Raw genomic sequence first — 61,477 nt, 5'->3', positions numbered from 1 at the left:
TCAGGGGAAAAAAAATATCCAGACATCTTGAAATTACTCAGCACCCCACTATGAAAGGAAAATGCTGGTTAAGGAAGGGATTTTTTTTTTTTTTGCTTTTGAGCAATAAATGAACATTTTGCTCACTCGGAGGTTGCTGTCCAGGATTATATGATTTGTGTAGCTTAATATAACACCACACCCTCGTCCTGAGCTCTGTGCAAGTAGTTTGGCTTTAGTTTTCAAATTGTTTCTAGCCCTTGAGCATTTGAAGAAAGTCTTTAAAATATTAACCAATACAACTGTCATCTTCCTGTGTTTCCAGACATTTTACAATAGGAAACAAAGAACAAAACCCTGCAACAATAGCTCAGAGGTATGAATTGCCTCATTCATCTCACTGGAATGTTCAAAAACATTAACTATTTTTTGACTGATTCAGCAGAAAATGTGCTGGCAGATAATAAGCTTATGCCTGATCCAGGGGAGATTCAGACACTGAGAAAGGTTTTATTTTTCAGCACAGCAAAGTAGCACCTTTCCTGAAAGGAAGCAAATATCCCTGTTGATGGAAGAGGCTGCGTGAGAGGAGAAATTCTGACACGGTTTAAAGGGAGCTGCTGCTTTCCTCTCTCTACTGGCTTCAAAATGCCACATGGCTTATCTCAGCCCAATTCTCTAATAAATTAATTAGCAGTTAGTGCCCACTYAAACATACCATGAACCAACCCTGTYGTCCTTTGGATTTGACTGAGAAAGGACCAGGATTTTGGTGGAGGGTGTTTTAATCTCTAATTTACCACTTGGAACAGGAAAGGCAAGGTCAGCACCACAGGATTACTGCTGTTGAGACAATGCCATCACTAAAACAAAGTTTGTTCCAATGCTGATGCACTAAGGCCAGTGAGAAAACACATGCCTTGACCACYAGGAATGGTGGGAAGGGGAATGAATCACCACTTCCAGCCAAATTCTTCACCTTGTGCAATATTATCATCACAAGGTAATGGAAATGAGTTGTTTCACTGACAACTGTAGTGCTTGATGGCAGCATATTTATGTGTTTATTCAGAACAGAATAAATCTATTATTTTTGCCTGCCCCACTACCCAGTATCAGATTCTTGAAGAGTTCACCCAGTATCAGATTCTTGAAGTTTCCCTTTCAGTGAACTTCATTAACAATTCTAACAATGACTGGGAAGCCACATGTGTCTTAAATAAAGGCAGCATCAGACAACTGAAGATTAATTTTTTTTTTAATGGAACCTTTGACCTTTATAAGCAGTATGCAATTTTAAATAAATAGAAAACATTGAGAGGGAAAAAAAAGAATCACAAAAGTTTTAAAAGTGCCACAACTTTCCCCCATTTCCTTCAAAGATTTCATGATACAGAGAGATACATGTGCCATGTTGGCTGAATTCAAAATAATTTTATGCAAAATAAAGCCAAAGTTATACTTCCCTTCTCCCACAGACACAACCCCCACACAGCAAWTCAACCATTTCAGCAAATTTCTAGAAATAAGTGCTTTAGCTCTGTTACCCCTGCTCTGCCACACACAGCATCTGTGACTCACAGTTGGCACAAACATATAAAAGTCTTGTGTTTTTAAAAAGTCAACAGAAGGGCACTTAAGAAATTACACTGTTAAAATTATATTAAGAGTACATCTTGGGCTCAGGTTGATTCACCTTCAATATGCTTTAAAATCACACCTAACTGTAAACAAAAGTGCACACATGTCAATGCTGATCAGCACTGCTCAGCCAGGCACTTTGAGGTGGCTGTCCCTGAGCTGGGCTGAGAACTCAGTTCTGCAAGTTGTGCATTGCTACAACAGAGTGACCTCTTCAAAGACAGCTCAATCCGTGGTTTCCTGAAGTCTTTCACAAAGAGGTCCCTCTGATTTGAAGCAGTGGTTGCAGCCATCTCAGGGGATGTTCAGAACAGCTTTGGTAATTGYCTGAGTTGTTTCACATCAAGAATGGTGCCAACAGAATTTATGCTGTTTGAGTGGTTTAATGTTTCAAGAGCTGGAGTTTGTACATTTCCACAGAAGGCCTGAGTWTCTCCTTCATCCTTCCTGCCAGGTTGTTCAGTGAATTCAACCCTCCCAGGTAACARTCTGGCTTTTGATTTTAAATCCTTTAGGAAYTGAAGTGAGTTTTCATCTGCTTGATCTGTTTTGGGAGGAAAAATATCATTTGCAATATTTCKTAACACTGGGCTGTTTGATTCTGGTGGAGAAGCATGAGTGACCAACTCTCTTCTGTGACCTTTTAGGTGAATGGGAAGCCTTCCATCCATTCTTTTGGATAATTCAGTCCRGTGGCTGAAGCTGTCCAACACAGGGGTACAGTTTTTATCTGGTATCCTTTCACTTTTGACAGTRCCAAAATTGCTCTCTTGAGCCTGCAGCTCCTCCTCATCYTCACTGCTGTCAYTGCCTTGTATCAGCCCGTATCTCTTCATGTACTTCTTGGTTGCAAAGGACATATTGTTGGGTGAAATTAAACTCAGACCCACCATGCTCTTGTCCGTGTTTGTTGGCAAGATGTCTTGGAAGGAGAAATCTGCAGAAGGATTTTGGCCTGAGCGACTGAGAGACAGCCGAGATAACTGATTTTCACTGAGATATTTGAGTGCTATGGCATTTGCTTCCATGCTCAGATCAACAACGTTGGGACACATGCTGACATTGGCAAGTGACACAKAATTTAATCCAGGCACCACTGCTTCAGGACTTATGCACGCCAAGATGCTGAAATAAAGCATCAAAAGTTAGCTTAGAACTACAGGAAAAGTATGGATTTCACCATTTTGCTCACTGTACTGATTTTTCCTTTCTTCTGAACACCACAGCCCCATCAGGACTGAGATCATATTATCTGCACAYAGTGAAAAACAGCTACTCAACCCCACAGTATCCAGAGGCTGCCAGAGGATGGATGATATTTTCTTCAATACACAATTCCCTTGTATGAAGAGCCCATCTCTAGCAGGTTACAGGGCTGGTTTTGGTTTTAAAGCAGGTCTGAGCTCTTGGTTTTTCTCACCAATGAATGTGACATAATGTGCGTCTGATCCTACAACTGTAAATTCTACCATCCAACCCAAATTAATAGCTAGAAATACAAGCCCAATGACTGACACCAAGAACATCTTTCCCAATGCATAGAATTTTCAKGGTTTTTTTTACAGAAACTCTGACATTTTATGTGTTTCTGGAAGCCTGCAAGGTTCTAGTTTTTGAAGTATCTTCAAATGGGAAAAATTCATTTGTTCTGTTGCCTGGTACAGCAATTTCTTGCACATATATCAAGCACTTAAAGACTGAAAGAACAAGCTCTGGCACACCAATAGTGGTTGTAARCCACTGCATTTAGTTCATACATCATATACTAGTTCACAAACATAAGCTCCTCATATTAAAAATTAAGAGGCTTCCTATTTCACCAAGCACAAATTCTGAAGTTTGCTCAGGGAGAATAAACTGGCTCAGAACAACAACAACCACTTATTATGCTATGGAGCTGCACTGTCGTTTCCTTCTCTACTGAGCTGTAGACCTTTTCTCAGAATTGTTTATCAGTCTTGAAAGTGGCAGAAGGAAGAACTCCACCCGACTCCCCAAGTTTGAAGGAAAAAACCCCAAAAGCTCCAGTTTTGCKTTATCGGTTCATGTATTAGCACCTTACTGACATTAAAAGAACACCAACAGACTCTTTGGCCAGAAACGTAGCCCAGAAATTCCAAAAACTCAGTAAAATACAAGTCACAAGGAGAGAAAAGGGTTAGAAACTGTATGACTRGAAACAGCTTTTGACACATGGCTGAAGCGAAGATTAATTAGGAGGTGGTTGTATTTTTTGTTTACGAAACAGTTACAAACTAGGATCAAGAAGACAATAAGGATGAAAGTGAAGCAGTACCAGGCAGTCAGCCTATGCCTAAGCTGCTACACAAGTTAATTCCTGTGCCTAAAAGCCCTCCTTCAGAAGTTGCTTCTGTTCCTTCCTCTGTTTTAAGAAGGCTGTTTCCCTCCCCAGCACTTTCTCTGTTCAAGGTACAGCACCCACAGCAACAAACAATTAGGACAGAATCAGTTTTGATTAGATGATAACCATGATAACAATTTTATAAATACTAGTAAAGAGCAAGACAAAGGTTAAGGAGCAATGAAAAAAATACACAGCTGCTTAATGTTCAGACTCCCAAGTTCAGAGTTTCTCTGGAATACTTTGGCCAAAGGATTTCCTAAAGCTTCCTTGCCATTCTAGGGAATTGCATGCTATTGCATGCACAATAARTGAAGAATCACCAGATGCTCTAACAGCTAGAGCTACCTGTGTTATATTTAAATAATMTGAGTTTTCCTAGCAGAGGTCTTAAACCCATCTGAAATGCCTACAGCATGAGCCAGTGTTTCAATTTTGCAGGAAATGTAGAYCAAGTTGCACCAAATTCCCATTGGTAGTGAACACGGTCACTTCCCTTGACTCATTAAGCCCAATCTTCATTTTCAGTTGGATCTACACATTACAACTCAAAACCACCAATATTTTACCTGGCATTCTCCACTTTGTGTGTATTTTTCTTCATATTGCCAGGTGAGTCCATTGTCACTCCAAGACTCTTCAGCTGTCTGAGTGTGGCACTAATGACACTCTCYTTGTCCACSACTCCCRTGTCAGTCTCTGAAGCCACTTCTRCTGCATCATCRATCTCCTGATACTTAGGGCCATCATCATTAACAAATCCTGATTTTAAAGGCAGGTGATCTTGCTCTTCTGAGGACTTTAAGAGGTGGTTTACTTGGCCCTACAGAGAAAGGGACCACATGGCAAAATCATCATGACAATGCARAAGCTGTCAAATATCAAAATGCTGATTTAYTCTTACATAACTTCAAATACAGCTTGATGGATTAAYAGTTCATTCTGACAAAGAATGCAAACTCAGACTCAGTTCAGATGCAATCACTTAAACCCACAGCAGTGTAGTCAAACACTGGAACATCTTACACTTCAAGCTTTATCTAAGAGTCTGTTCTGAATTTAAACATCACATACTCCTGTTCTTCAGGATTAAAGTATCCGCCCTTTATGGGATTTGAAGGTAAAATGTCATGTTATTTTAAAGGCCACTAATTTGGGAAGTTATCAACTGATGTCTTTGAATTAAAGAATTATTATTTATTAGATAATAGACAGTACTCCAAGCATCAAAGAGAAGTACAAAATAACCATTTAAACATTAAAAAAAACCTGAAGAACCACAATCTCAGAGCCTTCTGTAGAGAACAACCTGAATTTGAAAACCMCACATAGTTTTCATTCATACCAATACCACATTATAACTTCAGTAGGGTGCTGCTCTGACCATTGCTTTCAATGCAGAATATCAAAYGTGCATGAATTACCAGTAAGTCCTGGTACAACTTCTGCTCCTCTGAGGGTGGCCGAGGCAGCAGCGAAGCGGGCGGCTCCGAGCTCTGCTCACTTGTTGCCACCACCTGGCTCCTGGCTCCCTCCGATGGCTCTTTCTGTAAAGACACACTGACACTTTCTTCCAAGGATGAACCCCGAACAAGYGCTTGGGAAACGTTTCCAGCTCTGAAAGAGAACAAGATATCTAGATACTTCCTTGAAAAAGAGAAAGTATAATTATCACTACATGTACTTTATTTTTCCATGAACATGAGAGGAGGAAAACAATCAAATACTGGAAACAGATCCTAATGATTTTTAGTTTGCCTGCTGCTTGAGGCTTTGCTCCTTTCTGCAGTCATTTTCCTTCAAAAGTCATTTGAGGACTGAGAAAATACACCCYTTCCAGTGTGCAACTACAACAGCCTGACTAGTTTTTCAAAAGATGATTTGAAAGTGGCAATGTTTTCTCAGGACTAGTCAAAACTCAGTGACACTCTATGACTTAACCTTAAACCAGAAGAAAGGAACATTATAAGCCTCTAGGAACAAATATCTTCCATATACTTTGACACATGACTTATTCAAAAAAGCTGCTTTTACCAAGGTTGATAAGTTACCGTGGGATTCCTGTSGCAGTTTGAAAACTTTTCAAAGACAGTTAAAAGTACACACATGCACACTGAGYATCATGAACTGAGAACAAACACCTAGTTGAAATATTTTTCAATAACTGTTGTGAAAGAGGAGCCCTAGAGAATAAAAACTCGGAATGAGTTATAACACAATGCTCTGCACCCCCCTCAGCTGGTGTGTGCATTGCATAAGCCTTTGGACACCAGACATATCAATACTACTATCATCCTAAGAACATCCTTAAGCGACCCTCCTCCCCCTTCCTGTTCCTCCTGAGGAGACAAGTGGAAGATAAGGGAATTTCAGAACTCAACTGATCAATTGCCTGTGTTGAAAGCGATAAGATTTAAAGCACGTGACATACCAGATAGTCAATGTAGGTTATCAGCTACTGTTACACTAGCAATTATTCATCATTCCCAAAAATGGTCCCCTCCTCCTCAAAGACATCTGGGTGATGCTCTACATTCTTACTATAAGACACTTTACTGCTATTTTACAGGTTCATAAATCCAAATCAAAGAGACACTTAAGATGGCATMATCCTAAAATACAATGTTTGTAAGACTGATTTGAGTTCGTAACATTTGTGGCAGCAGTATACATTTGCAGATAGCACTTTAATCAAGGACTATGAATAGTTAAGTTATAGCTTAATTACCATCATCTTTCCAATATGATTATTACAGAAATTTAATTTAACTGGAAGGGTATTCCCCCTCCATTGGCTTTTTGTACTTAGACAATATTAGAATACTAAACTGTTAAATTGTTGAGCTATTCCTATGTAGAAAKAGCAWCCATATAGATAATTTAAAATCACTTCYCAAATTAGTCTGAGATTAGTCACTGCACAATAAAGAATCTGAGCTTCATTAAATTAACAGCAGTGCAGTCAATACCTGCATGCACCACACACAAAGCAATTAGGTATAAAATAAAGAGAAATTCAGGGAACAGCCACATAATCATAAACTCCTCATCCCAAGCCCTCAGAACTGGAAGGGTTCTGAATGCTGACAAGGAAATGCCACTGTAGAAAAACAACTGACTACAGCAGCATCCCCCTTTCCAGTCAGGATTTAAGGTAAGAAAAGAAATGCTGCCAGCACAGTACATGCTTTTTCAAGTTAAAGGCTTTTGCCATCAGCTGCTGCTGATCGGTAGGTGAGCTAAACCTGCATGACTGATAAATGCAGACTCTAAAGGCAACTGTGTTTTGGTGAGCTGTACAATTCAAAGCACAATTAAAAAATAAAAAAAGGGAGAGAACACAACAACTCAAGTCAGACTATTTATAACTCCTGAAGAAAAAAAATATTACAAAAGTAATAACTTATGTAAGTCAGTTGAGCCCATTGTGTGAGCACAGGGTATTTCTGATTACTTACTGGGGAGAGTTCTGATTAGTTCCTTCTTCCACAAGGTGAATACTCTCTACAAAGCTGGGCATGTCAACCACCCTTAAGGAAGAAGCAATACTTGTGTTACTTGCATCTTGTTCAGCATTCATTGAAATGTTTATGTCCTCCTTAGAGATCTCTCCATCTTCTTTTTTCCCTCGTGGTATGGAGTTGCCTTGTTTTTCTGAGGCTGTATTCCAAAATAAACTAGCACCTAGGAGAAAATTGAAGATTAACTATTTAGGAAAAGTCATTACTTCCTCCTGAGACTCTTTGGCTTTGTAAAGCTAGAGGAATAATTTTCTCCCGGTCATGTATTTATCACCATTTTAAAAGGKATTTACAGTTTAAATGAGCTAAAAGTTGGTAAAACATGATTCAATTCTAGTTTTTTCCAAAGCATATTTGATGAAAAAAGATGGTTGTATTAAATCATTTTAAGGCATTGATCTTGAGCCTGTTTCAAAGTTTCCTCCAAACTAACCATAACATTTCCACGGATTTAACAGGAAGCAACATTAATATGCAGCTGTACAGATGCAGCTGCACAGATGCAGCTGCATAATTTGCCTAAATTAAAGCAAATACAATCTCCTCTTCATAGAGARGACATCATAATATATTTATTAGAACACTATATGGTATGGAAGAAGCTATTACTTTTCAAAAGTGTGTATTAATTCAAAAAACATGCAGAGTTTTGTTCCAGTAAGACATGATTTTAAACAGAACAGCTTTTGAAAGCTATTGGAAAAATTATTCTTACAGTGATGGCAATCAAAACCAAAAGTAAATCCAATCTAAATTTGTAGATAACACCTAGACAACTTAGGTGTGTTTTGGATCGAGGTGAATGTTTGCACARCTTCAGCATTTCTGCAAAACATTTCCTCCATGCCCAAACAAACCACAGAAACATCCAGAAAGAGTGGTGCCAGTCTATTTCAAAAGAATGAAGCGTTACCTGTGCTCACGGCAACGCTSACACTTTTCCTCTTGTGGGAAGGCGGTGAGGTCTGTGTTTCCATGGAAACGAGGTCCCCTGGCTTGTCGGGCTGCACAGCCTGGCTGGATGCTGCCGGCTCCGAGGAACCTGCCTGGCGAGCCTGTGCTTCCAGCAAGCGTTGGATCTGTAACAGTCAGCACAAAGTTATCATCTGGACAATAAAACAGTAGCTACAACAGGCAGAAGTGAATTACTAAATTGGATTCTGCTAAGGTCTGGATTCAAATCCAGGCTGCACTGCCACAGCAGTCTGATCACCTTCCAGTTCTYAGCAGTGCACACAGCATAAATCAAAACACCAATTTTGATGCTGGCAGAGCTAGCAAAGAAGATCTTTAARCACATTGGCAGAGGCAGCACCAAGACAACTTGGGTAAAGCCTATTTGCAGCTTGCTGGAAATATTTCCTTCCCTTTCATTCACACGCAAAGCTTATTAACCGACTTACCAGCCAAGCATTTACATGCCAACTGTCCCTACACCAAGTTTGTATTAATTACAAAGCAAGGCAATTAAATGATAAAATTAAGGTTGCCAGGTAAACTTCACTCTAGGATTTTCACCCACCCTGTTCACTGATTAGTTTGCAACTYCAGGGAGAAATATAGTAACAATTTAGGGTGCAGTAAGGAGATGTTTCCCTCATGCCACAACCCACATTTTGGGAGCTTGACTTTAYATACAGGAACTACACCAAATATGTATTGCAGCTGTCATTTTCTAATTTAAGTACTGTGACCTTTCCTATTTGTGCTGTTCATCACTAGCAGCAAAAGGTAAACTCTGTCTCTTCAGCCCCAAATAATACCCTGCAAAATAGAGGGCCAGCAGGTTAATCAAGGGGCTGGTATTTTGAAGAAATTTAACCTGGTGAGGTAACAGAACTCCGCAAGACCCCCAAAGCCTAATTTTCTAGCACAGCAACGGAGATCTGATGAATCAGGAATTGATGCAGACAACTGAAGTTTTCAAAGCAATAGCTCAGGGAGCTGCGGGCTTGAAGGTGGAAAAGGTACCTATGGAACATTCTGTTTCATCTGCGTATTTACAATAATTCCAAAGCCTACAGTTTATGCAGTTATTTTTTTTTCACACAGAAAAGCATATCTGTAGTAAAGCATTTATAGCTAAAGTCTATCAGTTTGCATTACAGTCTACTAAAAAGAAACTTTCTTGTTATGGAAATATAATAAAAATAAATGCAAAATTTATATTAGATGTGAGTCAAATAATTCTTATTTAAGGGACACCAACTAGTAGATCTAATTGAGTTCCCTCTCTATGTCCAGACTGCAGCTGGTGTGACAGGCTCCCTTGTTCCAAYAGGGATAGACAACAGTTAATTTAATTCCTTTGGTGGGGGAACTATCAAAGCATAATCACTAAGAGGGCAGAGGAAAAAGCTGACATTTCCACAAACCTGAGCTTGAAGTAATTTGAGTTGTCTGTCTTGTTCTGTAAGAAGCCGGTATGCATCTGGAGATAATCCCATCATTCCATTATCTGATGCTGCTGCAGGAGCAGGCAAGTGCAGGCAYGGGGAGTGGGCTGCACAGCACTGGGGGCTCGAGGGGCTGGCACTTGATGGCATCCTCATTCCAGGTGATAAGCCACTGTCAAGAGAACAGCTCCCTGCCTTCCCAGGATACATCACGTTCATAGGGCTGCTTGTGGCATATCCTGGGTTGCAGCAAACATTTGGGCAAATGATATTTTGATGGAAAACTGCACAAGGATTTTGCTGAGCCATCTCTGATTGGATTTCCACTCCGTGTTTGGGGCTCATTTTACCAATTCCTTGCCATGAGTTTATGGGACTATAYTGGAGAGAAGCAGGACACTGACAGCTGCATGCTGGACAGCAAGGTGGCACTTGAAGTGGCACATGCAGGTCTGGTGGCTGTCTGCAGCTCTGTGGTGACAAAGAGTTGTGAAGGACTGGCTGTGTAAGTGCAGGAAGCTGCTTGGAACTGGATACTGATGTTCTCCTTACTGGAGGCTCCCCCTGTGGTGTGACATTTTCAGGATTTAATACAAATTTTTCCAGTGGCTTCCTGGGGTGGTGCGCAGATGTATCTGGGGACGGCCCACTACAAGGAGTTGAAGGAGAAGATGATCCTGAACTTTTTCTTGATTGAGGGCAAGGCTTCTTACACTGCACYTGCTGCTGTAGTAGAGCTTGATTTCCTCTACAAGGCATTGACACTGGAATTCTCTGGTTTATAGGATTTGGTGATTGCCTCAAAGAGGGATCTCCCATATTAGCAGCAAAGTTCTGCCTGTCTTCATGCTGGCTGGGGTGATACGTAGATCTCATGCAACACTGCTTTTTAATAGGCTGATTTGGTACTGAGGGTASACTTTTAGCATTTGAAGTCCCCACAGGCTTAGACAATTGTCCCGATTCTATGAAGCTCCCATCCAAAATCAGTGACAGCTCAGGCACCGAAGGAAAAATCCTGGTAACCTGAAGGGACAATTACACACATGTATGATAATTTAAAAACATTATCTGCTCTTTGTATGCAGCATTTCCTCAAGGAAAATGTTTTAATTTAAAATCAATAGATGATGATTATCAGCTCCAAACCAACCACATGTTAAACACATTCCTAAAGGAGTGGAGAACCCAGATACAGAAAAAGCACCAAAATCTGTAGGACCATTCTTAAAGGAAAATTGTTTTCATACAGCATAACAGCCATGCCTGCCAAACAAATCATCCATGTCATTCAGGAATACATTTCAGAATATGGATATTCTCCCTCTAGAAGTGGACGGTATGTTCCCTCCTACTATTGTTAGGCCCAGAAGATATGTTCTGTTGCATCTAATTTATATACAACAGTCACACATCCTTCTAGACCTATGCTGTATGAGGGCTGGCATTTCTTGTATTTGTATACAATTCAGGAAAATAAGGACAGAACAGCAGAATTTTTTGGCAAATGAAATAAAAAACCTGTCTCTGTCTCAGACACTACAGCTCTTCCATTCAACAGCCAGATCCATAAAGTACAAACTACTTTCTCTGTTCCCAAATCATAGCATATACAGGAATTAAAGTGTCTAGAATCCTGGGAAATGGCAGGTTAATTAGAGCAGGAGTTAGGACTCTTGGTTCATTTCTTCACTGCTTTCCCCTGCTAGCATTTTGAGACAGAAGCTTTCTACTCCTCTACTCCTTTATAATGAGTTTTGCTGTTTGAAATGTCACATATCAGATACCCAGAACAACTATTTCTTTAGTTACCTGTTGACTCACTGGGTGAGGACTYGGAATTGGTCTGGGGGATAAATCCTCATCTTCCACGCCAGAGTCGTGATCACTTGCTGACAACTTGTTGGGTGAAGAGCCTTGGGGAGGACTAAAACCAAAATAGATCAAAGTAAAAATGTTTGCTTGTCAGATCCGGCAGCAGTAACACAAAACTTCACCTTTTTCAATGTGCCATCTACAGTGCAACGTATTTCCAAGATGCAGTTGCTATCCACCTTCTCCCTAAATAGCTGGGGAGTTTACTCAAACTGTTCTAAGATCAAACAATGAAAATACAAATGCTGCTTTGGGCAAGGAGATACAAACTCTCCCTCCCCACAGCCTCACACACACACACACACACACACCTTGTAAGTGACATTCTAACAGCAAAGCACTGATTTATGTTAGAAAGATAAAAGTGCTACAGTAAAGATTGTAACACTGTTTGAAGGAAAATAAAGGCTATCTTATAGTCATAGATGATAAAAATATGATGGAAAAAGCAGGTTCTTAAAAATCACTATGGTTCAACCTATCCAGATCTTGGAGCTCTGAAAAATGTGAAAGAAAAAAGCATTTTTACCAACATAAATAGATTTCAATTRGAGATTTACTTTAAAGGACACATCTCACTTAAAGCTTAATCCAGTGAACTGAACTTAATCAGTGAGGAAGCCTTTTTAGAAACATCCACTATATAAATTACAAACACCAATGCCAAGTAGTTTTTCTTGGAATACAGTCTGCTTTACCATCTTACTTGAAAAATATTACTCTAGGAATAAACAAAAGCACATACACAGATTCCAATGCAAGAATATGTATGCACAATTTAACTAACACATAGCAAAAAACAGATCAAAAACCTCATCCATTAATATTTCATTTTTGTGGATAAATGGCATCTGAATGATTTACCTTTTGATTGGAATTTTCTTGCAAATTCTGCTGAAGAACTCCGTTTCTGCATTTTGGTTTTCTGAACTCAACTCAAACTGGATAGGGCTCTTGTCTGATGGTTCAACGTTCTGGAATGAAGTGTTCCATATTCATGAAGCACGAAACCTTCAAATTTTCAATCACTGAGGTACTACTCCAAAGAAACAGCTTTAAGGACATTTATATGATTATTTGCTGCTTGCCCTCTACTTGCARATTTTTCACCACTGCAAGGAAGCAGGCAACTTCCCTTCCTGTTTAATACTGTTCCCCTGCTACACTGTGAAGTAGTTGGGCTAATTATAGCCATGAGCAGATGCTTCCTTACTGTAACTGCTCAGATACTGCTCCAGAGGCTTTCACCACTACAGGAAACAGCAAATGYTCCTGTGCTATTTCACACACCACAGCTGGGCAACTCCTGGAAACAACAGAAGTGAGCTTCTGCTGAGAGATCTGTCATCTTCAGAAAGCTAAGCTGTTCCTAGGCTGAAGGGGAAGGCAACCCTGAACAAGGAAATTCAATTGGGAAGAGAACTGAGTACACAGCATAGCACACACATYACACTCACTGCTTCTCTGACAGAGCATAGCAGCATTTACTGAGCAAATTAACAGTTCAGGTGCTGTACAAGCATAGAAGAAACACAGGCGGAACTAAAATTCTTAGAATTTCCGCAAACCTTACAAGCCATTTCTGAGACACTGCATCATCAAATTCTTTCAAAGAGTTACTTTGCACAAAGGTGAAATTTGCAATTGATAAAACTGTGATAAAATTAGTAATCACTGAATTCCTTTTAGTATTCAAGGTCAATCAAAGCACAAACACTCAGTTTTGCTCTCCAGCAAGCATTACCCACAGCAGCTGTTAGATGTGGTCAGAGGGCACAGAGAACACCAGAGTAACAAATGCCATAGGAAGTCTGAATCTCTCCTCATAAAGCAAGAAGGTCACTAGTAGGAAGGAACACTAAACCAGTTCAACACAGCACAGCATACTTAAAAGACAGATGCTTAATGCTATTWGAAAAGTGAGCAGTGCTAACATCCACTGTTGGAAGTCATTTCTCAATTTGAGGGACAAACTAAATTAACACTAATCACTGGGAAAAAGCAGCTTTATAGAGCTACATCACTTTCAAACACTGCAGATCCATTTGGGTCACATCATGACTCCTTCGAGGCAAATTTTGAAGCACCACAATGCAGAAGGAAAGCAAGACACTTACTTTGAAGAGGTGAACTGTTTCCTGGCAAGTAAGGATCTGAAACCCCAGCTCAGTCTGTCCACTGCAWGGAACACACTCATAAAACTCTGGTTCCTTGTGCGTCAATGAATAAAGCACAATAAGAAAACTTCCAGATTCTGAAAAAACCCTAAAACAGAAGAAAATCATACCTTTTAATAACTTAAACAGGAGGAGGGCCCTTAGATTTTTAATATAGTGAGCAAATTAAACTGGATAGCAGCATTTTGAGTGGTGCTGAGCTACAGGTAGTGCAGATGGATTTATGACTGAAGCCATATGCAAGAATCGAAAAAAAGTAGAGAAAAGGGAAAACCTTCATGATCACTTAGTAAATGAGTTCCTGGAAGACTTCAAGCATACAGAAGAAAACATCTGTAAGAATGGTATTGTGGTTTATTTTCTTTTTAGCTTTCAGCATACAGAATATTTGAAAGTCTCTTTTACCTGAGGTGCAGTTTTAACCTATAAACACCTGAATTCTTCCCCAGCTTTCATAGAAATAGAACTTGGCCATATTACAGTGAAAAGGTGTAGACAATGAGGAATGATTATTCACTAAAATCACAATGAAAAAATACCCCAGAATTCAAARATGATTAAAAAACCCGAATATTTAACAGGACAGGCTGCAAATCAATATGCTTCAATATGTTGGTCAGGCACAAGCAGGAAGAATTCTTAGGGGTATTTTCGTTGAGGAAAGTTAAGTTCAAAATCAAAATCCCACCACCATTTAAACTACTATTTCCTGCTTGTGGCTTCTTATTTAAACTAAAATGTAGTGACCTTAATGATATTAATATTTACCCTCTTCTGACTCTGAGCTTTCCAACACTTTGGTCACAGAAAATTTTTGTGCAGAAGCCAAAACCAAGAGGAACATTTAAACCAGACAGCATTACCTCTATATAACATATACATCACAGAATTTCCTCAAATATCTTTGAACAGAGCCCATGCTGAATACATTTTTAGGCAGCCAACAGCTTCTGTGTTTTACCTATAAAAGTGACTTGCCTTTCTTGAATTGAAGAACTGAATAAATACCGCAAGCAACAGGCCCAGACTTGAGGACTACAGATATGAGTAACTCCACTCAGCCAACTAGAAGTAAGAAAAAGAAATCTGATTAGAGATAGTTCTGTTATCAAGTTTCCCCTATGTGATCCCTCAGATACATYTCCAATCAGTGTGCATTAACCTGGACAAACACTTACACTCCAACTAATGGCAGAGAATAAGCCTTGGGATCAGACTCCAGCAGCAAAAGCAATTTCCGTGTCTGGTCCATAGTAAGGTAGCTGAAAGAAAGCAAAAGTTGGATTTTTTTGTTATTTTGGAAGACAGTTTTTCAGAAAAGAAATCCTGAAGAGACAAACACAAGTTTGGAAGATACTGCAGGAAAATTARTTTTGGAGAAAAAAGAAAAATCAAAATACCCTTACTCTATACAGTTACAGYAACTCCTCAGCTTTTCATCAATTCCCTGTGTATCAAACAATTATCAAGAACAAAATTTACTTAGTACTAATTCTAGTATTTTAGTGAATTCTAGTRTTCAGTATCTAGTATTTAGTATTAGTATTCATAACAAATCCAGAAGTGCAAGTCATGTYAAATTTGAAGAATAACTTTCAGAGAGGCATTCATAAAGTCTCCCTGCAAATAAAATGACTCCCACATTCTCCAATTATTTCCCTAATCTATCCTTAGTTCATCTTATTAAATTAATTACYAGTCAGAATGATGACTCCCCAATACCATCTCAGAAGCACGATTTACAAAAAAAAACAAAAAACAAAAAGCTTTAGTTTGCATTAATTTGATTTTTATTGTAGGGCAAGCACTGATGTTGTTTAAAAAGCTGGAAGCTATTTATATTTATTATGTTAACTGGAGGTGTGTTTCCTTGCCCCASTAGRAAGATCCTTTAACTGATGCCAAAAGCAAAATGACTCCTACTGAACCAGTTAATGTTTTTGCTCCACCCCATTTCCTGTTTACTGTTCACAACTTTTTATATTTTTCCAAGACCAGAAGTTTTGTTATTTTTATACCAGTTATTTTGCTAAAAAGGACGGTTGAGATCTCTCCTACCTACCTCCTTTTAGCAAAGGAACAAACTGCCAAGCAAMTGTGACACCACTCTTTACTTACCCACATTTGTAAGTTCCTTGAACTTGAGCAATATTCATAGGACTGCTCAAATTTCTTGCTAGGGCTGTTGGAATAATTGGGACAGACTTCACAGGGGTGTATTCCAAAATATTTGCCACAGTAAGAGAAGCCCAGCGAAAACTAAAGTGTAGATTATCCAGGTTTTCTGTGAAAAAAAYGTGAGCTCTAACAGTGAGCAGTTTAGAAAGATCCAGTGCTTCTTTACTGCACAGACTCTGATGCAGACCCTAGAAGAAAGAAAAAAAATGTTAAATATACTAACTTCTTTTCATATGATTACCATGATTCAAGATGTATTACACTAGGAACTCAATCATTCAACTGCTACAGCTACTATTGCAATAGGCACTTTACAAAAAGCCATTAACCCAGGTCTTCAAAGCTCACTGCACTACTGAATATAATGAATTATGTAGAATACACTTGAAAATTAGCTCCATGCACCTCAGTATTGTTTTATGATGTATAAGAAAACCCAAGGTTACTTCAATTATGTAAAAATTATTATATTAATAGACAACTAAAAGGCTCAGGCTCATCTTTCAAAGTTTTCWTACTTGCAGCCAAGAAATTTGTAATTTAACACCTGGATGTATGTAATGAGAAAGATCAGATGAGAAGCAAGCTTAATTTGCATTACAAAATACACTCAACAACAACTACAGGGAAAGGCCTACAGGAATGGAAAGTGTATTTAGGAGATTAAATGTTTACAGCAAAGCACAGAGGCAACAGGCACACATTTCAGCCATGGCTACTGACCTACACAGGCTTTGCACATTTTGGGCGGGTCACCTGCCTAGCAACTCTTCAGCAACAACTACCCAAATACTGCAACCCTCATTAATGACAGTTTTGAGGGAAAAAAAAAGGAAAAAAAACCTGTTTTCTCTTCTTTAAGTCTACTGCGATCACTTTTGTTTTGCTGGTTTWGGTGATTAGACCAGCTGAAAAACTTTGGTCAGATAGAAAGATTTCAGTCCAAGATTAAAGACTGCGTGAGCRTTAAACACCTGCAGAGTAACCAATTTTAACMGTTTCCAAAACACTTTTCAATGACACTCAAGCAGCTCATTTCACACAATTAGCTACACATAGTCTTGCTTCAGCCATAACSTTGCTGTGTTGGAAATCAAGCCCTAGGCATAGTCCAGTCTCTTGCCTAGCAGACAATTTATTAACAGACCCAAAAGTTGCTAAGAGCTGCCTACCTTGAAAGCCAAGCTGATATCTTCAGCACTGTGCACTAGAATATTATCTGAACAAGGTCCCCAGGCATTAACTGTACATGGAATCAAAAAGTCTCCAGGAAGGGATGCAGTTGGAATTTTGCCCAATCCACCAGCAACATCTCGACCAGGATCAAAGCGGTCTATTGTTAGCGTTATGCCTTCCCCATCTTCAAAATAAATAAACAAAGTTAGAGTCCAAGAGGAATAACTCAGGCTCCTTAAAGACAGTTTACTCAGCAAACCAATATCACCTGTCTACCTTATGTTTAGAATTACCTTCATTTACTGCCAGGGTCCCAAGTAAAAAACAGGAAAATGATTTCTTTTCATTCTGTTTAGCATGGCGATAYGCAAGCCGCAAGGTCTTCTCCACCAGAGATAACTTGGGGTTTCTAAGAGAAAGTTGAGAAAGTTCTAAGCAAGTTTATTAACAAATTCTTTTTAATGCTTGTTTTAAAAAAWTATTTTTTATATTGCAATGCATTTCATGGGGKTTTTTTTCCCCATCCTTAAAGAGAAAATATATAGAAAAAGCCAAAGCCGTAAACAAGATAAAGGTRAGAATTAACAAYRTATAAAATGTCAGTAGAATCCTGTGACCCCAAGCCACTGAACARTGTTACACTATGGAAAGGGAAACTCAAATCTTTCCAGTGAAAATCCCTAYATGYTTCCTTTTCCTTTGAGTCTTGTCAAACAACAGAATCAAAAGATAAAATGAGACTTTGCATCACACAATTCACAATTTATTTAAACCTTTAGCTTCCCCAAAAAGGTTGTTGATACCTGTAATAGGTAATGTGTGCACCAATGACATCTCCCATGGGGACTGGGTCCCAAAGTGCACACTTGGACAGCGGGAAACTGAAAGGGACCATCCTTCCAGGAACAAATCTGAGAAGAAGATCACAGAGATACAAAAAAAGGGATAAGGTACATCATTATATTAYAATGTTTAAAAGAAGGAATGAATGCATGACACCATAAGAAAAAAAAAAAAAAGAGGTTATATAAACATATTGTATTTACATACATATATTGTATGCAAACTTTTTTTTTTCCAAGTCCAGGTCAACAAAGCAGGAAGTTTGTCCTATTAAGTTGTCAGAGTTACAAAGTCAACACAAAACTTTTATTTTCTACCGGACAGTTTCTCTGTGGAACCTTGGAAGATATGTAGGCCAAAATACCAAGTTTGCAGATAAAACTCAAGGAAAAGCTGCTCTGGATATAGTTTAGAGTAGAAAACAGTTACCCGTAACAAGAAATTTCCATGTCTCACAAAAAATGATTTAGCAAATTTAACACTGGCTCAGCTTTCCAAACCCCTGTTTCAGTCTTTGTATTTCAAGTGAGCATTCAAATTTAAGCTTTAAAGAGTTCTGAAACATCTTGGTTTAACTCAAATAACATAGTGCAAAACTTGCAATCAGACCTCAAAGGGCCCTGAAGAAATTAGTATGCTATCACATCAACTTATTTACACCAGCARGATTAGATTTTTTTGAGGTGCCTAAACAWTGTAACATACAAAACAATCCACAGCCCATATAATTTGGCAAATACCTCAATACTTGTTAACGAATAAGCAAGAAGTTTCTTTGTCATTATCTCAAGCGTGAAGCTTTGCCAAGCAAAGGTGCTTCCTCTGCATTTGAAGCTGCCAGGAAAGAACTTTATTTTTAAGGCAGTCCTCTAAGGAACTCAGCCACCTCTCATGTTGCCAGCAGCAGTTAATTAACTCCCATTAAAAGCCAAATGCCCAAATAAGTCTCAAACATAAGTTTGTAAAAGAGGAATTTTTTAAAGCCCCACTGCTTCCACTTGACAAGCACGAAGCAGAAGCCCACCACTGCACCGCCCAAGGGTCTTTATACCCAGAGCCGCACTCGCAGAGGGGCACCGGGCGCCGTGTTCCCGGCGGGGCTGGGGGCGAGGCGGGCCCTCCCGGCGCCGAGCGGGTACCTCAGATCCAGGCCAGGCCGAACGGAGTCCGGGCAGAGCCGCAGCTCTGTCCCCTGTTCTTCTCCCTCTCCCCAGCGCGGGGCTCGGCCGGGCAGCGGCTCTGAGAGAGGAGCGGCAGCGGCCGTGAGGGAGGAGCGGCAGCGGCCGTGAGGGAGGAGCGGCAGCGTGAGCCCACACACCGACTCCAGCAGCGCCGCTCCCGCCGCGTCCCGCCCGCCCCGGCGCCTTCTGCCGCCCGGCCGGCCCCCGCTCCGCGCCGACCAATCAGAGCGCAGAGCCCGCCCCCTCCTCCCGCTTCGGTCCAATCAGCGCGCGGCGGGGTACGGCCGGCTCGACCAATCAGAGCGCTCCTCGGGGAAAACCAACCGCCAGCGCGCGCGCAGGGGGTTTAAAAATGCCAGCGGGCGGGGAGCGCGCATGCGCAGTGCGGCGATGCGGCGGCGTTGCCATAGCAGCRGGGGCGCCGCCACCGGGTCGGGCCGGGCCATATCGGGCCAGGCTGTGCCGGGAAGGGCTGTGCCGGGGCGAACAATGGACAGACACTCCCGGTCCCTCTGGAGCACCGTGCCGGCCTTGGCTTTCCCCGGCCGGGGTCTGGAGCAGTAAGCCCCGGCAGAACCGCCACCGCCAGCCCCGTTCCCACGTGCCCGCCCCGCCCCGCCCCCCGCCCCGCCCGGGACCCGGAAGCACTTTCCCTCCGCGGGGACAGCGCGGCGGCGGCGGTGCCACAGTCACAGCTCCGGTCACAGTCCCGGCCTCGGACCCCGCCGCTCCCTGCCTGCTCCTCGGCCGCCCCACGGCCGCCGCCCCGCCGCCGCTGTCCTGCTGCTGCAACGCCGCCGTCTCCTTCTCCTCATGAAGCCCGTCGTCGTCTTCGTCCTCGGCGGGCCCGGGGCGGGCAAGGGGACGCAGTGCGCTCGCATCGTGGAGGTGAGGTGSTGGGGGTGCAGGACTGCACGGCCTGGCGACCCACAGAGCCCCGGGAGTTGTAGGATCCCCCTGTGGGGTCCGTGAACCTCTTTGGGGTGGTCGCTTGGGCATCGTGTCCCGCTCCGCTCGGCGGCGGGACCCGTATCTACCTTTCGGTTTGGTCTCTTGTCGAGCCCCCATCCATTCCTCTCCCCTTCGAAGCGATAAATAAAAGTAACTGACCCACATCTCCCCMTTAGTGGGTGAACTGGTGGGGCAGCCCACACTCCAGCCTCGCCGATCCCCTTCCAGCCCCTGTCAGGCCGCCTCGCCTTTTCCCTTGTGCTGCCTTTTCCCTCAGCCCCGCGGGATCGCACCCCACTGCTGGTTCTGTCTGCGCTGACACCCACCCTGGGGACACCACTTTTCTCATCCACTTTAAGGACTTGGGGTCGGGAGGCTGTCCCAGTTTCGGCCGCTGTGCCTTGGCAGAGGGGCAGGACAGCGGCCCTGGAGAAGCTGCCGGCTGCCCGGGCGGTGCTGCCTTGTCAGGCCAGTCCTGCGGCCCGTCCCGGTGGGTGGCTCCGTACACGTCTGCATGGCCACGTAGGTGGCTGCGGGGCTGCCACCCGGATGCTCAGGCAGCCGGGGTTGTGGCCTGGGAGAGAGGAGGTGAGGTGTCTTACAGTGATTGGGAATACGTGGACTTCAAATGGATCAAGGTCCATGCCTTCTGAGACCAGTCCCATAAATGTTACAGCTGGTACAGCAGGCATTGCAGGGAGTTGGCTTTTTGACCCGGTGCCATCTCAGTAAGTTGTGGAAATAATATGTTAAAAATAGAACGATTTTTTTTTTGTGTGTGTGTGTGTGTGACAGAATATGATAGAGGTCAAAGGATATCCTGATCCCACAGATGGTTCACCTTGTTCTTTTTAAACAGCCTAAGACTGACAGGATAATTTGCCCAAACTTTCAGTTAATTATCAAATTTTCAGTTTTCCAAATRCATTTTCACTGCATTTGAGACAATAAATATCTAAGAAAGGACAGTGAATGATGCATGGTGTAGTACTATCCTTTTAAAAACCAAAAACCACAGGGGTAATTGCACTGTATCCAGGTGGATAATTACAGGAGTAGTTAAAGCTAATGCTTTCAAACGTGTGTATGTTGGATTTGAAACAGCTCTTTTATGTTTTATTTCCTTTTTTTTTTTTCCTGAGCAGTTGTATGTATTTTTCTTATTAAAAGTCATATAAGATCAAAGCTGAATACCCTCACTGRAAGAAATGGCTAAGAACTGTGGTGATGTCTGTGTTCCTGAAACTATTGGTGGGAAAGAACCCCAAAACTCCTGGAATGGACACATTGTGTGTGTCCTCTGTTCTGGTGGTGCTCTGGGAGTGCTGTTACAGTTTATCCACACTGCTGTTAAATCCTGGACCTCAGTGCTGTGTAACTAAGTTAAGTGAATTCGGTCCAGACTAAAAAATGCCGTTATGGTTTTTGTTCTGAAGGATTTAAACCTCAAATTACAGACTTGTATTCAAACCAGCATATTCATTAAATTAAATTGTGGGATGGAAAGTTCACAGTGCACATAAAGCCTTTTTGGTAAGGTCAAATTCATCTCCTGGCACGTAGCAAACAAATGAGCTTAAACTATAGGGAAACCTTGTAGGCTGTCATTAATGGCTTTCACCAAACCATTAGTGTAGCCTCCAGGCTGAAGTACCTTGTGTGGCTGCTGGCCTGTGTTTAGAAGGATAAATGCCTGGATAGGCTGGATAGGCTGATATAATTGGATAAAGACCACTTTATTAGTAGGAGTTCAAATGAGCCATTGCTACTCAAATTATATTTCCAGCTAGAAAGAAAAGAAGAAAAACTTTGCTTGTGCTGTATTTATTTTCTTCTCTAAGCCTGGAAAGGAAAATTCAAATTCAAATAAATGYAAATTTGCTTTAATTCTGCTAATCCTGTTCACTACTTGGAAAGAAGTTTCTTGAAGTCAGTAGGCTGACAGTAGAAAGCACTCAGACCTGCTGACTGCAAAGGACAGCCTTCTTGCTGGCTCAGACACCTCCATGAGGGTCACTGSCTAAACTGRGAGGCACAAARGGTATGAGGTGKTTTAARGAGCAGTTGGACCGGTACAAGTATRCTGGAAAACTTTAGAAAAAGGGCACAGGAACAGAGAAGTGTGGGTGAAACACAGCAGAGGTACTGGAGAGCAGCAGCTTTTCTAAGCACAAATCCTTGGCCTGGCCCCTGGCAGCCCCCAGAGAGCTCTGGTGCAGGCAAATGAGCAGCCTGTGTGCAGTCAATGCTGCCTTTACGTTGGAAGTGTATTTTTATTTGTATTTTAAACCCTGTTGGCAGTTTGCCACAGAGAAAAAGGGGCTGTAGCTGAGWAATAATAAACCTCATTCATCCTTGTTGTAAAAGGACTGAATAATATTAGTTTACATTTGGAATGAATCTGACCCAGTATCTTGCTGTAAATCTGAAGGTTGTGCTGAACAAAAAGTCAGTATGAGCTATAAATATGTCTCGGTTGCTATTCCTACTGGAGATTTGGGACAGAGCACATCACATGTGGAAGGAGTCTCATTTGGCTGAGGTGAGATCTTGTATGATTTTAGCATCAAACCATTTTTATTAAAAACCAGGGGTGTCTGTGTTTTGTAGAGTAAAGGGGRTATTATGTACTTAATACCTGGGAATGATTTCTTAAAGGAGAGTTGTAATTTTTTTGCTGACTCTGCTTTGCATTTCCAAAAAGGGAGATGGGTATCCCATGTTGTAGGTGAAATATGTATTTAAGTACTAGCCTAAATCATAACTGCTCAGTATGTATGTGTGCTGAAATCCCTGAATGTGGAGAAGGCATGTATTCATGCCAAATTYGGACRCAAATGGAGAAATTATTTGAGGGAAGAAGACCTAATAGCAAGTGGAAATGGGTATTGACACAGTGTAAGAAAGGGAACAGTGGGTAAATGATTAGGATTCTTTATCTCCACAGATAAGGTTGGATGAGACAGCTCAACCAGGCTGGTTTTCTCCGATACGGAGGGAAGGCTCAACTCCTGTATGTTCTACAGATGCACAGAATTGTCAGGGAAATGCAAATGCAGCAGAACTGCTGCTGTTCTGGAGCAGTTCCTCCCATTTAGAGAGGGATGAAGCAGAATTCCCTCTTAAGTTCTTATCCTCTCCTTTCCAGCTCTGCAGATTAACTCCTGAAACCTTCCACAGCTTTGTTAGGTGGAGCTTGCCATCATCTGGGACTGTTGCGTAGCTGTCATGTGAGGCAGAATATTTGAGCTATAGTTGAATGATGTCATTTGAATGCAGGTTCTTGCAATAACCTTCATGCTTTCCACAGTGTATCTTCTGTGACTGTGAGATAATGAAATGTGCTTTAGTGCTGACTTCTGAACTTTGCTTATAAAATCATTATGGTAAAGTCAAGGAAAAGAAAATGCATTTGGCAAATCTGCACAAAATATGCTTTCTTGTGCTTAAATTTTAAATCCTTATAACCTCTGCCTGAGGTGCAAAGCTCTTTTGTTGATGGGAAGAATAATAACTAAATCGCTTTTCTTTATTCCAAGTAAGATTTGAGTTGTATTTTTTTGTCTATTTGTTTTGGCAAGGTGATCTGTAGAGATTTGAGRTATGCAAGACATCACTCTGTGTGTACCTAAAATATAATGCACCTTTACCACAGCCCTATCCTGTATGTGGTTAAATCTAAAATTAATTCTACAAGGTGAGATACTGAGCCTTCTCGTTTTTTTGTAAGAGCATAAGTTAATATCCAAATGGAAAAAGCTGTTAAGTTGCTTTGGGATATATGATAAGGAGATGTCCTGGGGTAAAGGAAACAATGCAAAGAAGAACTCATTGTATCAGAAATGCTCCTCTCAAAGTAGCAGAGGATTTAGGTTTTGCTGTCATGTGTTAATTGTCTTCTAGAAGTCTGCTGAGAGACAGTGTTAACGTCCTTGAAATAAAAACAGGGTTTAAATGGTTTGCTTTAAACTCAACTTCAGAAATCTCTTTAATGAGTCAAGTGGTAGTATTCTACTTAGTCTCTCATAGTTGATTTTAGAATATAAATTTCTATTTTTGAACTTTAGGGCTTTATTTTTTTTTTTTTTTTTTTTTTTTTTTTTTTTTTTTTTTTTTTTTTTTTTTATTTTTTTTTTTTTAACATGATGTGTGTTTAAATCTGCCCCTTGAAGATTTATCCCTGAACGTTTCCGTTTTGCAGATCACTGGGCATTAAATTTTGGACTTCCCAGAATATACTGGGTGTCTTTTGAGTCAATGTTCCTGAAGTGCTGTGGTGCTGTTTGCCCCCTCTCCCTTGGTGGCACTGTCAGTGGGATCTCCATTGTGTGTTTTGGTTTGTTAATATGGGGGTTTTGTTTGTTTTTCTTTCCCCGAGACAAGAGCATATTTCAAACTAAGCCTTTTTTTTTTTTCATTTTTGTAGTGGAATAAGCAGACAGAAGTTCTATTACTGCATTATCCTCTGTACCCCAAAGATTTAGGTCCATGGGCTAATAGGACAGACAAAAGCTTTCTAGGTTAAAAAATCCCAAAGGCTGCAGGCTTTACAAGGTTCTTTTTTTAACCAGCTGTTGAATGGTGTGTGTGTGTAGCAAATTTTGGTTGTTTATTAAGGTTGCCCAAGATATGACAGGTCAGAWCCAGGGCAATAAAAGTTTGTATTTTATTTGTTTAAATCTTAAGCCCTGTGACTTTCATTTTCAAACTAACAATGATAAGCCAAGATTGGAGTCAAGGTCAAAGCAGTAATTTGTGCTTCTCTTGCTCCTTGGCTTCTGCTCTCTTAAGGAAGTCTCAAGCTGTGTGTTTAGTGGGGAGATATGTTGCTGGACCACACAAGGCTGAATCAGAAATAAACCCTGTGCCCCTGGGAAGGGTCTGTGTAAGGAGTCCCAGTGGCAGCTGCCGCACACCACTGCTCCTTCCTGCGATCTCTGATCCTTCCTGACTGCCGAGAGTGCTGGGGCAGACTGCGCCCGGTTCGAGCTGACACAGATGTGACTCATGGATTTCCAGTTCTGTTCATCTGTTTATTGTATTTACTGAAAACAAAGCGTGTTCTGTCTGCCGAGTGAAAGTTGCAAATCCTCGCTGACAGAAGGAAGCTGGAAGGGCTGGAGGACAGGGGAGGRAAGGCTGCAGTCTCGGGTTGGAATTTGGAGATGTGCAGCACACAGCTTGTGTGTCCCAGTGTGTCCTGCWGCGTGGGGACTGGTTAATCGGGCAAAGAGACAAACAGCAAGTGGTGTTCTGATCTGCTCTATCCACTGTTGCTGTGATGGGATCGTTGGAAACTTGAGCTTGCCTTTCCATTTCACTGGCTTCTTGTTTTGTTTTGGTTTGAGTTTTTAAATTATTTTTATGTTTTATTTTTTTAAAGCAAAAGAGGAAGATGTCTAGAGTGGTGCTGAAGACAGCACTTTCTCATTCACCACTGATTTTTGTAAATTATATTTGGAGAACCATAATTTTAAAAAAATGGTTTTGAAGATAATGAGAACTTGTGTAATAAGTAGATGTGGTGCTTGCATTACTCTTGCCAGTTTTACTCAAGACATTCAGGGCACAAAACTTGCTTTGATTTTAAGTGAGAGAAACCCTCAGCTAATGTTCTATATTGGAGCATATAATCATAATACCAGGAACTTGCASTACTTGTGTAATAATGAGAACTTGTGTTATAGTGACTTACTGATTTATTCTTTTTTTTCTTCTTCTAGATCACACCAGTCTGACAGCATATCAGCAAACATTATTTCTGAAATATATTTTAGAATATTTAGAATACATTACTTCCGTATTTTCTTTTTCCTTCTCTGTAATCTCAAAATCTCTYTGGATTTAAGGTGCTTGACATCCAAGTATTTGGAAATGCTTTTTTTACCTAATTTGTTTCAAGTCTTCCTTTCAGTCTGATATTATGTGTCTAGCAAGAACAGGGGCAACTGCTTTTTCATTGGCAATCACGGTCCTGCTCCCTTTTTGATTGCAAAGGATTGGTAGGAGTGGCAATGAGTCACATCCTGGGGATTGCATCAAGATGAGCTTGGCACTGCTGAAAGTCCTGCTGGCCCAAGGCAGACCTTGTCAAGGCGTGAGARTGCTTTGACCTGTGTTTTGTGTARTTAYATCACAGTCTCTTCTGCAAGCCCTTGGCGCTGCGATGATTTGCTGCAACTCAGGACACTTGCTGAGCGTTTATCTCGCCTAAAATGAAAGAAAACTTTGTGTCCTGAATGACTTGATTAAAACTGGCAAGGGTAGTGTGAGCACCACATCTCTGAAGCCTTCTGTGTGTGGAGCAGCAGCCAAGTCGTTCTCCTCCCTTGTTTGCATTGTTTAAACCGACGTGTTTTCTTTGGCTCTTGGCTCAGTACAGTTAACAAATAGATGTTTTGCCCCTGAAGGAGAGGTTTGTTTTTCTTATTGCCTGGTTAAGCCATTCTGAGAGTTAGTCTTGAATATAATTTATTATTATCTCAAACAAGTCTGTTTGTATAACAGCACTTTAAAACACTTCTGTCTTTTACTTTACAGTTCAGCCATAGAAAACTACTTTAGTTTGCTGTTGCAAAAGATGAAGAATTCAAAAAATTGTTGGACTCAATTTTGTTTTCATGCATGAAAAGGAAAATGCCAAGGAAAATTAAATGGTTTGGTAATCCTCTAAAACCTAAGGGATTATATTTTCCTCCTGTTTTCTCCTTTGTAGGAACCTGATGTTAAAAAAAATCATCATTCTTTAGCAAGAAGAACTACATGTTAATTTAGTATTCAGCAAAGTAGTGTTTCTTGCTTATAAGGAACGATTTATTTTGGTTTATGGCTTCTTTAGGTTATAAATATTTAGATTTGCAATTAGTTAGGCATATCCAAATGCAATGTACATTAAAGCAAGAGTAGAGTGAGCTTACAGAGGATGTCTGTGGAGCTTTTCCTTCACAGTTACTTACAGCAAAATCTTGCTTCTGTTTTTTGCCAACTGTGTACAGTTTTGGAGATTTAGGTAATTATATCCTTTCTTAAATTATGACTATGGCAGAACTAACTTTCCATGCTTTTGTGGGTGAAATTGGAAAGCAACTGAAATGTTTTAAAGTCACTTAGTGGGTTGTGTAATATTTCTGTTGTACTTAGTTCAGTAGCCAAGTTTTTAAATCCTAAGTTCACAGCCTCACGAAGTGTGTAGTCACATTATTATGCCTYTCAGACACCTTGACTGAAATTTGCTTTRGATGTTGCTGCAGCCAAACTGATAACCCTGAAGTTTTTTGCTGCTGCTTTTGTTTCATGTAAAAACTTTCAGATGAGGATGTATATATGTGCTCTGTTTTGAATGTATAGCTAGCTTARGCAATCACCAAGGAGTTGTCTTTATTGCCTGTTTCATGGACTGTATTTGGTCGTGGAGCGTGGTACACTTTGTTAGTTTTCTTGTGGTGTTAAATGAGCTGAGAAAATGATTATTTTGTGCTGTGACATTTCCTTTGCAACAATACATTTCTCTTTGGTAGGAATGTGTTTGTATGCTTGCACTAGGTATCTATTTACGATGATACATGCCAGAGAAATTCAAGCATAATAAATACTTTCCATCAGTATTTTTTATTAGTGACTATTTTAGTAACTTGAGGTGATAGAAAAGAGCAATGGTGTGTKCTGTTTTCCTGCACACTGCTATCAGATTGATAGATTTGAACCTGATCTCTCTGCTCTCTGTTGGCTGTTCATAGTGTGACAGAGGGTGGCACCAGTGTAGCTATTTACCTTCATCTGCCACRTCATCCTTAGGAGAAGTCACTGGTTTTCCCCAAGGGCTGGTCTCCGAGTTTATCATGGTCATCCCAAGGAAGGACATAGCAGGGAAGGGAGGACTATTTGTGCAAGTGCCATGTTATGTATKATTTCACCAAGGTAGGGGAGGAAGTTGATGCCAGAACCACAAATGAACGTAGGGATTTCTGACTTATCCTGTGCTTGGGACATTCCTCCAGCTCCAAAGGACCTTTTCTTTAAGTAGGTAATTAAACAAAATTCTTTGTTTATTCTTTTTTCATTTGTCATGTTTCCGAATGTAACAAAATTGCCTTTGGAAACTGTACACAAACACCGGCCCAAAATCCTGTTGAGCATTTTATCAAAGGATGTCCAGTCCTGGGCACCTCACTTCAAAAAGACATTGAGGTGCTGGAGTGTGTCCAGAAAAGGTAATGGAGCTGGGGAAGGGCCTGGAGAGTAAGTCCTATGAGCAGCTRCTGAGGGAGCTGGGGATGTTCAGCCTGAAGAAAAGAAAAAATTGGGGGAAACCTTGTCATTCACAACTCCCTGAAAGATAGGAGTCAGCCTCTTCTCCCAGCCAGTCAGCAATAGGACAAGATGGAATTGCCTCAGGCTGGGCTGGGAGAAGTTCAGGTTGGACACCAGAAAGAATTTCATCTCTGAAATGGTTGTCAAACACTGGCCCAGGGAGGTGGTGGAGTCACCATTTGTGGAAGCAYTCAAGGAACAACTACATGTGRCMCTTAGAGCTATGGTTTAGTTGCCTTGGTGGTGTTTGGTCAAAGGTGCTGTACCCAGTGATCTTGAAGGTCTTTTCTATCCTTAATGACTCTGTGATTCTTCCTGTGTGTGCTCTGTGCAGAGTGTGCWGTATTGTCAGATTGCACATTGAACATTGAACAGATCCTTCACTACTAGCAAGATGCTGTTCCCTGTGTTTTTCTGTTGCACTATAAAGATTAATAGGYCTGACACTGTTGATTGCTGTTAAGTTTGCACAAGTGCTCTAACTGAAGGGAGCCTGTTTTTGTTTTGCCTGCTGCAGAAATATGGCTACACACACCTATCTGCTGGTGACCTCCTCCGGGATGAGCGGAAAAGGCCGGGCTCCCAGTACGGAGARCTCATYGAGAACTACATCAAGGAGGGGGAAATCGTACCAGTTGAAATAACCATCAGCTTGCTGAAGAGGGTAAGGAAAGGGCTATTTCCTTGCAGGGTCACTCTTGCAGACCAAGCAACGAAGAGGTGGCTGTGTTCTCACAGAGCTGCCTTTCCTCCAGTGTGAGAGGTAGGAATGGGCAGACACGGAGGTGCTTCTRTCAGCAATCAGTTGTGTTTCTTTCTGACTGCTGGAGATCTGATGGCCTCTGATACCTGGGGATCTGTGAGAATGGTTATTTTTATTTCTTTTAATTTTCAGTACCTCTAGGAAAATCAGTTAAACTATTTCTTATTTCCTTGCACTAGCTTTTAGACCTCTTGGTCCGCTCTGCTGTGTTCAATTGGAGGGTAGAGGTCTTAAATTTAAAGGCACTAAGATTTGCAAGTTTTATCAAAATAGATAGTCAGGTGAAGGAAAAGAGYACCTCCTAATGTTCTTGTGAAAGGAAAAGCTTTATACTTTATCCTTATTGGATGGCCATGAAAACAATGAGTATCTCCTTTGAGACGAAAAAGGCTTCTGTTCATGGCACTAAATTTATATGGAGCTTTTCCTTTAGGATTAACTCTAGATCGGGGATGTTTTGATGTCTTATTGTGTAAAGACACTTCTCAGTATCTTGTAGAAAATCAGTTTTGAAGCTGGGATTGTGTTACGAGATTTTGAGCTTTTTGAAATAATTGATTCGGTTTGAACAATAGCTATGTTGGTGCATCAGTGAATGAACCAGCATGYATTGAAAGTGAAACAAAAGCACATTTTGTAAATCTGCAGTAATCCTAAAATAAGTACTTCTCAAYTTACCATATCAACATTTTGGTGGTTAATTAGTAAGTAGATAAATCAGTGTATGTACAGGAGAATGTGAATTGAATTATCTTTTATCAGGCTATGGATCAAACAATGGCTGCCAATTCCCAGAAGAACAAGTTTTTGATTGATGGATTTCCCAGGAATGAAGATAATCTTCAAGGCTGGAATAAGACTATGGATGGAAAGGCGGATGTTTCCTTTGTTCTCTTTTTCGATTGTGACAATGAGGTAATGAAGTGTCTAATGCTGTAACTTCCTTTCTTGCAATATTGTGGGGATCATTCAAGAACAATTAGACTCTGTCAGGTAGAATGGACTACTGTAAGAGTAGCAGGAAACCTTGGCCTGTGAGTTTGAAGAGTTTTTTGGCAACTTATTTTAACAGATGAAAAACTGCATGTTTATTAAAATAGACAGCTAATGACACTTGGTATAATCATAAGTGAATGAATTATATTGAGGAAGTACTCCAGGCAATTGCATTCTTAAAGAAAACTTACCAAAACTTTAAATAGATTTTGTTGATTTACAAAATTATTTGGTTACTTTTCAGAAACTATTTCTCTATTTACTCTTAGTAATTTGTTGTTTAGTCCAAAATTAACTTGGTACAATGTTTGCTTTAATTTTAAAGTGCAGCAGCAATCTTTATTTTCAAAGTTACTAGCTGTGCTGTAGGATAGTCAGCAATCAACATTTTATTCAGCAAGTCATTAAATTACAAGGGCTTTTTGACAGTGATGCATTAAATTMATTTAACAAGTGCCATGAGGTGCTGTCTTTTTAATATGTCAGTGCCCTTGAGCATAAAAACTGATACGAACATCCCAGCACCTTAAGCTGACGTTTTTCCCTTTTACCCCTTTCGCCAACTTCCTGAGGTTTTGGGGTTTTTTAACTTATTTGCAATTATTTTGCAAAGAACATGTGAGGAATTTTTCTGTTAAAACCTTGAATAAGATTAAATTAATTTTTTTGCCTGGTGAGGCATTAATTTTGGGATTCTGATTTTATTACTAGATCTAAAAATAGACAATGCCTAAATGATCTTTACCATATGTGTACTGTGTAGGAAAAAAGTAATTTGTAACCATTGTCCTTTTGCCTGAATAGGATAAATGTATTCATGGAGTGTGTATGTGTCAGCTTTGCTTATTTAACTATAGGTTTAAAAAACTTAGTTCATTGGGACACTTCTACGTGTTAGTTTTTCATTTTTTTTACTTAGATTTTGAAGTCTTCATTATAGCAATGTCAGGTAAGAACATTTCAACTGACAAAAACTTAGTATTGTCAGTTTGCCTTACAAAATTCTTGAGAGAACATACAGTGACTTTCTTTCAGTGCAGACATATGTTAATAGTCCAATTTGACATGCTGCTTTTCAGAAAGCCTGAACACATCCTTGAAAATCAGGTAGTTTTCTTTTAAAAATGTCTCAGGTTGGAGATCCAKTCAAGCCACAGAGCTTGATGCTGCTTTTATTTCCTCTGACCCCAATCCCATTTTAATAAACTGAAGTGTAAATCATCATCCTTCTTCCCTGAAAGAATCTAACTTCCTGTGTGAGTTCTGCTTACATCCACCAGAGCTGGATTATATTTTGTGACCAGACCAATTTAGATGTACAGGATTTTTGTGTGTTCCTGCTCTCAGGATGATGGCAGCTTGCATTCCTGGTTGTAGTCATCCATTTTATGTTTTTTTGTAGATATGCATTGGCCGCTGTCTTGAAAGAGGCAAGAGCAGTGGTAGGAGTGATGATAATCGGGAGAGCCTGGAAAAGAGGTACTATCTTCAAAACTTTTCAGTTCCCTTCTCTTTATAGTTTACTATGTAATGTGKTTTTTTTTCTCCCTGTGCTTTCTCTTAGAATTCATACATATCTGCAGTCTACTAAGCCTATCATAGATTTGTATGAGAGAATGGGAAAAGTCAGAAAAGTGGATGCCTCTAAATCTGTTGATGAAGTAAGTATACAAGCCACAAAACCATGGGGATGACAGTGGCAGAGTGCATATTTTTGGCATTTTTCTGGGATGTGTGTATGTGTGGTTAGTCTGCTAATTAAGCATTGATGTGTATTACTGAGGGAGGTTGTGGAGCTCTTGATTTGACTCTTGAAGGACAGAGTAAGATGTGAATAACTTTGGGAAATTGATTAGTTCTGCTTGAGTGCAAGTTGAACTAAACACATTTCCAGTGTTTCTGTGTTAMCAGTGTCTTGCCTTTTTAATTTTCATGAGCTTTTGCTCTTCTGAAGTAGTGTTGCTCTTCTGCCTGCTTCCCAGAATTGATGCCAATTTCACTGTTAAAGAATTATTGTGAATGTTCTAAAAAAAACTCTATATATTTTAAAAAATGCTTTCAAATACTGTTTATGTTGGTTTAACTTGAAGTAAGTGTTTGATGAATGCTTCATAAAATTCTTCTTTATCTTTTCAGGTTTTTGAAAAAGTTGTACAAATTTTCGACAAAGAAGGCTAATTCCCAGCTTGAAACGTCATTTAAACTTGTGCTTGAATCTTGCTTGAATAGCTGCTACTGCAGTCCACTCTTTGTAATTATTTTAAAAGATTTTTTATTTTTTTTTCACATATCTAATGATGATTGGAAAAGCAGTTGATTAGGAATGKATCTGCTTTTTAAATAGGAAATAATTTCTTGTGGCTATTGTATACAAGTTTCAGGGTTCTCCGCTAGTGCAGGTTCAGTTACTCACATGGCAGAATCACATCTTTCTGAAGAAACTTTATTYTTCCACAGTTGTGTGCCTGTCATGGGCAGTCCTTCTTCTTCCTTATTGCCATACACCTACTTGTTGTTTTTAAGGAACAACTGAACAGCAGCATTAAGCAATGAAGGATCCATGTACCCTTTCTTTGTTTTTTGGATGCTTGGACCAAATTTAGCAGGGTTGTTTTTTTTCCAAAGTATTATCTTGTCCAAAATTCCATTATATCCCCAAACCTGAATTCTTCAAGTCAAGCTACAGTTAGTATGAGAATTTGTTTTAGCAGTTCTTGAAAAACTATTAAATATGCTTTTCAGGAATAGACACATAAAGTACTTTATGGAAAGTGGTGCTTCCTTATGACTCTGGATGTAAACTGTCTTGTAAGTTCTTGGATGACGTGGCCTTGGATTCTACCTTGTTTTCATTTGCAAAAGATTAAGAACGTCGGTTTAGTATTTCAATACTCATTTATCCTAAATGATAGTTATGTTGTTAACTGCAGTRTGGTCTTCACAAGATGGCAAAGCTCTTAGATAATAAGATTAGTGAGTAAGCAAAATCTTCTAACAGTTCTGTCTTTTGTAACAAGTGGAAGGCTTTTTCTTTATTATTATTGAAATACTGTGTTACCAAATGCTTTAAGGTTTGTTACCTGGGGAAATATTTTTATGGTTAAACTAGTGAATTTGTTTCCCTAAAAATGTGTACTTTTAATAGCTGTTTGTTTGAGAAGTTTGTAAGTTATTGCACTTTTGTTACGATGTAGTCAGCTGAGGGGAAGAGAACTGCGGACAAAAGTTTCATTCCCTGAAACAGAGTCCTGCCTTCACTTGTTCTCTTGAATTAGCCAAGTGCAGTCAGCAGCAATAGCTGGGGTGAGCAGGGATCTGATTGAAGCAAACTGGTTGAAATGTTTGCACAGATGTGGTGCAATTTTGTCTTTTGTTTAAGCTTTTCTGTCCCCTGTATAGTAAGGATAGGTCTGGGGGGCCCAGCCATGCATTCCTTGCATGCCCTAAGCTTCCACTGAAGGCCTGAAGATGAGAGTTTTAACTAATTTTAGTGATAGAGTGGTTGTTCCTTCATTAACTGACGCTGTAATTGGTCTGTGTAATGCTAATTACACAGAACTGCAATTTGGAAATCTTGGTGTTCAGCTTTAGTAATGACTTTCTCTGTTTAGGAAAAGGTTTAAATTAAGCTTAGCTTTTAATTAGAATCAGATGTGTTGGTCCTCATCCTGCAGTCAGATCTGTATTTTCAGGAATTCTCATCTCGCCRAGGTTGTTGAGGCTGCTGGACTGAAACAGAGATGAGTACAGAAACAAGGGTAAACTGCAGTAGCTTTTCTACTCTGATAGGAGTTCAGGCAATAGACTGGCCACAAATAGCTGTTTACTACTGCAGGATATATGGACCATGACTGCTTTTGTGAGTGTGGGAGGCTGATGCTCACTCTTTATGAATTTCCTCTATAAAAAGAAAAGACAACTTGGAATTTAATTCTTACTCTATAAGAACGGTGACATGGATAGTATCCAACAAAACTGCRTGTTTTAACATGAAGGTTAGAATCAGTGTTTTTCCAAAAATATTTCAGACTGGATTCTTTAATCCAATTAGAGATATTTAATTCACTCTTGTTTCTAAATTATTGATTTTTACAAGTTCTGCTTAGAATAGAGTATCCCATTTTCTCTCATCATATAATTTTCTGTGTATTTAAGTGCTGAAACAAAAAAAAAAACAAAACCTTCTGGAGCAAGTTTTAGAAAAGCACCCAACAATATTTTGGCAATATTGAATTTGGAGTGGATTGTAATGTGTCTGTGCAAGGACTAGATTTTTTTGTCATTTTATTTATTAAAGATGCCATTAAATGTGTTACCACTTTTTTCAAGATGGACTTCTGATTGAAATAAAGATTAAAGGCAATATGCCAATGTGTTGTGTCCATTTAGCAGCAAAAGTGTATAAAGAATTTGAGGAGATCCAATAAACTTTGTTCTGTGGCTTAATGAATGCTTGGCTTACAGTTATCTGTCACAAGGGATGTTTTTCCATATATATCCATCTACATAAAGTGAGTATTTATTGGAGTTAGGTATTTCATGTAGCCACATGCACAGGTATGTGTATGAAAGTTCAGTTTTCACCATCAAAATAGAAATCCTGAATATCCTTTTAGGCACAGGATAAGACCAGGCCATTGCCTGGTGGAATTGGTACCTTTTCTTGATTATACAGGTTTATCAGAAGACTRTTCATGTAGTTGTGCAGTGATAATTCATTACGAACATGTGTGGAAGAAAAGGGACTTGAAGTAGTCTTGAAAACACAAACCTATTGTGCACCTGCTGTTGGAGACATATTTTGGCTGGATTTCTCACAATTCCTTGCTCAATCAGCAGCTGATCTCCTGAATGCTGTTGTGCTGGCTCTGCAGCACATGCCTACGTGCTGTACTCCAGACTGTTCTTAAAGGAGATTGGCACAGCATAATATTCTGTATAAAAGAAACTASGAGGTTGCCAGGCTTATTTTAAATAGCCCATTTTATATAAAGATTTGTTACAAAACAGGTTGTTTTGTTACATGTAGGTTCCTGGCAAACATGTTTAACTTAGAATCAGAGTCACTGGTGTTGGAAAATGTTTCTAAGATCGCGTCCAACCCTTCCAACTTGAAACTTTACTCTGGAAAGATTTGCAGAGCTGGTCTGAAAGGGGTGGGAAAAGCCAGGGATTTTTCAGCAGGGGTAGGTACCTTTTTGCTGGTAAAATTGCAGAGACCAAACTATTGCTGAAACCTTACCCTGAAGTTGTAGCATCTCCACAGGGATGGACTGAAAGAGTAAAGCTGCCCATCAAATTGGCACCTTTTGGGCAGAGATTTTGAGTTATCTCCCACTGTGGGAGTAGAGGCAGGCAGAAAAAAAAACCATAAGCATGCACTTGAGAATTGTCTCAGTGTAAGATATCCCTCACTTGCAACATTTGTCCTTAAGGAGAGTTGGCTCATGAGGGAGTTTGGAGGTCTTGTGAAAAATTCTGTGTCTTACGACAGTGGGGACATCTGTGCTGCCTGAACTGGGGAGAAGGGGAGAGTTAAACAGAAAAAACCCTCAGTTCAGACCAGAGCTGCCAGCTGTCATTACCGGTTGGCAGTTTCTGGCTGCCAGCACTTAGGAAAGTTGCAGCTTAGGGGATTACTTTCCTCCTCTGGTGTGAGGTTCAGTACCAGTTCGGTCCGTGTTGTGGCACAGATGTCTCTGAAGGCTACGATTGTGACAGCTCTGCTGGTCTTTGCTCCAGGGGGCAACAGTTGGCTCCTTGGCACAATCAAGTTGTTTTTTCCAGCCGTGGTGCAGCAGGACTTGGAGACCTGAGACTATTCCCTTGCCACAGTCCAAACATCCCAGGGTTAACAGCTGGTTATGAAAACTGCAAGACAATGTGAAGAGGATTCTCCTGATCAGGTAACAAAGGAGACAGTAAATATGAAATAATATAAGAATATTAATACTTGGTTTTGTAGATGCACACTCTTGATCTGYAGACCTTTATAAGCCTCCCAGTGGAGATAGGGGAGCATGGAAGAGTTTAATCTTTCATCTGTCTGCTATTTTTCRTGGATTACTTAGTTTAAGATGGTGGTTTTCAGCCTGTGTGTAGAGTAGAGCATTTCTGTTAGTAACAAAAGGCGTCTTTATTRAGTCTTCTAATCTGCTCAGCTGAGGTATGCTCTATCCTCTTTGCTTTCTGCCTTTTAATGCCTTTTCCTTACCTTTCTGAATTGCAGATGCTCTTTGGGATAGGGAAGGGGGTGCTCTTGCCAATCTCTACGTGTCTTGCTAAATAGAGAAAATCTTTAAACCTTCATCTGGAGCAATCTGAACCTGTTTCTGACATGAACTTGGTACATAAGCTGTAAAAAAAAAAACGACATAAAGCACATTGCTTCTTTTTTTTTTCTTTCTTCCAGCTACAGGAAATCTCTGTAGTACCTCTGCTCTTTTCTCCTATGTGAGTCAGATCAGCTGTGTCTGCCTTGCTTCAGCACAGTGCTTAGCAGCAGTTGCATGAGAAAACCTCAATCACTAGATGTTAAACCAGCAGTGACCAGTTACACATCAATGGAGGCAAGTGAGATGGCTSAGGAGGGGAGGGAAGATGCTTAGAGAAGCTCAGACAATTATGCTTCACTCTCAGATTTCAGCTTTGGATAAATACTGTTCCACAGGGCAGCGATGCTTGTGGATTCCAGCTATTTCATGATTGTGCTGTATGGAAATCAGTGCAGAAGCACTCCCTGCCTACAAGTTCCCCATCTCCCCTTGTTGACTCTGCCACCTTTATATCCAGGGGTTGTGGAAATAGGAATTTTTGATCAGGATAACACCATAGAAATTATGGGGTGAAGGCAATGTGAGCCTTGCATGTGAGGCATGAGATGCACAGTGTGTTTCACTTTGGGCTGTTTTGTCATCCTGGCTTGTAACTGCATTCAGACAGCAAAGTAGAAATTTTCTCTTTCCCCTCAAACATTTGGCAGAAAGTTTGGTTTTGTCTRAAGTGCTTCTTAAGCACTGTGTGAACTGTTCAGTCCTAAACTAAATGCCAGTTTGAGTTGTGCTTTTTCYATCCAATTTACAAATAGGAGAGTTTGGTTTAGTTTCTTGTAATAACTGCTGCAGCGAGACAACTCTTGGAAAATGCAAGGCACCATCCCAAAAGATATTATCTGCTTTACTCTGGAGGGCTTTTTAGCACAATGCTGTTTCTGTGTGGTAAGAAGTAGCAAAGAGTGCTCTGTGACTACCGAAGTGTGGTGGGGTGGGTGTGGTACATGAAAAGAGTATCTTGGACAACTTCAGCCTGCACTTCTRTTTAGTGCCATGAGGTATAAAAAGAGATGTGGGGATAGAATTAGATCAAACCTTAGGAGTAAAGCTGAATCTATCATGGAAATTTTCAGGGAYTACCAGCATCTATCAGGGTACCTGAAGGATGTAATATCTGATGGTCCTCTCTCCTCACTATTCATAAAGCAACTCTTTAGGTTTCTTTTCAGGGCATTACTACTGTTTTTTTCTTAACCAGAACCAGTTGAAGTTCCCAGCTATGGTCACCAAGCATGCTGAGGTCTGTATTTTGTTTTAACTCAAATACCTCTGTTCTTCTGAAGAACCCCTGCAGCTTCATTTGGATGTGATGGAAATCATCAGGGAGAGGATTGGCACAGTTAAGCTGCTGCTCCATCTCATGTTCCACACACAAACTTCTATGAGAGTGAGATACTTTCTGGGAGCTCTAGTGGCTTCCTTCTGTTTTGTCTTTCAGGCCATACATCCTGGATGCACAGGATTTCCCAATGTATRGCAGTATCTCCATACCCCAAGAGGGGAGGTGGTAGCTGGGCCATATGAAATTGTAGACAGGAGCCACTTTCTTTTCTGGATAATCAAAATGTCCATGGAAAAGAAACAGGGGTGATTTCACCGTGTTCTTTATAATGTAAAATTTTCTGTGGAAAGAAAGTGCATTTGATCACTTCATTGCAACAGCAAGGGCAGGGTTTTTAAGTGCTGTTCCTGAAGCAAGCATTGCTTTTGGCTTACTATGTGTGACTCCTTGTGAAGCTTCCCTGGCTTCTTGGATGCTGCTCTTGCCAAGGGAGAGCAGATTGCTTCCAGCAATAAACAWCCCACAAAATTATGTATGTTCTTTAAGAAAAGTACTAAGATTTTCTGCTAATTGCAAAAATACATAATGGATGCTTTCAGCATCTGTTATTTATTCTCTAACCAGCTTTCATCCAAAAGTAACCTTTAAACAAACATTAAGATTGAGGAGTGTAACTGTTTCAATGTGTCACACATGTCTGCTCCCYCCAGTTTAATGATGTTTGAAACGTGTGCTTAAAAGTTGACTTCTAGTAAGAAGCAGAAGTTGTTTATATCTTTAGCTCGGAGACATTCACAACACGGAAAAGGTGGTGCTCGGTGCCAGAGCTGATGGATGTCTCAATGCTTTTTTAGGAGCCCAAACCCAGCAGAGAGGGTTTTGCTCACACAATTGCTGCGATGCGCCACAAGGAGGGGTGCAAGGCTCGCAAAGAGCAGGATGCAGCTTGGAAGTGGCATTTATGGGTTGTACGCTACTTCCCGTATATTGAAAGACCTCATTTTTAGCTTAAAAGCCTGATTATTTTTAACAGTGTAATTTTTTTTAATCCACTTAAAGATTTTTTAATGAATTTTTTGTTGCACTGAGATTGATATGCTGTGTGGGTAATTTGACAACAGCCGATGTCATGCCTCCTCTTTTTATTTTTAGCAGTTTATTTAATTGTATCTAATGAGAACAACTAGATGGGTCCAACTTAATTATTTTGGCTGTTGTGTGCAACTACATTTGTGACAGCATGGACCATGGGGATCAAAAGGTAACTTTCCAAGATAATAATGAGTGAGAGCTTTCCACTAGTGAAACAGTTTGATRCCTGCTACCATGGCAGAGAAGCATTCCTGGTGTCTCTCCATCTCAGAATGCTCCATTAGTGAGGTCTGTCCTGGGCTGGCAGAGGGAGCTCTAAAAGTGAAGCTTCTGGGAAAAGCTGAGTGGTAAGAACCCGATACCTTTTCAWGGGTGCATTGCACCCAATTGCCTTCCACAGGAAATTTTTAGGGAGAACAGACCRTAGCAACACACTCAAAACCTTAATTGCTTTGTCTGTTGATTGATGTGTTTTGTCAAAATCCTTTAGTTGCCCTTCCATCCTATTATTCCTTCCAAACGACTCTGATGGAAAAGCATGGACTAGTTTACTCCTGCAGGCTTGGCTACCTGAGTGTCCTTCAGAAAGAACAAACCCATGCTTTCCCAAAAGGACATCAGGGTAGGGAAATGAAAAGAGAATGGGGTTGGCATCTTGGCTGGTGGAGAGCATAGAAGAGGAGTGTGGAGGTGCCAGCAGGGTTAGACTTTGTTTTGACAAAACTKTGTGCTGGGGTATGGCCAGTAAATCTGAACAGAGGGCATAGGCAGGCCTGGTACCAGCAGCCATCCCCTGGGTAGGCTCAGCATCTCTGCTAGTCCTGTGGCATCTGGGTCTTGTGACACTTCCCCAACAGCAGAGCAGCACCGCTGGGAGCTCAGCACTAATGAATTTGTAGCCCCTTTGCAGCAGATCTGTTCCTCTCTGTTTAGATGAGTTCCCATTTGCTAAGCARCCTGTATTAGAGGGGGAGATCAATGTACAAAGGGACTCTCAAATTTGGCAGAAGTATGTCCTACATGTCTGGCACTAGGAGAAATAGCCTTTGCAAAGACCAACTGCTCAAATTTGACCAAACTGGCTCCTAACTCACTGCTATTGACAGGACAAGATCTCTTAGGAAGGGCAGGCTTCCTGGGGTTTACAATTCACTGCATCTCTTCAAGGAGCTGGGAGTCATTGGCCCCCAGATTTAGTTCCGGTGTTTAGGTCAGGATATAGAGGAAATTCTGTTGGTTTTCCAAAGGACTGAGAGGAGAGACTTTTTTCGGGGAAATTCATCAATGCAATTTTTTCAGGGAAATTCATCAATGCAATTTTTTAGGGCACCTGCTGATGCTGCCAGAAAAGTTCCTGAAGAACAAGTTAACGTAGTTGTGGGCAGAGTCTGAGAACCAAAATTGGCTTGGAAGTGCAGTCCTTGAAGGRTGTGACATCTGTCAGCAGTCATGTCCAACCTGCTAATGTCCACCTGCAYTGAAGAATTAAAGAGTACATAATTGTATTTTGGATAATGCATGCTTTTAAAAGTTAAGAAGAACATCAGTTAATGACAATTATWAGGCACAAGTGACATTGTCATTAATAATAATAATTAAAAGTCATAGTTTTAATTTTGAAAATTAGGGAAAAAATAATGCAGCCATTAACTGATACTGATAGTTTGCTCTGTAGAAGGGAGATTTTGAGTATCTTTGGGAAAGCAGATAGGTTTCTGCTGTCTGAGTAGGCACAGGGGTCACCACAACAGCTAATGAAGGYTGGAAGAGGCAAATGAAGACCCTGAACTGTTGGGTTGTTATTTTTCCACCATAAGCAACTCATTAAATCTTGCCTTATCTACGCTGCTGTTCCCTCCCTGAACTGCAGTCCCTTAACAAGATGAGCTCTGGGGGGAAAGGATAAAAATGGGGAGATGAGAGTCCCCACAAACAGCAGAGGAGATGCTGAAGGGCACAGAAATGGGTGAGGTCTCTGGCAAATACCCACATGTGAGAGTCCTTAGCACAAACGCAGAGTAACCCTGATGTGCTGTTAATTGTTCTAATTGGTTGCAGCAGCGAACCCAGCCCAGATGGGTGAGGACAGGCATTTACTGACTGGGCTCCTACTGGTCTCCAGAAGTCAGTGTGGAATTGCTGACAGAATATCACACACGGCAAAGAAAGCAGTGGTCCTGCAGCCCCAGCTTTGGGATCCAGGGAAGGAGCAGAGGTGAGACCTCTGGGTTTGGTTGTTACTGCATTGGTTTGTGCAGGGGCAAAGTTGCTGGATCCTTTGGACTGTCTGAGAGGGGCTGGGCTGGGTGAGGGGAATGTGCCAGGGTGTTTTTGACCAGTGCCAAGGACATTTGGTTGAGGAGCTCCCTTGTATTTCACAGGGCAGGGTCGGGACCGGAGCACAAAACCTTGGGATCCCTTAAGGCAGAGCTCTCTATCATGCTCAGGTCTTTCCCATACTCCTGGTCCCTTTCCCCCACCAGCTTTGGGGAGCCCCAAAGCTCCCAAGGCGCTGAGGAGTTTGATAACTGAGGAGTTACTTAAGGGGAKGGAYTTTGATACCCCAAAACCTTCGTGACTGGAAAGCCTGCCAGGCACTCCGAGAGCATCAAATCCAGTTAGAAATCAGCTGGGGGGTTTTATTTATTTTTCTTTCTTTCTTTGTTTCCTCCTTTTATTTGTTTGTTTCTTTGTTTCTGCCCAATAACCACTGGGAGTAGGAAACATGGTTTGGGTTTTTTCTCTTTTTAAGTGGACTCACATTTCTGTATCATCTCTTGGGGCTTTATTTAAAAGGAAAAAAAAAAAAACAAAAAAAAACCTACCCAATTCCCTTTCACTCTAGTATGGAAAGCTTTAAGAAAGAACTGATAGCTCTACTCAGTAGGACACATCTGAGAGGCATAAGAGGAAGGAGAACTGTTTGCCACAGTGCTGCTGTGGCCCTGGTGGCTGCTGCTGTGCCTGGCTGCAGGGACAGTCTCCCTGCTCCCCAGCAAACTCCTGGCCTTGATCCTTTGTGCTTTTAAGTCTGTGATGGTGTGAGCAGAGGAAATGGGTTCTTTATGTACCTTTAATTGGGTGTCCATTAAAATATGGCTGTRTCTAGTGGGTCTGTGGGGGTGGAAAGGAAGCACTGTGCTGCTGCAGCTGGGGGCCATGGGCAGAGAAGATGCTTTAGTCTGACCCTGCCTTGTGTAGGAACCACAAGGGCACCAGAGGAGTAGGAATACTGGGCTATGTGTTGTAGGTGTGAGACCMTGTCTGGGGGATGGGTTCACCAGGTGGGCATCCATGGGGGCACAGGAACCCTGCCTGGGCTCTGCTCATCCCATCCCTACACACACAGACTCTGGTGCCCAAAACCTGCTTCTTTAGGGTTGATGTTACCAGCTTCCCATGAGGTCTCTGGGGGTGAAGTCACCACCAGCAGAGTTTAAAAGCCTTTCTGGAGGTAAATAAAGCCCCAACCTCTGCTATTATTTTAAAAAAAGCTGCCTCCCACGTGTGACCTTGGGGTGTGTGTTGATGGGAGCCTGCCGCAAGGGTTTAGTCTGAAACCAAATCCCCTCTCCCTCTGCCTTTCTCCCCTGAAATGGGAGCTGTCATCATCCTGCTCAATCTTTTAAGTCGGCCTGAATGCTGATTGTCTCTTTTTACTAAAAAGAGTCTGGGATGCTGCATGAGGCTGTGGCTCTGGTTTAAGGTGTGCKCTCACTTTGTCTTTGGTATTTGCATGGTCTCCTCTGCCTTGTGACTGCAGTGAAGGTGCAGTCCTGATGAAAKGTTTGTTTTAGTGAAAGTGTGGCAAGTGGCAGGGCCTGCAGATCTGTGAACAGAGCTGTTGTTGAGGCCACTGTTGTTTCTTAGGGTGGRCATGTGTTGGTATGGAGGGGTGGCTGCAGGTCCCCCTCTCTCTGTGGGTGACAGGAACCCTGGGGGCCACCCCCACTTCACAGGTGAGGCAGGCAGAAATTGGGCTCTTGCTGCTCCCTRATAGAAAACACAACTGTGAAACTGCTTTTAATACCCATCATAAGTAACAAACCCGCCAGCAGCTGTCAGGAAGCTTTTGGGTATAGACCAGCCCTGGGGTGTTCTCTGCTGAGCCCTGGCTTGAGAGCATCAGGTTGATTCAATGGGGAGATGATATATCCCAGGTGAAATATAATCCCTCTGACAGGGATGAARTCAGCTCTCTCAGCAGGTACCTCTCCCTGCTGACTGTGGTCTTTCCCCTTTTTGGCCTCAGACCAAAGCCTACTTGACAGGGACATCTTTAAGCCAGTCAGTCAAAGGATAGTGGGGAAGAGAAGGCAAACATGATGTTTTGTGGTACAAAATAYCYATTTGGCCAGTTTGRGTCAGTTCTTCTGGCCACGCTTCCTCCCAGCTTTCTGTGCCTCTCCTCACTGGTAGAGTATGGGAAATGGAAAAGCCCTTGACACAGAGTAAGTTCCACTTAGCAACAACTAAAACATCAGCATGTTATCAACATTATTCTCTAAGTTACTAAGYACAAAACACAGAACTGGACCAGCTACTAGGAAGAAAAATAACTCAATCCCAGACAAAACCAGTTGCTGTCTGGGGTTAAATCCTGACACTCAGGTGAAACACAATCCCTCTGCCAGGGATGAAATAAACTCTCACAGCAGGTAGATTTCTCTGCTGACTGGGGTCTTTTCCCTTTTTGGCCCCAGACCACAGCCTCCTTGACAGGGACATCTTTAACTGTCTGTCAAAGCGCAGTGGAGAAGAGAAGGCAAACAGGAAAAGCACCGTGGAAAGGCAAGTTTCAGAGTGACCTGATGATGGGGTGGGGACACAAATCATTGGAGCGTGGGGGAAATGAATGGCTCCAGCAGTGAAATGCTCAGTCTTTCAGTGAACATGAGGAGGGAAAACTGTCTGGCTCCAGGACAATACCTGGCTACTTGTGTCAAGGAAGAGCTCTGGTACTGACCAATGCATGAGGCTGATGAGAAGTGATCTGGGCAGGTCATTCAGAAAATCTGGGTTGCTGGCCTGGGAAGAACATAATCACCTTGGACTGATGTTATCTGGGAGGCTGTGTTGAGGAGGAGGCAGTGAAATGGGGAGGCAAGCAGGAGCCTCTGGCTCCAAGTCAAGCCTTGAGATCCCAGGGTGAAGTGATGCTGGTGGGAGAGGGATTTGAGTCACCTGTGCTGGGGAGGGAGGCAAGGCATGGGAGGAGCTGGCTGAGCTGAGTCTGCTTTAAACTGGCTCAACTTTATCTGTGTCCCTTCTGATGCTGGGTGCAATAGGTTTCAATTCTGTTTCTAAGCAYGTTATTTTAATGTGGTTGGTAACTTGAAACTCCCTTCCCCAAAATAATATTTCATCAAAATCTGTAATTTTWAAGAAAAGTTTTMATTTTTATCTGCAYGTGCAACTTTGAAACCARAGRTTAGCATACCATAGACTCTGTCTGGGCAAGGGTGAGGCTCTGGACATCACTGTGCAGTGAGATGGTCCAAATCCCCCAAGATCCCAAAATGTGGACCTCTGTGGGAACTAGACACCTAGTATCTGATAAGTTGAACTGAAGTGAGTTTCCCAAAGGTTCTGGGGCACAAAAAAGTACATCTTCAAATGTCTTACCCAATGTTAAAGCACCAAAGCATCTTGTCTCCTCCTTAGCCTTCATTAACAGGCAACAAATTCATGGTACCTATTAGCATAAAGCCTTGTTCATATCATCTGGTTTAATTGGTGTATTTCTAAGTTAATCACAAAACTGTCTTGGTTTGTTATTATTTTCAATGACATTCTTATTTTCACATGGCAACGTCATAAATAGGAGGGACCTGCTGAATAAACAGCTATTGCCTTTCTTTGTGAAGAGATTATGTTTTGTTGTGCTTGCAAAAATGATTTCTGCTGCCATGTGTTGCCCTTTAAAAGCTAAAGAATAATAAATGAGCAAGAACAAGCATCTAAGATACAGTGCCTATTTGGAAGGAAAAATCTGRTTTGGTATTGTGTGCGTCGTTCAATTTATTTTATATTAATTTGATCTTTTTCTTTTTTATTTTAGTGTAGCCTGATTAGTTCCACATGTTTTCCCYGAAGGATTGGACAGTAAAACTGCTTGTCTGAGTCATCAACTAGATAAATAATTGGCAAATTCAAGGTCTCATCTCCTAAATCATTCCACAGTTACTTGTGGCCCTCAGAGCTYGGTTTCTTGTAGCTCGAGTCAGCGGTTCAGTCCCCAGTCTGGGCTTTCACTGGTCCCAARAGACCAACAAACCTCTGATTATGGAGCCTCACATCAGCTTGTCTTGGCACATCTGCTGGAAGAATGCAGGGAACCGCTGGGATCCTGAGGCCAGGCCTGGTATTTACAGCCAGGGTGGAGGAGCCTTCCCAAAATGGGCACCCTGGAGGGCACACCTGGCACCTGTACCACCCCCCTGCACAGGCTGGGGCCATCTCCTGCGTGGAGGTGCTGGGGCTYCTCCTCTTGCTGGGTTTCCCAAGCYCACAGCTCAGGAGGTGCTGGCCCACCTCACAGGGATGCGTGGGGATGCCACACTGACCTCTGTGAYTTAACAGGCTGATCCTGAAATGGGCCATCCCAGCATCTTTATCTTCTCCAGCTGCAGGAATCACTCCCAGGTCCAGCTGGCCTAAATATAACCCTACTCATTGGTCAGGCAGAGCAGCCCACGGGATGGGAATGAGAACACAAATACAGCTCTTGGGGTCCAGCGATGTGTGAGCATGGAGCGATCTGAGATGGACATGTACCTGCTTCTTCTTATGTGGGAGTGGTCTGGTTTCTGAGAGAAGTATGAATCCCTCTAGCTGTGTAAGAGAGATGGCTGGACTTCTGTTTTCCTGTCCCTGCAGGTTTTTTCTGGCTTAGAYTACTTTTTTAAGGGGTGCCACTTGTGTCTTGTGGAAATTGTATCCAAAGTGTAACCCCACCACGGCTGGAGAGGTTGTACTGCTGTCCTGGGAATGTTAAAGGAGCAGAACTGGATGGTCCCTTGTCTGGATATGCTGTTTTGGTTGGTTTATTTTGGGGGWGGGAGTTGACTGCAGTTTAAAATGAAGGAAAGTGCCAAAAGCAGAATGAGAGACAGCTCAGTGGTGATGTCTGAGCCTGAGGAAAAACAGTGTAAATCTGGAACAGGCCCATCATCTTCAGAGCAGGCTCCAGGCTTCTTAGCAGGAGAGTCACAGTTTCTGCTGAATTGGAAAAATAAAGCAGCCCAAGTGCCTCTCGTGAGAGGTCCTGGCCCCTTGGCTCCAGTCAGGCATGTTTGGAGCAGCCCTGCTGCCTTGAAGGGGAAGCCACTGAGCCCCAAGGGGATGCTGKGCATGGGGGATGCAGAGCCCTCCCCTCCTTTGGATGGCATCGAGGAGCTAAAGGAAGTGAAGCTGAAGGAGAATGAATGGATTGTGCTTTGCTGGAAAAAAAGGTCACCCAAACACACAGTGATGTGTGACGGTGACACCTGTGAAAGTTAAATCAGCTCATTGAGTTAAAGCTGAGCACAGCTGTGTGGTTTGTGTACGTGTCCCCATCAGGGTTTTAGCTTTCTTGGCTTCTGTGGTGGCAGTTTTGGACATCCAGAGCCCACACGAGTCCTCATTTGGCTGGGGCCTGGTTTGGGTGCTGGGTGCAGGCACTGCTGACAGTGTGGGCACCTTGACTGGGGAGGTGACAGAGATCTTGTGGTGCTGCTAAGCAGGAACCACAGCATTGTCCTCTGTAACACCTACATTCTACCAATTAAAACAATAATGGGCTCCTCTCTGCCAGGACTAACCTCTGCTCTGCCATGGTCTGCCTTYAGCCCTCTCCTTGCTTCCTCTGTTTTCCCGAGAAGTGAATTGCTTGTGCAGCAGAGAGCTTTATTTTTGTAGGTCTTGCTTTCTTTTTAATTATCAAGGTCTTTCTGTTTGGGGAGTGGTTTCCTAAGGGGGCACACTGTATGTCCATGTACAGCACCATGGGGTGTCAGCTTGGGGCTGGGATGGGGAGCTTCACCCCCATTCTGGGGGTGTCTGAGTGCTCCAAGAGCTCATCAGCCTCTCTGTGCCAGGGGAAATGAGCTGAGCACAGCCCCTCTCATGGATATTTCCTGTGCAAATGGTGAAATACCTGGCAAACCAACTTGGAGACAGCCACCAAGGCTCATTCTCTTTCCTAATAATTATCTTATACTCAGTACAAGCTTTCTTCCTTCTCCCTGCCCACTTAACATTTGGATTTGGGTCTAATCTAGCTTTTCAAGAGAACATCTCTCCTCTCTATTGGCTCCTTAGGCCCTTTTCGTCCTCCTCCTCCAGCTGGAGGAACTCAGCTGGTTCAAGTTCTTTTTCTGGGTCTAGAGRATCCCTCCATGTACTGTGAATATTTGGTGGTAGAGAAGAATATAAAAGCAGCAAAAGACTGGAAGAAGTAATTTGGCAGTCAGTGCAATCGGCTGGCTTGAATTACATGCTTAAGTTTTGCCAGTTGTCAGCGCATTGAGCATTTTGTATCATTATAAGATTTTAGGGGTCCCAATGCAGATTTTCTATATTTTGTTTTCTGAGATTTGTGTGGTTTTTCTCTCGTAGAAAGAAAACTTACCCAGCAACTTGCTGTATACATTTATGTACTTTTTTTTTTTTCTAATGTACAATGGAAACAAGCATCTGAAATCATTCTTCTCCTTCTGACAGCAACATCTGTAAAACCTTAATGCTGGAAGGAGGCAGGAACCAAGAGATTTATAACCCCCTGCTGAAATATTGGAACGACCTTATTTCCCGGCAATTAGCTTTGCTCAAAACATTTTTGTTTCCTATTAGAAGCAATCTACTAACATTTACATTGATGTGTTTAATAGCTGTTGGCCATCTCTGAATTCAAGCAGGCAAGGCAGGAGGAGAGGGAAGGGACATACTTTGTAAACCGTGAGAGAATTTTTGTTGCATCGTGTGTCGATAGTGATAAAAACATCCATCACTCTCTGCTCCAGAATGGGAATGACATCTTTTGGGAAAGGGAAGAGAAATGGGGTTTGGCMAAACCTTCTCCACCACTGCAGCTTATCAGGACCAGCTCCAGCACCTTTGCTGGAGAGTGGATCTTGATTCAGCTGAAATCCCTGCAGAGGGGAGAGGTGAGGACAGAAGAGGAAGGAGCAGCACCTACATCCAAGATGGTGTGGGAATGAGTAAAGGTTAAAGATCGTTTCCCAGCAGAGACAGCAGATCCTGTCACCTTGCTGGGGCAGTGCTCTAGCAGCAATCAGCTAAAAGTAGATTTTTGATTAGATGGCTGCGTTTGGGTTTGGCAGTTTTTGGGKTTTTTTTTTTTTGAAGTGTGTTGAAAGCATGATGTAGTGGGATGAGACTGAGAATCAGATATTTTAGGTTGAGTTGCAAATGAGGAAATCCTAATGTCTGAATGCATTGATAGCCTGGGTTGGAAGTGGTGGCAAATACTGTGGCAGTATTGTTTTGTWGCACCAGAGGAAAGAAATGCCTATTTTCTCCTTGGCTTTGAGATCAGGAAAATTAATGTGTATCTAGATGAGGTCCTGAGTCAATCTGAAAAAGATGAATTGTTGAATTGTTGAAAAACACAATTTTAGGGATGTTGAAACAAAGTTGAACTTGAAATATTGGGGATGTTTAAGGACAGTGTCTTATGTCTTTGTTTTGAAATTAACGTGCCTTGAAAATKGAAAGAACATAAAAATTACATTTAGGATATTGTTAACTGGCTGTGGGATGTCCCTGTTAGGGGCAGCATGGAAGGGAAGTTTCTTGGGGCAATGCCATAGCCCTGCAGGTGATGGATGATCACCCTTGGCGTTCCACAGGCKTTTGTTGCCTTTGCTTTCTGGAGGTTTCCTTCACCATGAGATATCATTTTAAAAGTTTGCTCCAGAATGGTCAGCAGATGGTGTCAACTCAGTTTTGCTGAAGTCAAACATCATTCACTCRCTTTGGCTGAAAATAAGCTTTTCCTGGCCCAGTTGCTCTTCCAGCTATGCCCCAGTTCCCCATCCCTTATGCTGTGTTTTATAAGGCCGAGTGTTTAACTGGATACCCAAATGGTCTGGGTTAAAAACTAATCTCTTTYGGAGGTGTGGCAGTGAACTGTAGCCCGGAGCTGCTGGCATTTGGGATGGTAACCTCTCAACCTGCTCTGCTTCGGGAGCCAAGGCTTTGCAGAGTTGTATGTGAATATTCCATCATTCAAATGATCTCCCTCCATAAATCATCCCAATGGCCAGTTGCTTCCTCAGTCACAGACATGTTGACAAAGGCAAAACTAAAGGTGAAGAGGGTCTTTTGACAACCTTGGGGAGCAAAGATATGTGCCCCAAAGAGAAAATGGTTACCTCCTCCTTCTGCTGCCCTGGGGACTCTGGTTGGGTTCTCAGTGGGGTTTAGGGCAGCTCTGCTGTATCTGACTGGTGTGGGGGTGAGGGCTGATCTCTCTTTGTGCTATCACATCCGAGTCCACCTGGCTCCTTAAACTTCATGCATGGCTGGAGCATGAAAATGCAGGCTGAGAACTGGGACATCGAGCCTCCACTGATGTGTGGAGACACCCTGAGCTGAGAGGAATCCACCTCTCCTGCTCTTTGCACAGCCTGCTGTGGAGGGAGGGTGCTGCTGTCAGTCGTCAGCCTGTCTCACTCCACGCATTCCTGGCACAAGCCTCTTCAGGTTTGCCTCTTTGTGCACAGTCTGGTAATTCCTSCTCTGAGGAGTTTATTTGTCTTTTGCTTTCTGAGAGGCTGGAACAACTCCCTGCTTCCCATCCTCCCCTCCTGAGACACAGCCTGAAAAATTACCCTCCTCTTCAGCTGCAGACAGGGTCCCTGGCATATGCCTTGGGCTGTTCTCGACCATCCCGGCCCAGCCAGCTCCCTGCACGAGCAGAAAAAAACTTATTTAAGCACCAGCAGGAGCAACACTGTGTCTGAACACCAAGGGGGAGAGGGAGGGCTGTTCAGGAATGATGCTGGTTCTCCCAGAAAAGGGATAACTGGCCATGGGCCAATTTTTGCTTCAAGCACCAGAAGGTGAGGGGCTGAAGCAAATAATGTGATTATGGATCTAGTAAGTGGCAAAAACTCAAGTGAGTTTTATTGTAGAGCTTGGAGCTTTTTTGAAAGGGACAATTTGCCTTAAGAGCTCCTTTAATACCTCTTTCCCTGTGGACTTTTATCCACAGCATCCACCCCACACAGACTATATTCCCCCTTAAACAGTGCTGTGGTTAGAGGAGCACCAGGGAGGCTTTTTTTTCCCTCGCTACTGGGTTTGTCCATTCCCTTTCCTCCCCCAGCCTGTGACTATTGTCCCTGTTCAAGGGCAGTGGGAGGACCAAGCCAAGGTTGGACTGCACTCTGGCAGCTTTGTTTGGTTTGGATCTTGTTCCCAGAGCATCATCTGGTCACAAGTGATGTGTGTAGMTGGGAGAAAGGATGCRGAGATGGAAACTGCTCCCCACTCTTAAACAGCCGGAAATTTGGGGGAGACGATGTGTTCATCTCACACATGGCACCAAGGACTCATCCCATGCAAAACTCTTGTGCTTGCAGCTGGCCTGGGACAGCTTCCACATGTTCCCCCTCGAGATGGAGGGTGCCCTGCCTTGCTCATCATCTGCTGGACAAAGAGGCTTTTCAGCAGCRGACATATCTTAATTCAACTGAGTATTTTAACTGAAGGATGTTGCTCTGTGCTTTGGKTGTTCTTTTGTGCCAGAAACTGTCACACAGTGTGTGGGAAAGTCCCCTTTCCCTTTTCCTGAAGGACAGGTTTCTTTTCACCTCCCAGCTGCAGGCAGGCTCAGCACACAGATTTATTTGGGGCCAGGGATGTGTGCGTGCATGTGTTTATTTTATTTTTTTTTCTGTAAAGAACAATGTTGTGGCGGCCGACAGCTAATCCTGAATTTGGGATACCTGACATGGCAATGAGAAAACAAACCTTCCTGCACTTAAAATGAATGACAGGCCAGGTTTGGCCCCAGCAACCTTCAGAACTGGTTTGACCTTGCAACCAGATCTCCTGGGCTGACTGACAGCTTTTTACAGCCGCATTAGGGCTGAGCTGACCTTGTTTATCTGGGGATTCACCTGGGAGACAGCAGACATGTCCAGGGATATTAAGTCTCAARCTGAAAATGTTTGCTCAGGTATTAGGGGGAAAGTTAATTTAGACTGAATACCTCCTGTGTGGCACCAGGCACTGCTCTGAGGGACACTGTGCCCCCTGGCTGATGACAGTTGGTTTAGACTTTCTTTGCAAAGTGGAGTCTCCTTTGAGTGGAGCAATGCAGAGCCCTTCAACTTGCTCTGAACTTCCCTTCACATTTAATGTTTTTGGGGTCCTGGTAAAATAGAGCCCAAGTGAATGCACAGGYTGATGTTCCTGCAAAGGGGTCTTGCTGCTGGCACCAGAAGTGTGTTGGACTGGTTGGATTCACTTTTGTTTTATAAAATATGACACATGTGAGCTGACATCTGTCCCAGCTATGGTTGGTAACCCTTCCCCTGGTACCTACCAAGTCCTTCTTTTCATGCAGAAGGATGTACTTCCCCTGCTACAGTGACTCAGGAAAAGGCTAAGGAATAGCAGTTCTTTCCCTCTGCCTCTGTAGACCCAGAACTGAGGACCAAGCCCTGGAACTGCCCTCCTCCTGCATCCCAAGAATGGGCAGAAGATGAGCACCCTGTAAGATGGCACTCTTCACTATCTGCCTCTATCTGCACACTTGGGAGCCTGCAAGAGATGCTTTTCTYTGACCTCCAAAAAATTTTGAGGCCAGAGAGGACAATTTGAAATCCCTTATTACAGGCTCAACTTCATTCAAATATCGCATTTTGTGCTTAATTATGAAGTTAATTGCTGCTCCAAGGGACAGCCAGCCACAGAGCCTCCTGTCTGTGCACCACATGAGAGCTGTGTCCCTCTCCTGTGCATTGTTTTTGTGTAGCCCAGGGTGTCAGGTCTGCAAGGAGCCTCTCCTGAGGTCCCCAATTCTCCAATGTCCCCAGGTAAAAAAGGGAGCCAGGCATAGATGAAAAGCTCCCAAGGAGGAGTAGGATGTGATGGTGTTCTCTCCACAGCTGAAGAAAGAGCAAGAAGCTCAYCAGGTTATGCAAGTGCCCCAAATCCTGAATATTTATTTCCCTTCCTGATCAATCCCGCTTTACTTTCCTCTGCATCAAGGTCTGGCAGGTCTCTAAAGGCAGCAAGCTCACATGGGCAGGAAAAACTCTTTGTACCAACCTGGAAAGGATATTCACAGTAATTGGTGTTCCTACACATTGCTCCTGGAAGCTGGTGGGAAAACATGAGCTGAAAGTGCCCTCTGGATATGTGGATCCTCAGCACAGCACRGGTGCTGCTRTTGGTCCCTCCTGAACCAGTCCACYCTCAGAAATGAGTCCAGCAAAGAGGGGAAGCATTGCAGCAGTTTGGCCTGGAGGGCTGGAAATGTGGCTGCTGCAGCGTGAAGCCTCCCTGTGCTGGGGGAGGCTGGGATCCTGCTGCTGAGCTATTTATTTAAGAAAAAAAATATTATCATTTCAGGCGTTGGCAGCGTGGGGTGTATCAGCCATTGTATCAAAGATGTGGTTTTAATGCACTTTCCTCCGCTTAAATGCTATTTGCCTTCTCCTTCAGGCAATTGAATTTAAGAAAACTCTGGTTGCCCAGGTTTTGTTGAACAAATTGGTCCCTGCACACACAATTCCCAGGAGGAGCCAGCTCTGCAGAAACTCTGGGAGCTGTCACTTCAGTGCATGGCTGGGATGGGCTGAACGGATTACCCAGCTCTGCATCGTCTGCTCTTTTATCTGTCTCAAAGCAATGGGAAGCCAGGAATAACCCCTCGGGGTTCCTCTGAGCCCGGCGGTTTCTGGAGCCCGGGGTCAGATGACTGTTATTGTAGCTAAAGGTGGTTAACCCCAATTGATTTTGACAAGCCCTATTAGCGAATCCCACAATTACTTATTGGGTTTGGAGAGGARCGTTGTCGATTTAAGGCTGGATGCTCTAACCTGAGTGCTGCTGACAGGATGCCATAGGTGTTTCTGCAGCAATCGATGGGAAAACTCCCTGTCTATCTTTGGAGCCGAGTTCTGGCACTTCCCCAGGGCACAGCAGCTGTCAGGGGTGTTCTAGGCAGCTCCAAAAAACAACGGGTTGGAATGAGATGTATGAAGCTTCCCACTGTKCAAAATACTGAGCATCCCTGAGTTGGGGTTAAATAAGCTTTATTTGTAGCAAGCTGCCTGCACCCCAGCCCCAAGGAATAGTGCAGGAGCCATGGGACCTGGGGCAAAGCACAGGACAGTTCTTGGAAAGCTGCCCAGAACAGGCTGAGGGTTGTTCTGCTCCCSTTCAGAACGGATCTGTCCCCCAGCTCGGTCCCAGAGAAGGGAGCTGAGGGTGTCTGGTACCAGTGTGAGCAGAGGGAGACTCTCAGCATCTCTGCCTGCTCAGAACCGTGTTTGTCCCACGGGACTGAGTTCAGAGCCCTGCAGGCTGGAGCCACTGCTGGGCAGGCAGAGAAACTGCATGGAGACTTGTGTCTGTGAGAACGATCGAGTGATGAGTTCTCTGAGGCTCATAGCCCAAAGACGCCTGAGATCATTTGGATGTGAATGGGAGTTATGTGCCTAAGTAATCTCAGAGGACCTGGGCTTAACGGCATTGCTGACTTTTTTTTTCTTTTTTCTTTTTTTTTTTTTCCAAATGCAAAATTTGAAAATAAAAGCATGCTCTAAGGAAGGGAATCACTAGTCCAATATTTGACAATTGCTCTGCAGGTCAGGTGTAGGTGTTTGTAGGTATCTGGCAGCAGCCGGCTCGTCGTCCATCCCTCGGCACAGAAACGTGGCCGTCACATGCGCGAATGCAGTTTAGCCCCGAAATTGCTTTCGGGCAGCAAAGCAAGCAGCCTCTTGGAAGCCCTGCAAGTTTCACACTTGTTTTTGCCTCTTGGTTGCTTGGGGAGAGGAGTGACCCGCTCAGGGAGAASAAACAGCCGGCATCGCCTCCTGGCCGGGGCTGCAGCGAGCGCCTGGAGCTGCCGTGAGACTGCGCCGAGTCCTCGGGGAGCTTTTGTAACAAACACCTTGTAAAACGCAAATATTTGAATAGCGACGTTCACGGCTAATGTGCCAGGTCGAGGAACGACTGCTTATGCTTTTTGAAACTTAAGGGTGAACTTAAGGATTTTCCAGAGACAAAAGCATTGAATACACTATTTACATGCTCATCCCGCAGTTAGTGGACAGGATTATGAGCTATTTATTTAACAAAGAGACCCTAGTTAATCAGCAGTCTACTTATTGTTTCTTCATCATTTGGCAGTGGTTCCTACCAACGTCTTGTTTTTCATTATGGGCACAATTGCACTAAGTGTGCTTGCTCCCCATGAACCATCTCTGAAATTTATTTTCCCTTTGAAAATTGCTCATATTTTTAAATAAAGGACTATATTTAAATGGAAAATATTTATTTCAGATGATTGCTTTCAAAAGAATCAGTTCCTTGCTCTGTTTTGGGTTATTAAATGATTTTGTTTGTTTTATTTATTGCAGGCTTTTTTAGTTCAGCCTCCAGAATCCTGGGCTATAGGTGTTGGAAAGCACTTGGGGTCAATTTTGGTCATCGATGTCCTGTGTAACCTGGGTCAAGTCGCTGAATGCCTAAAGGTAAGGAGGATTTTGATGCTGACTTGGGGGGGGAATTATTAGTTGTTATTGTCATTTATTATCTGGTCTCTCTGCCTACCTGTGGGGTGTGAAGAAGCCTGTGGCTGAAGGAGCTGTGCTGCTCCCAGCCTCACCAGTCTGCTCTTGATTCTGGTGGGGTTTAAACCCGACTGAAGGGGCTCCAWGCCCCAGCCTAATGGACTCTATTGACCTCCATGCCCCATGGCTGGCATTGTGGTTTTCACCTGGACATCCCAAACCACTGAGGTGTTTTTATCCCTCCTCAGGCACAGAAGTTATTCCTCTTTCTCCAGGTGTTTGTCTGACCTCAAGACTCTTGATTTCCAGTTGTGTGAGGCTTTGCCTGCTCCCACGGCCGGGCAGAGAGCTGAGGCAGCAGCATGGCCAGAGAGCCTTTCCTGGGGTGGTCAGTGCCAGTGTGAATCGGGCCATAGTGGCCTGGAAAGCCTTGTCCTAAGTATTRTCTCTTCTCCTACCAACCACAATATTCAGGGGAATTATGATATCAGTGAGAAAACTCTTGGTGATGGCTGGGACAGAAACAAATTACTTTCCCACTCGGAAAAGGTCATCTGTGAAATTTCATGGACAGTCCCCCCCCCACACGCTAAGCACCCCCTTTCACTCAACCTTTTTTTTTTTTAGATTTTATTATTATTTTTTTTTATGTGTGTAATTGCGTGTCAGACCAAGTGCACTCAGAATGTGAGCAGGGTCTGATACAAGGAGGGTGAAATGAGATAATCCATGTTTTCATCATCCATAGGCCTCTCTTTTCACGGGCCGTGGGCCGTACTTTATTAGGCTGAGCAGCTCTGGGCCTGCAAGAAAGAGGAGCCCTTTCTCATCCCGATGAGAATAGTGCAGTGAATGGATTCCAAGTGTTTACTCAGCATTTGTCTCGTGGTTTATCAAAGGAATGAGGAGGAGGTGCCGACAGACCTTTTGTCCTGCTGATGTGTTATGACAATGTTCCATGAATATGCAGAATGGCAGAAGGGATTAGAGCCAGTACAATTCCCCTCCGGCGCTTTTTTTTTCTTTTTCTGCCTTTTTTTTTTTTTTTTTTTTTTTTTTTGCCTGGGATGTTCAGGGGTTTAAGAGTGACCTGCTCACAGTCAGGGCACTAAACATCAGATTTTCCTGCAGATAGGGGTGTAAAAATCCCACACTTGTCCAAAGCTGTTAACATCTGACTTGAAGGTTGGGCTGTCTTAGTCACTCGCTGCTCTTTATGAAATTTCGGCTGGCAGGAACTGCCTGGCTGAAAGCTTTGTGTTTTGGGAGACATGGAGATATTGGGGCATAATTAAAACTTGAGTCAATCAGTGACACGTGAAGCCCAGGGCCAGTGGGGATGTGACCGCTGCTCTCTGCTCTGCTCTGTTGGTGTAGGCTGGCAGTGGTGTAACCCTGCTGCATATTCCTGCTGCTTCCCAGAGTCCTGGCCCAAGAGTTTGGGTGTGATTCAGTAAATGGTGCTGACATCAGGCATCTTCATGTGCTGTTTTAGATGGACAGGTTRATGAGGTAACCCTTGTACACACCTCTGAGGTGATGAACATTATCTCTCATAATACTGCAGAGGATGGTTGGAGTAGACACRTTTTTCCAAGGGTGTAAATCCAACCTTTGGTGTTACTGTCTCTCCATCTCAAGGTAGCTACTGAGCTGTGGCCAGCAGTTATCAGCTGGTAGTGTTTTTTTCAGTGCAGTTATGCACTGAAAGATGTTCCATAGGAGAAATGATTTCTCCATTGGTTTCCCACATCCCGAGAATCTTTTCTGCCCTGCTGCTTAAATGGTCTGTGRGGGAGCTCTCCAGATACGTAAGGGAACGATGACTTTGTGCCCACATTGAGTCCTACCCTAGGAAAAAGGGTGTGGGACATGCTCAGCACTGCTCTGGTTGTTCTYTYGTTTAAGCCAACAGACCAAGTCACTGCTGAGGGATGTTAAATCCACCTGAAATCTCCCCAGCCCCAGCCAGAAAGTTCAAATGAGCCTGTCCCACCACTGCCACATTCATTATTGTTCTGCCCTTCTAGCATGTCATCCCTTTCCATTTGGGGCTTTGGTTTCTCTGTGGAGTGTCTGGAAGACATTTGGTCTGAGTCAGAAGAGAGGTGGGACRTAATCTGGGAATCACCCTGTGATTGTGATGACCACAACATCTGCTGTGGGCACATCCAGCAAAGGCCATTGCATGAGGCCATGGCTGTCATGTCCTCCTGTGCAGGGGTATTTGTGCAGTGATGCTCTGAAGGTGGTCAAGGACACCAGGCTGCTCCCTTSCTGCCCTCATGGAGTGTGTGCTGTGCAGGGCTGAGCTCTGGATCCTGCACAGAGCATCCCTTAGCAGGCTTAACCTGCAACCATTGTTGCCACAGTTTTTCCCTGGAATGGGTAGGAATGAGGCAGTTTCTTCACGAGCATCAACCTGAACAAGGYCTGTGAGACCCTCTGGGGCTCGAGTTTCTGTTTGCAGAGCGAGGTGCTCGCTGAGCAGGGGTGGGCAGGTTTGTAAYGTGARTGTGTGTTGGGGAAACAGGGAAGAGGCAGAGCCTCCTTGCAAKTGCTGGCACTGGCTGTGCAGAGGCACCTCCTGCTGTGGTGGCATGTTTGTTCTCCTTGCTGCTTYCCTCTCCAGCCCCTGGGAACACAAACAATAATTCAGTTAATAGATTTTGATGCAGTGATCCCAAGCCCAGCTCTTGGCTGGTGGCCCCATGACAGCAGCTGGCAATGGCTCCTGCTGAYGGAGGGCGTGTGCTCTGGTTTGCTCCCTGGAGAAGTCCTTGATTGGTCTTGGTTTTGGTGGAGAAGTGACTTCCAGTCTCCAGAAGCCAAGAACCATTGTTCATTCACTGCTTATATCCCTTTTGTGGGGTCTGCTCAGTGCTGGGATATGTTGATGATGCAGCTGATGAGGGGTACCCGAGGCACCTCAGGCTTAGCTCTTAGGCCAGCCAAATTCTTGAGACTGGRTTGAAAAGAAAAAGAGCATTTTACMCCACCTGCCACCTCTCACCACCATCAGCAACAGAGGATCTTCCTTTGACCTCTGGGGTGGGCATGAAAGATCTCACAGTTTTCATGGTGTCCTTTGCAATCTGGACTCCTCAGATGWGTAAGGAGTAAAGAAACCAGACCAGCACCTGGATGCTGCTGCCTTCCTGCATCAAATACTGCCTGTGAGACAGAGATTTCCATCTCAGCTGGAGGACTGCAGTGTCTGCAGCATTTCAGCAGTAGCAGATGGAARCAAATTCACTGGATCTCCATGGACCCCCAAAATAAAGAAATGCCTGTGTTGATTCTCCCAGTGCCATGTAGCACCAGGCAGGGATGGTTTGGGCTAGAAAGAATGTGAGACAAATGCTGTGATTCATACTTYCCTACTCTGATTTGAGTCTGAATCATCTCTGTTCTCTTCTCACTAAGAAATGGTGTGATGAASACCAGCCTGTCATGGCTGGAGACCCTATTCCTGCACCACATGCACTTCCAAGTCATTGCACAAAATGTTAGGTTTTGGTCATTTGTGGAGTGGTCTCAAAGCCAAGGTGAGATCACAGCTAGCATCCTCACCAACACAGACACATGGTGAGCTTTCTCCATTTGAGACAAAAAGGCTGGGCAGTGGCCAGATGTGGGCACCTCTGCTCTTCTTCCCCCCAGATCACCCTCTCATGGCTTCCCCTCTGTGTCCTGCTCCACGCCCATCACCTCATGCAGTCCTATTTCCTACACAGCCTCCATTCACCTGCTCCCACAGCTTATGGGGTGCCCYATAGCTCCTGCTGCAGTGAGTGCTCCCCCTGCACTACCAGGAGGGGATTCCCAGAGGTGCCTGGCTGGGCTGGGGGGATTAGRGAGTCTTTGTTTCAAAAGCATTTTAAGTGGTGAGAAGAAAAACAACCTGAAGGTCGGGCTGCAGGCAGATCAGGCTGAAGGTACAAGACAAGAGGGAAATTCTTCATGACAGAGGTGTGCTCCTGGCCTGAGGGGAGGGAAAAGGCTATTGTGGTTGGAGTCAAGGAAATCACTGCTGGCAGGAGCATTAAATAGAGGAAAAAGAGAGTGGGTAGTGAGCSAGCAAGGTGGGATTTTAACCATCTGCCCAGGCTTGCAGCTAATTCRGCTGGTGGTTTTAAGGGAGTAGCAAATCRACAAGGAAAAAAGAARGTTTTGCAGTGAAGTCCTTGTYTGGGCACTCTGGAGTGCAGCATCTGGGGCAGTTGGGCATCAGTTCCTGGATTTCATTGACAAACCCAAGCCTCAGCAGGCCTTGGGAGCTGGCTGGAGACAGGGTTTGGGCAGGAGAAAAGCCTTTCACATGGCAAGTWGGAAGCACTGGGAACAGACACAACTTTACAGTGTGGAGAAGGCTTGGAATAATGTATGGGATTAAGGAGAGAAAAATAGTGTGGCAACACATAAACCATTTCTACTGCAGTGTCCCTGTCCAGGCTAAGTTTTCCTGCTGGTTTCTGTCCATTCTTGTAATCCTCAGATGGATTTGTAGTGGCTTCAGTCACATCCAGAGTGCCGTGTTCTCCCATGGACCTGGATGCCTATTTCTATAGTGAAATCARAATTTCTGGGGAGGGGTCAGAACCAGCTCTCTAGAATGATCCCACAGGGCACAGAGCTTTAACAACCTACATGGCATCTTCTAAACAAAGCCTGGGAAACTTGGTCAGGGGGCATCAGCATTTTGTTGGGAAGGGATGTATTTTAAGRATTGGGGGTAGCTGGAAAGCAGGAGACCATGGTTTCCTGAGAACATCTGCTCTTGCAGGTGCTGCCCCCAGTAATTTTGTGTGACAGTCTCTTCTACTTCCTCTGGGTGCTGCACAGGCTGAATCCTTCCAGGATAGAAGGATGGTCAGAGAACAGCCAGGGTTGTGTTCTGCTTGAAAAAGCTTATTGGTTGGGCAAGTTCACCAAGGAACAAAGAAAAAAGCAACAAAGTTGCCGTTAGAAGTGAAGTCTCCAAAACTCTGTACCAAACTTTGTCCCTCAAAGCTTTCAATAGCTGAAGTCCCTTGGAATCTTTTTAGTTTCCTTTCAAATTTAAACAAAAATATGCTTCTGTTAAGAATATTATTTTTGATAAACAGACAACAAAAAAACTTCCCCCCATCCCCTTTGTTTCTATAGGAATGAAAGAAAACATAAAAAATATTATATCAGGATGAATTTAGGGAAGAAAATCTGGACTGGCTGTAGTGGAAAAAAATCCAAAACTTGTCCAGAGAGTTGAAGAATAGTTTACAAGTTTCTTTAGGATTTTTTCCCTGATGTTCCAGTTTTTGTAAATGCTTTACCTATACTTCTTGTGAAGAAATCGCTTTGTCTGGACCGTACTGCACAGTTGCCTACAAATACAAAAGTGACTCAAAGAGTTAGTTCTCAGGAAGAGTTTATTTACTTTGTGTATCAGTTTCCTGCATCTTGAAGAAATGTAATAGCTCAGGAAGGGTGTTTAATGATGGCTCCTTTGACCCCAGCATTGTCTGGTGTCCTGGGCTGGTTTTTGATGGCTCAGCAGTGTGTGGTGACCCCATTCCTGCACGTGTGCTGGCTGTGGTCACAAACCAGAGAGTGGACCCTCCAGGCCTTTTGATTTGCTCTCATTGCTGTTCTGCATCAGATGTTCCACCTGTGAGAGGTGGCATCCCATGATGTCCCAGGAGGAAAGGATTTCTCACACACCCCCAAGCTGCAGTCACCTCATGCAAATGTGCTGAGCCCTTCCATGGCTCTCCTTGGTGGTGCCAAGCAATAGGACAAGAGGCAATGGGCACAAAATGATGCACAGGGAGYACCACCTGAACATGAGGAAGAAYTTTKCTGCTGTGTGAGTGACTGAGCAGCAGAACAGAGATACAGATAACTGGGCTATTGTTTCACCAGACCAGACAAAGCCATGGGTCTCTCAGCATTGCTCCATTAAAGACCATSAACCTCCCACCCAGTTACCCCCATACTGCATGTGGTTTAGCAGAAGATTGTTTTGGTTTGGGGCAAGAAAACACATGTTTTTCTAACCCATGTGATTGCAAAAAGTAGCTTGGAAACGTGGCCTGGTGCAATGCCTGCATGGGGGCTTAAAAGAGGAGCTCACTGAGGGTCCACAGCCCCATTCCTCTGCAGTGAGGCAAACTACCTGTGCTGTAAAGTGATTTGTGCGTGCCACATTTCTAGAGGAGGCTGCAGCTCCAGAGCAAAACAGTTCAGGAGCTGGAGGCTGAAATCGCTCTGAGTATTCAGGATGAACCGATGCAAAAGGCAGCAGATGCTGGCAAAACTTAACACTTGCTTAGTAAATGTGATTTATTCCCTTCTCATCAGCTCATTTTAAAGAGAGTTCCTGATTGCATTTGTTTAATAGCCACCTTTATTATTTTTTCCACTTTTTAATAACAGATCTGGGCCAAAGAGCACCCTGAGTGAGAAAGCATATGTGGGAATCAGAGTCTGTGTGTTCTGGCCKTCCTTATTCTATGGTAAAACACAGTTTGTTTCCTGTCTGTCTGCTCCGGTCCACCTCTGTCCTGCTGTTTTATCTGTCTGTCAAAGCTATTTTGACATCTGGGTCTTAACCCACTGAAGTTGAGAGCAGTTTGAAGTAACTACTCACCAGCTGGAGTCTGAGCTAGCCCACAGCTCC

General features: G+C 42.9%; 2 protein-coding genes across 2 annotated transcripts; one reads left to right on the top strand and one right to left on the bottom strand.

Annotated features, from left to right (window-relative positions):
* Positions 1 to 1,248: 1,248 nt before the first annotated feature.
* Positions 1,249 to 19,425, bottom strand: STIL (STIL centriolar assembly protein). The gene is made up of 16 exons (XM_057390520.1): positions 19,288 to 19,425; positions 18,109 to 18,216; positions 17,599 to 17,714; positions 17,302 to 17,489; positions 16,070 to 16,317; positions 15,130 to 15,213; positions 14,930 to 15,016; positions 13,892 to 14,039; positions 12,639 to 12,748; positions 11,712 to 11,826; positions 9,879 to 10,925; positions 8,417 to 8,582; positions 7,441 to 7,666; positions 5,407 to 5,599; positions 4,552 to 4,805; positions 1,249 to 2,745 (listed from the first exon to the last, which is right to left on the bottom strand). Exons 2-16 carry the CDS (start codon positions 18,198 to 18,200, stop codon positions 1,926 to 1,928), a joined length of 3,894 nt encoding a protein of 1,297 aa, XP_057246503.1. The 5' UTR covers positions 18,201 to 18,216; positions 19,288 to 19,425; the 3' UTR covers positions 1,249 to 1,925.
* A 558-nt stretch (positions 19,426 to 19,983) lies between these two features.
* Positions 19,984 to 34,799, top strand: CMPK1 (cytidine/uridine monophosphate kinase 1). Its single transcript, XM_057390521.1, has 6 exons — positions 19,984 to 20,217; positions 29,108 to 29,254; positions 30,116 to 30,268; positions 31,752 to 31,828; positions 31,914 to 32,010; positions 32,486 to 34,799. The coding sequence occupies exons 1-6, from the start codon at positions 20,143 to 20,145 to the stop codon at positions 32,525 to 32,527; spliced, it is 591 nt and encodes a 196-aa protein (XP_057246504.1). The 5' UTR covers positions 19,984 to 20,142; the 3' UTR covers positions 32,528 to 34,799.
* The last annotated feature ends 26,678 nt before the right edge of the window (positions 34,800 to 61,477 follow it).

This window comes from Malurus melanocephalus, unplaced genomic scaffold, assembly GCF_030028575.1.
Source record: "Malurus melanocephalus ecotype Western Australia unplaced genomic scaffold, MMel_1.1 scaffold_28, whole genome shotgun sequence".
NCBI lineage: Eukaryota > Metazoa > Chordata > Aves > Passeriformes > Maluridae > Malurus > Malurus melanocephalus.
The sequence above is the reverse complement of the archived record's forward strand: the minus strand, read 5'-3'. Positions and strand labels throughout refer to the sequence as shown.